Genomic DNA, 72,089 nt, shown 5'->3' on the forward strand with positions numbered 1-72,089 from the left:
TAACTCATTTTCCTCAGTGAAATCCTAATTCTTCTTTTATATCTCTTATCACCATGACAGTAATTGCCATCAGTCTTGCCTACATCAGAAGCCTGAGGGTGAACCTATATGCTCTTTGTCTTCACTCACCACCTTCAGAAGAGAATGGCCATTATGTACATTATTTCTGTCAAATAAAAAGCTCTTGAATATATTCCAGTATGACTAGGTTCCTATGTACCCTAGTTTGCGCCAAACGGTCCCCATTTATACCTGTCATCTATCATAATTATTAATTGTACTCCCTTTCACTCTAAAATTATTCCAATTTGGATGGTATATTTAATAAGTTAAATAGCCACTCTACCAATTAGCTAATTTCATTTTCCACTCCTCACTACCTTAATGTAGTTCCTCATTATTTTTCCCTGTTCAAAATCTTGATTTTTTTACCTACCTTTCCTGCCACACTTCTACATGGAAGATGCATTCCAGCTACCCTAGGTGGCTATTCAAAGCTCCTTGAATATATTCTTTAAGATTCAGATCAAGGGCTCCCTTCTCTGTGGAATGTCTTTTCTCTAACCCACTTGAAATCCTCTGCCATCAATTCTCAGACAGGCATCTCTGGAAGTACTGCCTGGCACTTCTTTATTTAGCACTTATGGCAGTAAATCATAACTTCAGTTTACTTATCCACCAGTTGGCATCTCCATGTGGTAGCCACTGTGTAGGCAAAGATTATGTTGAATCCCTCTTTTTGTATATAAATATCTACTACACAAAATGGAAATGATAGCAAAAGACATTTATTTTATGCAAGCCTTCCTAAAGCACTGCTGTACCTTGACTAAACAATACAGCTTAGCACATCTGCATAGCAAACACTCTTATTTCTCTTGGATGTTTCTTTTTTAAATTTTATCCTAGTTGCATATGGCCCCAATTCCTGCCACAAAACTGAGTAAACAAGAATCATTTTGTTATTGATTTGCAAACCAAATTTGTACATTGCAATTGGCATTATGGCCCTGCTCCTATTCTACTTTTAGAAAGTCGGATTTTTTTTTTTTTTTTTTGCTTAAAACATTTCAAATTTAATAAATGAAAGGGAGGTTAAAAGGCATTGAGTTATGAGAAAAAATGTTTTGGTGTAAAAGATAGTTTACCAAGCATTCCAGGTTTATTTTAATGAAAAAATGGGGTTAGACTTTTGAAAACATATTGTTTGAGGGCCAAGAGAGCATAACAGTGTAAAATGTGTGTATTCTGGTACAAATTTTCTAGAGTCAAAAGGCAAATACTGTTTTCCAGGTGGTGTGCTAGTGCATATTTTCTTAAGCCTAGAGGTGGCCACAAACTAGGACCAAATGGTGGAGGAAATGGTTGAGGCCCACAAAGTTGAGGTGGTCCACATGGAATGGGTGATGGTATAGGGCCTTCCTGGGGGAGCTCATGAGCGGCAGCCCTGAGAAAGGTGGGGGCCCTTCTGTGGCTATATTCACCTTGTCCTCACTCATCACCTTAGGAGGGGAAGAGTTTCTTGGGCTGCTGTTCATCATGGGAGCTACACCACATTCTGGATCAGATTCACTTCTGGGCACATCTCTTCAATTGAGCTGCTTAGCAGAGAGAGGTCTGATGGGTGGGTCTTTCAGTGGAAGACAACGTTCTCCATCACCCACAGGTGATGGGCCAAAACAGCCATCTGGCCCAGAGAAACTCTTGGCGCAGGCTTTTGTGTATTGGGTCTTCCTGGCATTGGTTTTACAATCACATGTCCTTGCAGCATTGCCATCTTTTGGGTTAATTTCAATCATTTGCATCTCAAGTTAGCTGCTTCCTTTTTCTCTTCAGCCATAGCTCTTTCTACAGCATGAGCTTTGAGCCTATCGCCAGACATGCTGCTTTTGAAGCCAAATAATCCACAAGTATCTCCGAGTGTCTCTTAAGTGTATCATAACTGTAACCTTTTTCATAAATCAAAGTTTAATATGTGAAGTTGAGCCCAATCAAAGAAATTAGCTTCATTTTTAGGTCCTTCAGTATGACTGTAATATGTATATGTGACTAAAATACATATTAGAAGGGAGGAAGAACATGAGAAAAATTCAAACAAGAAAAAAGAAAAGACTTTTTAAGTACTTATGTGAGGAATCATGCAAAAATATATTATTACATTTCTTTCTTACAAAAATCAGAAAACCCAACACAAATGTACTTAAGCAACACAAAGTTACTGAAGCAATAAGTAAAAAGTTATTATTTCACATAATTAGAAATCTAGAGGTAAAGTGGTTTGAGAATTGAATAATTCAGTGATGTATTGACATCATCAATGACATTTTTCCCTCTTTAGGATATTTCATCTTCAGTGAGTTGGTTTTATTTTACAAACCCAAAATGGTTACAAAACATAAAGGAATATCAAATGGAGTCTTTCCTTCTGTGTATCTCTTTAATGGACTTGATCCAGATGGGTCCCAGTAGATGTCTCTTCTTAATCTGTTTACCAGAACTGTATGATAGGACTAAGCTTAAGTTGTCAGGGAGAATGGGCTTGTCCTGATTCTTTTGAATAATTGTAATTTACTTCCTGGAGACAGGGAGAATCCAGAAATCCATGAGTATGAGGCACCCAAACAAAACTGGTATTTTTAATAAAGAAGAATGTGGGAAATGGTGATTAGTATGTAAACAACAGTATCTTTCATATTTTATATTCACTGTATATTATAGAAGAGTCTCCTAGGTCAGAGCCAAACAGGTCTATAACCACACCAATCAAGATGCAGCCATGCACAGAGCTCTGTATCTAAGCATCAAAAATCCATTGCTGGCAAGGACTCTGGGCATACTCTGGGTATAGTAAAATTTTTTAAAGCATAAGCAATAAAACAATTTGAGTTTAAAGGCAAATGTTCCTCATCTTAATCATTGTCTGACATTTATGTTTGTTATTAAGCCCCTGTTTCTTCATCTTTAATATGAGGATACCATGATAAAAATGCATTTTAGTGACTCTTATTATATTGTTATATAAAAGTGTAATTATTTGTGCCTTTCCTTTATGACATTGTAAGCTCATTAGAGTGAGGTTTGTATCTCTTTGGAATGTCCCTGGTAGTTAGTCTGGTAACAGAGTTGATATCCAAATATATAGCTAGTGACTGAAGGATTATATTATAAAAACATGCACTAAAGTCAGACGCATAGTACTTAGCAAGCAATAGACATTTAATTATTAGATCAGCAGTCATGGTTTGACTCTTTTGAGAAAACTAATTGCTAATTATATTTAAGTAATGCTAATTAGAATGGTAGGCTACTGAAAAGCTTACAGCATGTGGAAGTTAATACACCTAGAATCAAGGCCTGCTCCTTTCACAGATGTTTTACCCTGAAAAATCACTTTCTTGTCCTGACCCCCAGTGTCTTCACTTGCAAAATGGATATCATATTACCTATGTCATAGTGGTGTTGTGATAATGTGATGACTAAATATTTCTTATAGTTGCTAAGTAATTTTAAGTTTCCTTCAATAAAACTATGTGCTGAGGTTAGTAGTAATGATAGATTGAGAATCACCAAAAGTATCTGTTGTTTCCTAATGAGTTAATAATTTACTAATTTACCCATATCTTATATAATTTAATTCATATTTTCCAATAAATTTTGCACAAACGTGATTTATCTGAAGCCCATTATAATACTATTAGCTACCATTTCTTGAGCAATTGCTTTTTACTAGACTCCTTTCTAAGTATCCCACGCGTTAACTCATGGAAATACTATTTTTTGTTATTCCATTTCCCAGAAGATAAAACTAAGTTTTACGTAGGACAGATTTATCTCTCCATGATTGTACAGTTTATGAGAGCCAAAACCAGGTTTTATTTCCAAGTTTGCATGATTCCAGAATTGTAAGGCCATTCGAGTAAAGTTTACATGTCTGGGTAATGTCAAAATGACATGCAATGTAATCACCTAATAGGCCTTTTTTAGGCTTTCTCAGTGAGGCAATAATTAAACAGTTTAGCAGGTGACTTCTTGCTGTTGTATATAATACCATTTGATAAAGCATACATTAATACTAGTCTGGTTTCATTGTCAAGAAATAATCTCCATTTAATAACATTAAAACATCTTGTTCTTGTCATGTTATAAAACAGCCATGGTGACGGGAGCAAGCAAAAAGGAAAAAGGACTCACGGACGTGGACAGCAGTGTGGAGATTATGGGAGGAAGGGCACTATAAGGGGAATAAATGGCCATTAAGTTTTGTAAGACAAAAGTGGTATTTTAATATACATACAACTAAAAACTAATGAAATCACTGAAGGCATCATGATAAAATCAAAACCTTTGGAAGATGATTCACAGTTTCCCACATATAGTTCATAGAGTAATACAATCCCCACTCAGCAAAGTACAAAATGGTAATCATTAGGAATAAGGTGTTGTAACTACAGAACTCACACACTGTAAATGCTTTGATAGTATAGGTACTATACATATTACAGTATGAAAATATTTCAGTAGAGCACACTGGTTAACTCCGTCTCTAATGGATTTTTTTATATTTATCACTTCTTTGAATCAATATGTATTTCAACAAGGAACCTGTGTTCAGTTGCTCCTATAACCCAGCAATGGATATATACTATCTGAAGCATAGTCATTACTCAGTAAGTGTTTGCTGTGTGAACAAATGACTAGGTCACGAAACAGAGAATGCAAACTTCTCACTGTTTCAAAGGACTCAGTCTATTTGGACACAGCATAGATATAAAAAGATTTTTAAGAAATTCAGGTACAGGTATAAATGTTTAGATGATCTGCAAAATGAAATTTTGGACTAAAGGAATTTATGGGAACTACCCCATAAATCAAAGACCTGTGCGACAGGAAAATATTTGGAAGGCTAGTTAACAGAGGAAGTGAAAACACACTGCACTGAAACATAAAGAAAATAGGAATTAATGGTGAGGCAAAGCTCACTTGGCGCCTGGTTCCTGAACTAGGAATCATATCAAAGTGCTGGAAAGATGAGGACAGTCATTAGTAGCTTGCTTCAAAATTTTAAAATATATATCAAAAGAAAGTTATTTCAACTCAGTCTTTAAAATTCTACCCATCTCTGGCTTCATGAAAACTGTGTCAGCCAACTGCAAAATTACAGTTCAATATGCTTCAGATTGGGTAAAACAATACCCAAGGTACACAGGTGGTGAAAGACTTAGTTATTGTTAGTTAAGGAAGTTGACAATTGTGAATAAAAATTGCTCTTAGTGCAAAGTAAAATTGTAAACAATGTCATTGTCATTCGAACCACATTTATTTTTGCAGTATAACCAATTGTGAAACCAACATAATTCAAAAAGTAAATTAGAAAAACAGATGCTTCTTTTGTTTGAAAATTTTAGTTCCATCTAGCCATATTGTATATCATTTTCTTTGACTAATACCACATAGAAAGAAAAATCACAGAACATAATACAAAAACGCAGAAACATATTTAACAAATTTGTGGATTTCATAAGTCATTTATAAACTTTGGATTTACAAACAATTTCAAAGTCTTTTGAAAATATTTATAAACACAAGAGTCTATAATGCTACATATAATTATGCCAGGCTTTTCAAAAGCATATTTCAGAGATAGAGTTTATGCAGAGTATCAAGTTTCTTATTTGGGGTTTGTCTTGGAGACAGTGAACAATTTATTTTTCATTCTCTGTCTCCACTGATGCTCATGATTAAGCGAAGTACATTGGTGCAGTAAGAAAAAAAAGATTTATCTTGTGCATAATTTCTAAATTGACTTGTGACATTAGGAAGTTAGTTTTTACAGCATGGGATGTACTTCCTTAGTTCACTAAAGGCTGACCAATTTTTGTTTCCTCCACAGTCTCAATTATTTTTTAAGGGAATTAATAATTTCACTTTTAATGATTCTGAAATACAATATTTCTTATAATTTGAAAACTAACATCTTTAACTTTGTATGAAATCAGGCATTACGTATTCAAGTACAGATTCAATCAGGGGCTTACATACAATGCTGACTTGCATAGAAAAATATTTATAGAAATATTGATACTTTTCAAAGTAGATACTCTACCAAAGCATCATAGAGAGGAAATAAAAACTGTAAATACACACACACACACACACACACACACACACACACACACACACATTCCCCTGATAAGTACTAAGGGGGAAAACATACTTGTGTCTATGATGTTAATTATTTCAGGCAATCAAAATTATAAACAATAAAATATGTTTTACTACATTTATGACACATCATTGTGCGTATAAACTAAGAATTTTAAGTCTTGTTTTTAATCCAATAGTCTGAGGTGTTTCTATGTTGTTTATGTCAACAACTCTTTACTTCCAGTAACTTAAAAAAAAAAAAAAAAAAAACCCTCATCTGGTTTGCAGTTCAAAAAGCTCTTGGTAAAACATTAGAGCTGAGAGTAGGGTATACATGAATCAGAACCACAGGAATAAATTTCCTGTTTCTTACAAATGGGATAAAAACTGCTGTACTTGGATTATGGGAGCATTAACAAGACCTTGGAAACCTCAACCTTCTCTCCCAGAAGACTTTTTAACATATGAATGGGTTTGGGTGACAAAGGAGAAGGCTTTCTGGAAATAACTTGGGCTTTGGAATCTATCTACTTCCTGGTACAACAGAGAAGCATTTGTATGTACTATTTGTATAGTCTTCAACAAATAATCTTGCTGGATCTATTTCTTATCCATAAAATACATAAAATAATGCATTATTATGAGATTATTTTAAAGATTTGATAACATCCAACATGTAGAATTATTGGTATAGAATATATGCCCAATAACTATTATTTTTCTCTTTCATCTTCCTGTCTTCAATTGTCATTTCCATGAAGCAAACAAAACATTGAAACGGTATCATGAGAGTAAATAAAATAAAATATATTTTATTCTGTCAAGTAAAATACAAATAGTTATCAAACTAATATATTATTTTGTACAGTGTTGTCACTTTATCCACAGATTCAAATTTTTTAAATTCAGCTGTCTTTGTCAAAAGGAGAAAATAAGTAAGTCAAGGAGAAAAAGAAGATTGTTGCAACCGTTCCAATAAAAGTGTATAAAATGTCCTAACAAGCTAGAGACGAGCACATGATTTGGCTCTCTAGTCATGCGTGGCCAACCACGGAGTAAAACATGATTTTGTCATTTGAAGATACTTACATTCAGTACAACATGCCCCCTAGATTCATGTCAACCATTCCACCTGAAATTCAACCAAGGGAACAATCATAGGTTTCAATGCTGAAGGAAATCACTGGTTCACAAGTCCTCAAAATGATCTTCCTCTAAGAGATTGTTAATGGTCCTTTGTATATATTATAGTTGTTTCTTCTCAGTACTTCTAGAACTGAACACATTTAAGTTGTTACTATGCTATAAGGTTAAAGTATGTAACAGAAGACAACATTGTGTTATTGTTAAGGGGCATATAAGAAAGGGAAAAATGCTATACAATTAGTATAATACATTAAAGTAAATTTTTAGTTATTGTTATGGAATAAAGAATGTGGAAAAGAATTTCTACTGATGAGTGGTTAAATTGTGCAGTTAAAGAAATATTTTTTAATTCAATAAAAAAGAAATATTTTTAGATTCGGGAGTTTGGAATTAAAATTGAAGGATAATGTAGATATTGAAAGCAAATATTCACAAAAATGTTAAGCTTCATTAGGAAGATGCCAATTAACTGAGAAATTTCTGGAGCAAAATTTAACTGTATTTAATACATTTATAGGGTAATGAGAAAACAGAATAATACTTATGAGTTTCAGAATGAATGGTCAAAGAGGAAAGCATGGAAAAATACTTAGAAAATATGATAACCAAATAAATCACTCCATATATGCATATGCACATCCCACACCCGCATTCCATTACTCAAGTTTTTAGAACTAAAGTAGCTAGACAATTTTAATAAATAGTAGTGACAAAGGACAATACTATTGGAGTAGACCAAAGATCAATTGAGGTGCTTGAACTCAATAATTACTCTTTGGGATATCAAGACCAAAGATAGAACTTCCCTTGAAGTTTATTATACAAAGAATCATATAAACCCTTTGCCTTTCCTGAGATCTAGGAGCCATACTGCAATTTAAGGTAAATGCTATTAAATATAGCCTTAGCCCATCCTGGCTGCTATAACAAAAATTGTGTAATTCGGTGTCTTAAAACTACAGACATTTATCTCTCACAGTTCTGTAGACCAGGGAGGCCAAGATCAAGATGCCATCTTCTTGCTGTGTCCTCACATGGCAGAATGGGTTGAGGGAATTCTCTGGGGTCTTTTTTATAAGGGCATTACCCATTCATGAGGACTTCGCACTCATGATCTAAACACCTCCCAAAGTCCCTGCTTCCAAACACCTTCAGATTGGATCAGATTTTAACATTTAAATTTGGGGTGGGAGACACAAACATTCAGCCTTTAAAAGTTATTAATCTTTTAAATTTAGTAGCATACAATGTAATGGAAAAATAAAATAAACTATTAAAAAATAAAATAAAATCTAGTAGCATAGTCTCTAGACATTTTCAAATGAGATCATTGAAATCATTTTCAAAGTATAACTCCTTAATTTTCATTAAAAATAAAAGAGAAGGGAATACTTCATTGTTTACTGTTAGCCAGCCAGAGTTGATCCCAGGTACATAGGATCCAAAATATACTGTCCTTCACATTTAAGTCTAAATTCCAAACTGAGGACATAGTGATATGTGGGTACATAGGCTCAAAAGAGAAGGAGGTGCTAACACCCTTCTCTAATGAATTGTCCATTCAGGGGTTTGCTATTTCTTGAAGAGGGTTTGTACAATAGTCTAAGCTTCTGAGACTTACCAGACCCCACATTATCTATAACTGCTAATTCATGCAAGACAAGAAAACCCAACAGAAGAGGGTTCACAAATACCAGGGTATAATACCAAAGGGCTTGGAGCCTCAAATAACAACTCCACTATTTTATTTATTTTAAGACTGATATTCTGGACCAGGAATGATGTTATAGACAATGAAAGGGTACCATCAAACAGATAGGTGTGTCTTAGATTTTAGCTCAACATATTACAATGATAGACTAAAATATTTGGTCAAAGAATGGGTCGTAAAAGAGACGTTTAAGCTGAAAATAAAATGTAGGAGAATAAATGTAAGAAATCTTTAAATCTAGTTATTATTAAAAAAGAAAGTGAGTCAGAAAGGTAATAATGAAGAAGACGCCTGGTAATTCATAAGAAGAAAGCAGATGAGAAAAGAGGTCATAATCAATACTTGAGATCAATCGGTATAATAATACTACAGTTCAGGTAATCATCAGAGTAAACTTAGAATCTTAGTGAGAAAAGGTACATAGTTATTATAAATATTTAATCAGTTATGTCATGTCTCTTGCTTAGAATCTAGTCTTGAAAGGGCTTATCTTAATGAAAAAGTCCACAGAAATTATAAAGAGCAAGATAGATCTGTATGTCCATAAAATATGAACTTGTGGGGAAAATCTATGAATCAAAATGGCTTAAAGCTGACAGCATCTCATTGGGAGCCAAGAAAAGGAGGCATGCAAGTAATATTTATTTATGTAGGATACTTAAAGCCATTCAGCCAAAGAAAACAGAAAATGCATTATTAACATATATCTCTTTTTAAAACACATATAAAAGCAAAATATGGTAAGGTTGGTGAGCTTTGGTTTTCTGGATTTATTCGTGTTCTATTGCTGTGTAACAAATTATTACAAACTTAGTAGCTTAAAAAGATTTATTTATATGCTCAGAGTTTTATAGGTCAGAAATCCAGCACAGTGTTAACCTGTTCCTTGTTCAGGGCCCTACAATGCTAAAATCAAGGTGTTAATTTAAGTTTTCATTCCAAGGTACTTCTAAAGGGTCTACTCCCATGATCATTCAGGTTTTTGACCAAATTCAGCTGCTTGTGGTTTTAGGACTGAAGTCCCTGTTTCTTTGCTGCTATTAGCCAGTGGCTGCTCTTAGCTCCAAAATGTCACCTCCATCCCATGCCACGTGGTCCCCATCCAGCTTCAAGCCAGCAACAGATCTTTGAATTCTTCTCCTTCTTTAAATCTATAGCTTGCTGGTGTGGGAGTAGACAGAGAAAACTACTTTTCAAGGGCTTATGTGATTATGTCAGGCCTGTCCTATCTCAAGGTCAACTGTGTCATCAAGTAATCTAATTATGTGAGTAAAATCCATGGGCCATCTTAGAATTCTGCCCACCACACTAAATATCTGCTACAGTCATTTTTAGGAAAAGCAGAGCAAGTAATCCTGACCCCATGGGAAATCACTGTCTACTCCTCAGGGGAAGAGGTAGTCTTCCACTGCTCTGTTCTGTTCTAGCTCCTTGGGATATTGCATCCATCTGTAGCATTGCACTTAAGAGGGGTAACAGCAAACTGAAGCATATTCAAAGATGAGAAATGGTTTTGAAACTGTAGCATAGGAGGAAGAAGTAAAGGACTGAGTCTGTGACTTGCAGGAGAGGAGTCATAGAGAGAAAATTGTTTTCTTAACTTAAAATATTTGGATTATCACAGGTTAATAGTCACTGTGTGTCTTAAAGTACCTGGTGACAATGAATAGGTGAAAGTAACAAGGAAGCATTCCAGTTCAGTACAAGAAATAACTTACTAATAAACTCACATTTTCTCAAAAAGTCTCTGGGTATTTGTACAGAGGGTACATAGCAGCTTTATTAGAGAATCTATTCTTAGAATAAAATAAATACAAATTAAGAGAAAAATGGACTTCAGGTCAAATTTCTATAGGAAAATCTAGATTGAGCAAATAAACAATTCTTGCCTCCTACTTTGGAATTTCTGAAAGGCTTTCTTATCATTTGTGATGCTCTAATAATAGGGTATAACAGGCCACATTCTCTAAATTAATTGAACACTAAACTTTGTATTCCATTAAGACACTCTTGGGACTAGTGTTTTCTAAACTTTGCTTGCTAAACTGCTGTGTTTTATAGAAAATTTATGCACTAAAGTGTGGTTTGAAATAACCACTGCAGTCTCTCCCATGATTTCATGACACATTCAAGTACTTTTAAACCTGGATCATCTATACCGATGTGAGCTGTATATATACACAGCAGCTGTAGAAAATGAGAGATGTCTATTTGAATGTTTATGGGACTGAACCAGATTATATCAATACATATTCTCATAGAAATCACTTGATAACAATGCTGGGAACCTTATCTCCTCAAAGCCTTAGTTGCAAGAAATTGAATGGAACATCACCTGTGCAAAATAAATTGTGCAACACTAGTTTCAAATTTGACAAAAGTTATTAACAATAAAGTTAGAAACTAGGAAATTATTGTGATCCACTACCATCAGTCAATAATTCAGATTAAAAAAAAACAAAACACCTTAATCTTTCTGAAGCTACCGCACTTATCAGGTTAGGCACAGTGTCTGTAGCCTTGACTTCTGTGTCGAGGAAGTTCATGTCATAAAAATGCTAGTTTTTCACTGCTATTTCTTTCACGATCACTCAATAAGTCCATTTTCCTCCTAGGTAGCACTGTTTCCAAATGAAACTAAGACTATTCATATATCTGGTTAAATATTTCTTATACTGAATTACCAGTGATTCATTTTAGAAAATGCTACAGTCCAATGAATTCAGCATGTGTTGTCATTTTGCAATTTTTGTTAAAAATCTTGAAGAGAAAATATAGCTGATTTTCCTGTCCCAGTACACCAAATATAGACATCTGTAGAAAGAAAACTGTAAAGGCCTCTGAAGGAATCTCACAATTGCTGAGCTAAAATAAAAGTTTTTGCATATCCTTATTTCCTGCTTTTCAGGGAAAGAGGTTAGGACCACAGAGACAGCATTGGTGTTACTGCAGCCAGCCCTGCTCTTAGTCTACTTCTTTGTATTAGATTTCATTTTCATTGTTTTGTTCTATTATCTATTATTTATCTGTTATGTGTTTGTCAAATATTGTACCATAAATGTGATAAATCTATCTCACAATACTCTGTTTCATGCTTTTCTTCAGAGTCAAATGTCAAGATAGACGTATGTATAATAGTTACAATATTATTTCTAGCAGCGATTCTAGAATTCTCTGACCATATGTTCTCCATATGTAGATCTCTTAACTAAATTTGAATTTGCCTACTACTTTCAATTCTATAATCTATGGAAAATCCATTATCAGACCAATTTTCAACAGAAAAGTACTCAAATAATGCTAAGTCTCGTGTATTTACATAAATGCTCTGGAAATCTGTCCATCTCTAGAGAAGTTTCTCTTATATCCAGCAAGGTAACAAGGTTACCAACCCATTAATTTTAGTGAAGAAAAAAATTCCCTTTTAATTTGGGTATGCTTTTTGGGGTAACAGTAATATCTGCAATGCTGATTCTCATTTTGAGATGATGAAATTTAATATTCTTCCTTAATTATTGTAAGTTTGGGGGAGGAGGAGGAGAAGAGATGTATATGAATAAAAAAGTTCTAAACAGAACTCAATTTAAAAAAAGAACTTGCCAATATAATATCCTTAAACATAGAACATCTCAATTTATCCAAAGACAGGTAATATCTATATAGAAATCTCATCATATTAACCCACAAATGCCCTTCATCCTGTGCTGAGAAACACCAGCTCTCAGGTTGGGGGAGAGCTTAGCTCCCAGGTCCATTCAATTCTTGGCCTATAGGCTGAGATTGCCACCCTGGGAGCCAATTAGTGCCAAATATGTTGGTGGTTTTTAATGTAAGAAAATCTCCCCTAAGAACTGGACTGAGATGAGCCATCAAATGATAGTGATTTTCAGTCACTAATGATCTGGGATTTAAATAGAGACTTTTAATTGGGTTACCAAGCAACCTGCAAATATTTTGGTGATACCTGCTGAGTCAATTGGGTAGTTTGTAACCCACTCTCCCCTGATTATGTTATCTTTGATATGAGTACATTACATATTATAAATGATCCACATGGGTTTTTTCCTTTATCATTAGCCAAGAAAAGACATCATTGAGTCTTTTGTTCTTTTCTTTCATTATGTTTCCATATGTCCAAAAAAGGCTGAGAGAAGAGTGGCTACAGGGAATATAGAAAAAAAGTACTCATTAAGCTCTCTTCTTACAGCCCGGCTTCTAAGTGGAGTAAGACCTCATGAAATCAGAAAAGTTACAAGGAATTGTTTTGTAAATCATAATTCCACTTAATTAACACAGCCAGAATTTTGCATTTGTTTCTTAGATCTGTTTTTAAAACACAAAATGTGAAATGTTAAGGATATTGTTATTACAGTTTTTGTTCCACTGGAGGGTTATTTCAAAGAAAGCTTGTAGAGAAAAATAAATTTTGCCTTTCATTGTTTCCAGATGCCTCTGTCAGTCCCTGTGGTCAAACATATTAACTTTTTTCTAAGTGCTACTGTCATTTCCTTCAGTCCTTCCTGCTCAACCACCCTCTAAAGGCCTCCCTCAGTTCCTTAAACTACATCCTTCAGTTGTCTTGTTCCATCTGGGGGTCGTTCCAGTGTTACTGCTCAGCCCCTCTGGCTTTTAGGTAACATTTCACATTGCCTTGCAATTTGTGCTTCTTAACATACAAGACGGACTCTTCAGAAAGGCTGCCTTTTCCCTTAGACATGTGTAAGGCATAACGCCGCCCACCCCAACATAGATGAAGCAGTGGCCTGACCTTTGCTTCTCCCAGCTTTTCTGCTCCGACAGCTTTGCCTTTCTCCCCAGTCGCTTATTTGAACTCTTTTTGAGAGAGCATTCCTAAGAGAATGTGTTCTCTGTTTGCCTGGTTTCATGTTTCTTTGAGCACCTTTTCCTCTCCCTTTGAGAACTTGTCCACACAAGAAATAACGTCAGGGGATCTAACATTTCCCTTCCTAGTTCTATTACAAATGCAAAGTCAAGTGATGATAACATAAATTCTGGTGCTATTTCAAAGATCATGGTAAAAAGACCCTTACAGCTCTCCATTGCATTTTATAAATGAGGAAACTGAGAAGCCAACACATTAAAAGGCTGACAAATGTTACATACGAAGTAAAAATGTCTGAGAATGAAATCCTGCTGAGTAACTCCTAATAATGCACTCTGTGCAGTACATTGTGGTGTTTGTCATTTGATCACTATACCGTATTCCTCACCCAGTTTCATTTTATACAGGTGTTCAAAATAGAAGTCAAAGTGGCAGAAGCTTCTACAGGTTTTATATGAAGACATTTCACCTATAAAACAAAATAAAGTTCCTGGCCAGTGTGGCTCAATTGGTTGGAGAGTCATCCTTTGGGTTCGATTTCTGGTCAGGGCACATTCTTAGGCTACAGTTCAATCCTCAGTTCAGGTCGATCCCCGGTTCATGTGCCACCCCAGGTTCCCACAAAAAAAAATCCCAGGTCCAGTGGCCAACCCCCCTGTCTGGGTCAATGCTTCTCTCTCCCATTGATGTTTCTCTTTCTCCCTGCCTCTCTCTCTAAAAGAAATGGAGAAAATGCCCTTTGGTGAGGATTAAACACACACACACACACACACACACACACACGCACGCACAAATTAAGGATAATATTATTGAGAAGGGCATTTGCAATGGAGAGAATGGGGGAAAAGTCTTAAGAAGCATATTTTAGTTGCAGGTTGAAGGAAAGAATGTTCCATGCTGTTGGGTATTGTATACCTGTGAATCAGTGCCCTCCTACCTGCCACTGTGTCAAAAGTTAAGTGAAAACACATACGCACAGTTAATAGGATCCTCTTTCAAAAGATTATCGTACTAAGAAGTTTGGGGTTGGTAAAATATCTTTCTGTTGTTTCTGAATTTAGCACTGAAGCTTGGAAAGGTTTCTAGAGAAATCACATCTATTCTTCTTTGTAAACTTTCCAAATGTGGTTTTTATGTTGCACTCCTTAAAAAATCATTTCTAGGTTCATTCTGAGCTGAATGATCAGCCGAGTTCCCATTAAGAGCCTCTGCAAAGATAACTGTTAAACATGAGCTTGCTGAAGTGTGAGATGCAATTTCGGGTGAATTTTTTCATTTTTATTGTTTTTCTTTATATTTCTATTCTCTGGCCATCCTGAAACATGATACAGACCAAGCAGCAAACTAAACTACATACTCACAATAATGCAATATTCTAATTATCCTCCATTTAATCAGTGTTTCTTTTGACGGGTATCATCTAGTTTTACAATGGTTGACTTCTGGGTCTCTGTCTTTTCCCCCCTTTTTTCTACATTGTCATTCCTTGAAGTAGGGTTAAATGCTGATGTCCTTTTGTGCTTAACTAGAGATAATGATCATAAAATGTATAGATTACAGCTTCAATTACAACAACACTTAGGAGACACATCTACCTCTAATGACAAAATGCCCACTTGACCTTGGCTATGTTTTTTTGAATAGAGTTGTGACATTTTGTTTATAAAATCTCAGGTTCCCCATGGTTCCTAGTCATTCTTTTCAGGTACTGTTACAAATGGGGTATCCTAGTTAGTTATTCTATCTTTTTATCTCTTTCATGAATAAATTAGAGTTCTGCTTCTTATTAAAGAAAACATTCAACTCATGGAACACAAAATATTTTTTAGACCATAAATTATTCTTAAAGAGAATCTTAGATGAGTTGGCCACTCTGTGTTATATATACCCTTGTACAAGAGACAGAAAGAGAATGTGTCTGCTTGGTGGCATTAGTTCCAAATAGTTACAGGCAGAGTTTCAGATTGGCATCACATCTGACAGTCCTTAAAGCAAACTAGCCTAAGAAAACAAACAAAGCAAGCAACCACCAAAAATACTGTTTCCAACTCCTTGACAACAGTGAATGACAAAGTAAACCCAGCTCTTCTTCTATGGTATTTTCTTCTTGCTTATTGGCACAGAAAGTGATTTCTTGGTAGAAGGTTAGAAAATGACCCCTTGTAATGATGGAATTTACATAAATAAATGCTGATAGCACAAAACAGATAATATGCTGTGGGTATCATCACAATAAGTTGTCTCCTACTGACACAGAGTCTAAGTTGGAAGCACACAATTATGCAAATCAAACTAATGCCAGTTGCTCATTACTGTCATGGTGGTAAAGGCAAAAACATATTCTCCACAGACAGCTCGAGGCTGGGCCACAAGCCAAAATGTTTGGTTTTGCTGACAGAGTAACTGAATCAACAAAAACAGGATATAATCTTAATACATCAGAGGAATCCACATCAGGGCAGACCTGAAGCTTAATGGACTGTGAATACTATATCTGTGCAGAGAGTCCTTTCACTGGTATTGACCCATAATAGGTCTGCTTCCACATTAGCTGATTCTAAGGAAATAGATTACAGACGTAATTTTCAGGGGATCTGAAATGTCTATAAGACATTCTATTAGCTTTTTTTAAAGCAGATGATATGACATTTATAAATACTTAAATAATGTCATCTATCCCAGGTTTAAACACTTCCACGAATATTTTAGAGGACCTGCTGCTATTTGATCTACCTTATCCTGAGCTCTCGTTATGGCACTAGAGATGTTTTCAAACAAAAGAATGTTCATTTGTCACATAAATATCTTTCCTATTTTTAAAAAACAGAATCACTATTACCAGGTAAATATTTAACCCTAGAGAGTAGATAATGGATCTGCTCTTCACACAGGTAAGCCAAGATTAAATGTGGCCCTAGTGTAGAGCGATGGTTGCTGACCTACCAATTTAATTCATCTTTTTCTGAATGACCACATCACATATGTAGTGGACTGATATCACAAAAGGTCTAGATGCTTCACCCTCATGGCATCCATGTCCTTTTACATGAGATTTTGAAGTCCTTCCCATTAAAAAGTGAGTATTTTATTTTGCTACTTGGTTCTGAGTTTAGCCATGTGACTTGCTTTGGCCAATGAGAGATAAGCAGACCGGGAGCAAGAGCACAGAAAAGCACTTTGCCACATCTACTTACGCTATTCAGCCTCTGTCTGGGATGAGCATGTCTGGTGTTGCTTGCTGGAGAGCAGAAGACACATGGAAGAGAGCTGAGTTGTCCTGTGAAGGTCAAACTAGATTGGTCAATAACCGCCAACCACAGACACCTGAGTGAGCTCAGACCAGACCTACCTAGCTGAGTCCAGCATAAATCACAAGTTCACAGACTAATAGATGCCTCAGGTTTTAAGTCTCTGATTTTTATACTATTTGGTAAGCAGTGACATTGCATTAATATATGACTAGTTATGTGTGTGTGTGTGTGTGTGTGTGTATGACTGATGAGTTTTCATAAAGTGATACAAGATTAGAAATATAATATTAAATAATAAAAAAGATTATTGAGTCACTAGGTTTAAAGTATAAACACATAGGAAAATATAAATCAAAACCACAATCAGATACCACTTCCCACCCACTAGGATGACTAGAATCAAAGACTGACAAAGGTGAGGATATGTACAAATTGGAGCTGATAGGAATGTAAAATGATGCAGCCACTTTGGAAACCAATTTAGTAGTTGATTGACACTTTAATTATAGCAATTCCACTCCTCGATATATATCCAAAAGAAGTGAAAGCGTAGGTCTACGAAAACAAACAAACAAAAAGCTTGTACTCAAATATTCATAAGAGAAAAACACAAATGGTCAAAAAAGTGGAAACAACTCAAATGGGCATCAACTAATGAGTAGAACACAAAATTTGGCATATCCATACAAAGAAATATTATTTAACACTCAATAAGAATTAAGTATTGATATATGTGACAACATGTGAGTCTTGAAAAGATTGTGCTAAATGAAAGAAGCCACTCATAAAAGACCACATACTGTATCATCCCACTTATAAAAATGCTCACAATAGACAAATCTAGAGGCTGCCTAGAGCCAGGGTAAGTGTGTTGGGTGAGGTATTGGGGGCGGGGAGTAATTGCTAATGAAGAATAGGGGTTTCTTTGGGGGGTGATAAAATTACGTCATGATGTTTGCACAATTCTGTGAATATGCTGAAACCCATTTGCTTGTAAACTAAATGGGTGATTTTTTATAGAATGTGAATTATATCTTAATACAGATATCTAAAAAAAAATACATAAACACATATCCCACTTCTGCCCAAGGAATAGCTTGCTTTTTATTTTAGCCTTTTTTTCTATCCCTTTCAAATTGCTGGACCTTCATCAGTTTTTGTTTATTTGGTGAAATGTTGATAACTTGGAAGATCTTCACAGCCAAAATAAACTCTCCATATTGTTTCTTCTTTTAAGTATATATTATTGATTAACATGTTACAGTTGTCCCAATATTTTCCCTTTGCCCCACTGCCTGATACCTCCATTCCCTCCAGTAATCCTCCCCCTGAGTTCATGTCCATGGGTCATGTATGTAAATTCTTTGGCTCCACCCTTTCCTATTTGATTCTTAACTTCCCTCTGTCTACATTTTTCCTACCAATTATGTTTCTTGATCCCTGTACCATTTCTCCCTTTCTCTTCCTTCCCCCTCCCAGCTAATTACCCTCCAAATGACCCCATACTTGTGATTCTGTCCCTGTTCTGGTTGTTTACTTAGTTTGTTTTTGTTTTTGTTTTTTAGATTCAGTTGTTCATAGTTGTGAGTTTGTTGTCATTTAAAGGTTCCTAGTTTTAATCTTCTTTTTCTTAAATAAGTCCCTTTAACAATTCATGTAATAATAGCCTGGTGATGATGGATTCCTTTAGTTTTACCTTGTCTGGGGAGCACTTTATCTGCCCTCTCATCTTAAGTGATAGCTTTGCTGGATAGAGTAATCTTGGTTGTAGGTCCTTGCTTTTCATCCCTTTGAATACTTCTTGCCAGTCCCTTCTTGCCTGCAAAGTTTCTTTTGAGAAATCAGCTGATAGTCTTGTAGGAACGCCTTTGTAGGTAACTCTCTGCTTTTTTGAGCTGCTTTTAAGATTCTCTCTTTATCTTTAAACTTTTACATCTTAACTAGGATGTGTCTTGGTGTGGTCCTCTTTTGGTCCAAGTTGTTTGGGACTCTCTGTTCCTGGACTTATATATCTATTTCCTTTGCTAAATTAGGGAAGTTATCCTCCATTATTTTTTCAAAAAAGTTTTCAATTTCTTGTTCTTCTTCTCCTTCTGGCAACACTGTGACTCAGATATTGGCACATTTAGAAATATACTAGAGGTTCCTAAGCCTAACCTCATTTATTTGAATTCTTCTTTCTTCTTTCTATTCCAGGTGAATGTTTATTTCTTCCTTTTGTTCCAAATCTTTTATTTGAATCCGAGCTTCCTTCCCATCACTATTGATGTCCTATATATTTCTTTTTTATTTCATTTTGTATAATCTTCATTTCTTCCTTTACTTTGTGGCCATACTCAATCGTTTCTCTGGTATCTTTATTACTAGTATTTTGAATTCTGCATCTTATAGGTTGACTATCTCTGTTTTATTTAGTTCTTTTACTGGGTTTTGTTCTGTTCTTTCATTTGGGCCATGTTTCCTTGCATCCTCAATTTGGTAGCCTCTATATGTTTGTTTCTGTGTAATGGGCAGACTGCTTTGACTCTGTGTCTTAGTAATATGACCTAATGTAGTAGGTTCCTGTAGGGTCCAGTGGCACAGCTTCCCTTATCACCAAAGCAGAGTACTCAAGATGTGCCCTTCATGGGGGATGTGTACACCTTCCTCTTATAGGTGAGACTTGGTTGCTGTTGACAGATCAATGGAAGGGATTTACCTAGTCCAGTCAGCTGAAAGGACTGGCTGTGACCACTGACCACCAGTATCTGCCCTCCATGGAGGATCAGTTGTGCAGGGGTAGGGTGGTGGTGCTCTGATATGGTCTGTAGTTGTCCACTGGGTTCACTAGCCCTAGCATTTTTCAGGTGTTTCAGGCCAAGGTCAGCCCCCACCTGTGTTTTTCCTGAGTCTGCCCTACCTAAGTTATAAAGCAACCTCAAATGGCTGCTACTTGTGGTGGGCTTGGAGATTTTCAGGTGAAGCCAAGCTGTGAATCTAAGCTGGCTGCTAGTAGTGCTGAGCCTGGTACTCAGTGAGGCTAACTGTTGCTTGTTTGAGAGGATTTATGAAGTTGTGAAGCACAATCCAAGACCAGCCATTCATTTGAAAAAGCAGCTTGGGTGGGTCCATAAGTTGAATGGGAAAGAGTCTCTGGGGATCTCTAAGGTGGGTCAAACTGTTAGCCAGTTTGATGGAGTCTCAGATATGGCACCAGTTTGCCAGCCCTCTGGGGGGAGGGTTTAGAAAAGAGACAATGGCCTCTGCTTGCCTTGATGCCAGACACTTCAGTTCTTCCCTTTATGCCACTGGTGCCTTTCAAGCTGCTACCTTGGTGCTGGAGCTCAGAGGAAGTGAGTCTGAGCAGGTGATCCCATGTGTGGGTTCTTCAAGAGGAACTGCTTGGGGCTCCAACAGTTTCTTCCACCAACTCAATCCCTGCTGGTTTTTGAAACCAGAAGTTGTGGGGTCTTATCTTCCTGGCACTGGAACCCTGGGCTGGAGGTGCTGGTGTAGGGCTGGGGCTCCTTGCTCCCAAGATATCTCTCTGGAATTTTTATCCACCACACATGGGTGAGGGACCAGCCTGTTCTGTGTCTGTGCCCCTGTGACCCATCTTGATGGATGTGGTTTCTTTAATTCTTTAGTTGTCAGACTTCCATTCAACTTGATTTCTCATGGTTCTGGCTGATGGTTTTTCTATATTTTAGTTGTAATTTTGATGTGGTTGAGTGAAGAGGCGAGCCATGTCTGCCTACTCCACCATCTTGACCAGATCCTCTCTTCATATTGTTTCTTTAGAACCATATGCTTATTTACTATATTTGACATATTTAAAAAATGAAATTATAGAGAGTTTTTGGCATTCAATACTAGATACTGATTTTCACAAAGCTGTAGCTCTCCCTTTCCTTATCTTGTGTACTATGATACTCACTCATTCTTCACTTGCTCTTAAAACTGATCTGTGAAAAAGAAGGATTACCACTAGTCATTTCTTAGGGTTTGCACGTGCAGGCCAACTTCAGTGAGTCAACTACCGCCAAGCAGCAGGCTTGGAGCTGTTTCTGAATTAGTGATCACTCTCTCTCTTAAAGCGGCAGGTTTTAGGTTTAACTTGCTTTGTCTTATGAAACTGAGTCAATGGACAGTCCATAAGACTCTCACCTATCCTGCCCTCTTTGACATTCCTTCTTATCTGGGAGTCTTTGATACTTCCCCTTCTCTCAAACCCACAGAGTCCATGGCTTGTATTCAGGCCTGCATTATTTTCATTCCAATTACTACTTTTTCCAGAGTGGTTCACTGTTTTCTGGTTTTTCACTCCTTTTGTACACCCTCCTCCCTGACCCAGGAGTGATGGTTGTGAAGTGGATATTCTGAGTATTTGATGTCCTTCCTCCAAAATATAATGAGTTTTCTTTTGCTCCTGAGAAAATAAAATTTTCTTAATTTGTAAAGGCTTTTAAGATCTGACAATCACCTGAAGTTTCGCCAACCCTCCTCTTTGACTTAGTAACCTACCTGCTGTTCTCTCTCATGCCTTTAAATAAGTGTTCCCTTATCTTTGTAAGTGGTTGAGGGGAGAAATTAAAAATGGCAATACATAAATATGCTGGGGGTAGGGGTAGGGAGTTGCTGTTCAATGGGTATAAAGTTTCAGTCATACGAGATGAAAAAGTCCAAGTGATCTGCTGTGTAACAGTATGTTTATATTGACAATACTGAACTATACACTTTAAAATGTATTAAGAGGGTAACCTCATATCGTTACCACAATAAAAAATTTATCTGCACACACTACACAGAATTATAATTTCTAAGGTTCTTTTTCCAAACTTAGTTAATAGCAAAATATTACGAGTCTGCAAAATGCTTCTCTTTTCTCACCGTCATTCACTCACTCGTTCATTCACTCATTCCCTTGTCTCCATGTTTTCTGGTCACTTGCTTTTCCTGTAGATATTTGTTATAATTTGTTCTTTGAATCCATAAATGTATATAGATTCTTGATTTTAGATAAGTCCTTATAAAAATAGTGTACGGTCATGTTTGTGTGTCTTTTGCCCATAATTCCTATGATACCTGCTGGTCTCTGCAACTGGATCGTAAGTTACCTGATAGCACGAAAAACAGCCACTTTCCAACCTGACACCTTGCACAGTGTCTGATACACAGTAAGAACACAATAAGTGTCTGCGTAACCCAGGTATGAGACAATAAATTAATGATATAAAAGGCCTACATTTTAGTTGAATTTCTAGTGCTCTTTGGTGGATTTTTCAACTTTCGTATCTCTTGTCAGTAGCCTAACCATGAGAACTCACAAGAAGAGTTAAAATCTTAAAATAGGAAACCATTCGGACCTCAGCCTCTTTTGCTACCCATTTCTTCATTCTTCAAGGTGTTACTCCAGGGCTCTCTCCCTACTGATGCTAGTTGGTATTATAGACCATCTTGAGGTTAGTGGTTTAAGTGTCTGACCGATTTCTACTTCTTTCTCAAAATAGTTGATATTCATACCTGTAGTGATCAACCCCAGAGAGAACTTGAGGTTTCTAACCAACCTGAAGCCAGTTTCCTCATTCTCATTACTCACTAGAGGACACAAAAGTTTTCTCCTTTACTTTGAACCAACTCCTGGGTTTGCACTCCGCTTGCCTGTGGTTCAGAAACCGAGCATGCCGGCACTCTTTTTACTGCCTCGCTGTAGCAGCAAATGTGTTTTGTTCTCTCCTTTCAAAAGTAAAGATTGTATTTTAAAATCACTTTCTCCCTTAGGGAACCACTCACTACTAACTCTCTGACAGGCCACAAGGACCTCAAAATTAAGAAAGATGTCCAGAAATGTGATTTTGTAAAGAAAGAACTAGAAAACCACCCAAACACATAATGACTCAGTTATGTGCCTAGCTTCTGCCAGGAGAAATGTGTCTGAATTTTCAGGCTCATAATAGACATGTGCAGCTAACCGACTTTTATCTTGCCTCTGTCATATTGATCTATCAGTGAATCTATAATAGAAGATGGGAGCCTGGAACAGTAAAAAGTAATAACCATTGAGATGGATAGCCCGAGCAAAAATGTAGTTTCAAGGGGACACTTAGTGCAAAGAACTGTAGATTCATGTCAAGGGGGCATAAGTATCCCCTTCAAAGCCAACTGTTAAAAACACCTACTGCACAGATGACCTGCCTTCAGAATATGATATGTTTCTGTATTGATTTTTGGAGTTTCAAAACAACAGGAAATGGCCAAGTGAAAGTTTCTTTGCAGAGCACTAAAAGTAATTTACCTTCTTTCTTTGATTTCAGCTTCAGATTTTGTTTTATGGTTCAAAGTACAAGTGCTTATTTTTAAAAATTCATTTCTAACTTACGGGAGAAAGCAGGACCGGAGACCAAGGCAGTGTGGAGCAAGAAATGAGCCACGAAATGAAACAAACAAACCCCCCAAATTACATTAATGGAGTTCGTGGTAAGTGAAGCTTGTCCTTTAAGTACAAGCCCATCGATGGGAGGGCAGAGTTTTATCATAATCAGAGTATTCTGAAGAAGAGATTGAAAAGTCTCTAAAATGGTCAATACTGTGGCTTTGGAGTTAGCTGGTTTTGGCTTCTGATAGTCCATCTTCGTGTACTCTCTGCATGAAGACATTAGCATATTAAAAACAAACTGGCCTTCTAGGACAGAAGAAAACCAATTCAGTTTTCAATGCAAATTGGGACCATTTGCATGTTATTAATGTCCAGCAAACACTAAAGATGGTGTAATACTAATACTTCACAATTCCTAACTAGACCTCTTTTTTTTTTTTTTCAGAGATCATGTACTTTATATTCACTTGTATTGACACTATGCAGTATAATGAAAGGCAGGAAAATTCATTTCAGATTATTCAGTGACCAAATTTGATATTTTTTCCCACTATTATCTTTATTTTGGCTATAGGAAGTCATATCAGTCAGAATTCTGGCAAGTAATAGATTGGCACACTCAAAAGGCGTGATTAAAGAGAGTTTTAATGAAGACATAAAGGGAGGGCAAGGTTAAGAGAAATTAATCAAGCAGGGTAAAGCAGGCATTTCTGGGTCTCCCAACTACCACCAGAGTTGAAATGGCAAGAAAGGGAAATGGTAAGGCCTGTATCTGAAGGGAGGGTTGCCCAGAAGAAGCTCTAGCCAGTGAGAGAGGAACTGAGACACTGCCAACGAGAGGACCAAGGGAAAAAATACTCAAATTTTTCTTTCCTCATGTCCTCTGGTTTCCTACTACAGTCTACCAGTGGCTGAGCCTCACCAGAGCAAGAGGAAAAGAGACTGTTTCATGGTCCCTTCCCATCAGCCTCCTGAGAGATTAAAAAAAAGGTGGGGGGTGGAAACCTGGAAAATGATCTAGTGTGTCAAATGATAAATACTCATCACAGGGGTATATAGAGTCATATTTTATTTTAGATATATGTTTTATGCTTATAGAATTTTCTATATATCAGCAGTTCTTCAGCTGCAGTAGAAATAGAAACTACAACCCTTGTAACTGTTAATACGACACATTCTAACCAAGTTAAGGGGGCTATTTGGTTTGGGGAGTTATGAGTACAAAATCATATCTATAAGCATGGGAGAAACTGCTGAGATTTTGAGGAATAGAAGTTTAACAAAATTAAACAAAGGACTACAAAAGAGTTGGGAATCCATTAACCTCTGCCTTCTACTTCTTAGCAAATACAACATTACAGTGAATAAAAATACTGTGATAATGTTCCCAGGAGCCAAGGGAATGACTAACCCCTTCCTCAACTCCCCCCATACCCCCATTAAATTTTTTTTTTAATTCAGACTATGGAAATATTCTATTTTACAAGACAAACAACAGGAAACAGAATTTTGCTTTTAAAATGTTTAATCATAGACTATTTTATAAAAATGGATTGTATCCATAAAAGGAGAAGTATCAGTGTCATATGTTTGCCAGAACAAGGTTAAAACTTTTATGAACTCTAGGCTATTTTTCTAAATCACACTCTTGTAAGGAGACCATTTATTATAAATATTTAAATCTGTTAGCTATTAGTTATGAGCTAGGTTATTTTTGTTTTGTGTATTTCTTTATTTATTTTCATTCTTAAATGTTTCCATTGTGCCTTCCACAATCAAATGGACTGGACTGGAAGATTACAAAAACACGATCTCACTTAAAATACACAACGTTATCTATTTTCATTAAGAAAGTGCCATTTGGGGCCAGAAAATTTACATTTTATACAGAATCCAGTTCTCATGTTTACACATATTGGTTGTTTTAAAAGACAAATGTAATAGCTATTTCCCTATGTTTATAAATTATCTAGTTATCCATTATCCACCTATCTAGGAATCTAAATTTATAAAAATTCAAGTGCAAAAAGTAGCCTAAAGAATTCTCTCTGCAAATTGCCAGTCTCTAGAAAAATATTTACACTTCTTAAGTCCATTAGGATGGTTGGTTCTCACTTCAGAAAAAATGATAAGTTTATACTGCCCAAGCTTGCTTTGCTTTCTTTCTTTGCTTGTACTCTATCTGTCTCACCAAAAACAACTTTTTAAAGCTTGAATATCTTACACACAGCTTCTAGTGCCTTGAATTGTTCTTTTTTTTTTTTTAGTAAAGATAATGTAAAAGTACAGCTAACAGCTTCTACCAAAGTATGTTGACATTTTGGTTCCATTAAAATGGTATCCACATGGTAGCTGTAAAGAAAAGCACTGTCTCTAGAGTGGTAAAAATATATGTGAAGGACTCATTTCAACATATGACTATCGACACACACAAAATAGACACACACAAAAAGCACACACATGCTCAACTGGGAGTGGATTTTGATGAAAAAAAATAAGATTAAAAATTAGAAAATCTAAATTCAAATCCTGAATTAACCCCTTAAACTTCTTCTACCCCTTACTCACCAACTACTTCTCCCCCAAATCCTGTGCTGTCATCCATAATGTATATGTTTATAATTTCTTTAATTCTCTCTCTGACCATCTATCATTACTCAATTGCTTCCTGGTTATTGTCGCCCTAACCTCACCTGGCATTTCGTTTCATTAACTTGTCCCTTCTTTCAAGACTCAGCTTAATTTTCTCTTGTTCCAGGATCTCTTCCTGAATTTCTTCTAGCTGAGCCAGGTGACACCACCTCTGTCCCATGGTAGTCACCCTACATACCACAGTCGTATCCCATTGTTGTTTGGTGATTTTCTGCTGTCTTGCTCATCTTCTCCATTGGATCAAAACCCCTTGGAGGACACGGACACCATCTTGTTTACCTTTGTATGTCCAACAACTTAATAATACGTGGCATATTGTAGAATTTCAATGAGAGTTTCGTGAATGAATGAATCGAGCTCACTCAGTTTAACTCTTGACTGAATCTCACCATACCTTTTGTTACTATCATCACATAAATGAGGGATAATAAAATTCCATTGTTTCCCATAACATGTCAAAGTAAGAAATAGAAAAGGTGCAGCGGAAACTGAATGCTAGGCTATCTGATTCCAAACACCGTGATTTTCCTACTGTGCCATTTTCCCCCATCAGAACATTTTTCAAGCCTCTGTTTCTCAAAACAAAAATGAATAAATAAATAAATAAGAGGCAAAGAAAACTCTCTGCTCCCCAGGGTTGATAAAAGGAACAAGGAAAATCATGTCAGTAAATAACAGGGAAAAGAGTAAGAGGAAAGTCTAGCACCTTTACTTCAGGGAGAAATCTATCTCTAACACAGACAATACACAAATTCTAATGTCTCCTTCTTCCACTGCACACTGTCTAGTTATGTGACATTAGTCTCTCTTACCACGTGTAATAAGCAGAGTTGCACTCCTCGAGTTTCTATATAACAACACTGACAAGAAAATGGACAGTAACCGTTGCATAATCAACAGAGTTGAGGCTCAGGAAGGCTGCTCATTCTATTAGTCTGTAAAATACCATCAGCTCGCAGTTTAAAAAGAGAAAAACACCAGGAGAGTAAAGTTCAAATGCCCTCTAATTAGCCCTAATTAGCAGATTGAAAGGTGTTGGTGTACAGCAATAGACACCTATTTTTGTGGTTTAGCCGTTGAGATAAATAGTCCGAGTGGATAGTAGCTACTAAGAGTAGAAATCAATTTAGGGACAAGTACCCACAATTCCAGTACTGTCTTATGGGACAAATAATGAGTTTAGAAATTTTCTATTACCAGTTGAATAATGAAAAAGAAGAATTCAACAAACACGTATTACTCATAGCTGACAATAGGTAATAAAATCCAAGGCGATCTAGAGAAATTAGCATGACCAGCAGATTTTTACAAAAACAATTTAGGAATTTTTCAAAGGTCTATCAAAAGAAGGTACTTTGAAAATCCAAAATGCATTATTTCACATGAGTGATGTCACATGTAATGACACTTTAATTTCTAAAAGCCCTGCCTGGAGTCTAAACTGTTTTCAAGTAAGGATACTTTGGGAGCTCACAATCACCCCTGAGTAGGAGCATGGCAGAAACAAATGACCTGGTGGAAACAATATCCTCTTGTCTCCCCCACCCCCAGCTTCCCTCGTGTCCGTAATTGAGAGGAACAAAGTGGAATTTTCAAGAGCAGGCTGCTTGGATGGAAGGCTCGATCCTGAGATGGGGTCTGAATTGAGAAGGAATTAAATGAAGTTGAGAGGTTAGCAATGAGGGCGGGAAGCTATGTGCTTCCACTTTCTCTATGTAGCTATCAGTAGTTTTCACCTGATTCTCAGTCATTTTCTATCTCTTATAACCAAAATCCCTGCCAACTCAGAAGAGGCTGGCCTTGAATATTACTTTCTCTACTAAATTCTTTCTTTCTTAACCGACATTTTGTGGTTGAACAGATGAATCCCAGATGTGAGAAGAATAGTTCACATTCACAGAGAATGAAGTCCTGGCTCATTAAAAGAAAGATACTGTTTCTTCCTGGCTCAGAATGCCAAGATAGCATTTTCTAGAGTTGAGAGGGAATTGGGAACTTTAACAAAAGCCATAAGGAAACTTCCTGGGTCATCAGAAAAGTCATAACAAGAGAACATCATTTAATATCTTTCCCAGTTCCAAGTTCTTTCTTTAGAACTTGCCCTCCTCAGTCATCTCTCACATAGCCTGTTTCAAGACTTAGTTAGACCTACTATGGCACCTATATACCCCTTTATCTAGTTCAAAAAGGCTGGCCCAGAAAAAGCAGTAGCAGAACCTCTACCTCTTCTGAGAGCGTGAGTGTTGGACTGAGAGAGATTAAGGATTCACAGGAAGTCAAAATGGGTGCAAACTTAAAATTCCTCCCTCCGGACGTAGTCACAGCACTCAGGGAGAGAAAATTAACCCTGAAGTTACTTGAGGAAGATCTTTCCAGGAGTGCTGCAGCCATTATCAACTTTGTACCAGCTGAGAATGGTCTGAGCTTGTTTCTGCAATTATAAACAGCTCTTTCCCAGCTCAGGAAATCTCAAGAGCTTGCTAGCCGCTCTCTTGCCACTTACAGCTGGTCTTGCTCAGAGCATTGCTGAAGTGCTCACTTCTCACTTACTGGCTAAAAGAACATCCTCCATACAGCACTATCTTTGGGGAAAACACTTTTTTTACTTCTTTGCCTCTCATTTCTTAATAAAATTCAATTATTTAAAAAATGAGAAAACAGCTAAGAAGGAATCATTGCAAACAAGCAAACAAAACAAAACAAAAAGACACACACACACACAAAGGAATAATACATGGTTTCAACTGACCAACAGGCTTCACTATGATTCCCCAATTTTCTGGAATGCGGACTTTTCGTAAAATAACCACATGGCCTGATGAGGGTAAACAGTAAACTTTCCGTATCACAGCATGCTCTGAGATGAAAATGTGTGAGAGAAGAAATTTACATGCCAGGCTTACCCTGACTGGATGTAACACAGATTCCCAAATAAAAGTCTGGTGACTAACTAATTCTTTTCTCTGTGATTAAAAGCAGACACGTTAAAAATATTTTTTAAGACTAATAACTATTTTCCTCTATATGCTTAACTCCATTTTCTTATTTATATATTATTTATTTAGGGGATTATCGTTAGCAGGGGTTGCTAGATAGCTATGACCAAAGTCATAACATCCAAATGTATATTAATTCTGCTGCCAGTATGAAAACACCAGCGCATTCATAACCCTAATTATTGGATAAAGGTAATGTCTAATATCCAGGAGGAAGGGCTGAATGAGATTACAGATTTGATAAAAAGCGATCAAACCCACACATGTGTCTATTACTGCATCGGTTTTTAATGCTTCAGGTGAATACATTTGGGTTTCTGAATTAAGCAGATAATGACTTGTTTTAACATTTCATTTCACTCATGTAGGCCTAGTCACAAGTTATTTTTCCTACTGTAGAATCTACTGGATTGCTATGAAAGAAACCTCTGATGCTTGGAACAATAATAACAGAAACCAAAATTTTATGCTTTGTTCTTTTACAGGCCTCGTCAAGCCCCAGGAACAGGTGCTTTAAATTAGGCTGCTGAAGGCCAGCGGGGCCTGGCTTTATTATACTCGGGTAAATAACAGTCACTGTTGTCATCGGAGGTTTCTACACTTCCAGAAAATGTCACTAGCCACATGTCGGCAGGGTTCTTTGTCTAATTTCTACAGCTAAGGTGGCAAGAAGGTTATTAGAAGTAATAGCAAATTTAAAGTTTTATTAGCAGTAAACTGCAAAAGCTAATGGTGATGCCAACACTAGATAAAATCATTGTCACAGTTAATTCTGAACTCTTTATTTCAAGCTTAATAATAGGAAACTCAATGGAAAGGATATTACACGCCCCATATCACTCATGAGTGCCGCAGGCCTGAGTAACTTGTTATTTTGCTCATGAGTGAAATAAAATGCAGATTATCCCGACTGCTATCAGGGGCATTGTTTTAATTGCGGGTGTGTGCATGGTGATGAGGGGGGCTCTGAGTACGTTTTTATTTTTATAAATGTTTTAAGAATGCTCTGCTCATTTATAACTGTGACTTGGCACATCACTTTTCTATTATGATTATTTTTTGTGCTTTTATTTTTTGTTTCAGCTGTAGAAAAATGAAAGCAAGCTGGTTAGAAGGGGAAGATAGCATTTGGTGGTTCGCTCCAGCATTCTCACAAAAGCGCTTCTCCAGGATTCTACCACCTTTGTCTCTATCCCTTCGGTCTACAGAGGCAAACAATGTAATACTTGTGTCTCTGTTTGTCTCATTCCAACCCTGTGCCAGCACAAGAAAAGCCCTTCCACTCTGACGTGCATGCCCAGGCCAGGAATAAATAATACAAGATGCAGTCCTCTGTTCTATACATTTACAAAGAAAATAGGTGTTTCCAAGAATCAACATCACATGGGATATTGTGTTCTTTTTTTAAAAAGTATGTTGTTCTTTTCTTTCAAATAAGTGGAAGTGATTTCTGATCTTGTGCCACAAATCATGCAAATGTGCAGCCTTGTGAGCCATGTGTGTTCCTGCTTTTAGGGGCACCTTGCATTGACTTGGCAGGGACTGTCGGTGATTATGCAGGTCTAACTTCAGTCTGTAGTGTGTGGAGAGGGGACTATTTTTAAGCAGGTCCTAGTCCCTTTGACTGGTTTTGAATTCCTAAAACATCCATGGCCACAGTCATTTGTGCTTCTCTAGAGAAGTTTCAATATTTCTTTTGAAATGTTTGCCTGACAATATACTCTTTGGACAGAGCTACCTATCATTCAGTTTCTGAGTAATTATCAGTCCATGGCTATTTGACTTCATTTAGGAATGGAGAGCTAAAATAATTAAGCTTGTAGCCAGACTTCCTCACAAAATTAAGAATGCAGGTTAGAACAGGGAAAAGCAGTCAAATCTCTGCCTTAGCCTTTAAGTGTATAAATCACAGGAAATCTGAATTCAAAACTTTAGCAGTTGTGAATGACTGACTTACTCGTTAGCAGGTAAAATTAGCCCCCAAATTACAATCTTGACTGCTAAACTAGTGGGGAGATGAGTTTCGTTTCCAATAATGTCCTCACTGCTATTTCTCTGCATCATATTTCAGTTTGCAGGCTCTGTCCTTTAAATGGCATTTCCTTTTTGCCAAAATACCAAGCTGTGAATTTATTGAGAAATGTTTGTGTTCACAATAAGATGATGCCATTACTAATAAGTCCCATTAGTATCAGGAAAAATGAAACACTATATTCCTAAATTGTAAACAAGCAGTCCAAAATTCCAGAGATTATTAATACCAGAAATGCTAAATGCAGGGCCATGTGAATTTGTAAATATGCACAACTTCAGAAGATTCACTTGGACAGTGATGCACCCTGTTCTCATTTCCATTTATCTCCTATTCATACGCACCATTCCCATGTTTGACAATGAATGTTGAATTGTGGCACTGGAAATCCTTTCTTTATTAAAAAAATAATAACAGAAAGGATGTCAGCCAGTTAAATATATTAGGATTTCTTTCTTGTTGTTGTTTTGTTTTGCAGCTGCAAATTTAAGAGAACTATCAGTTCCCCTCAAAGATCCTTTTAATGAATTGTCACACCTAATTTTGCATGGATGCCATGTTGTCTAGTTTGCTTCAATTTGCAGTCCCTTGGGACCTGTAGAGAGTTTTAATGGTTGTGAGAAACTGTCTCATACTATGAATTATAGATTTGTCTTCTACGATAGTCAGCTATCTACTCTACACAAACCAGATTTGGCTCTGGAAGTTCTTTCACTATACTTGGTTATTTTTGATGATTTATTAACACATTGAATTCTGTTGATAACCATATGTTAATATAACTATCAAATGTAAATGATATTTTCAGAAGAATAAATTTTGCAACTTTTTTCATGATTGTTGAAACATTAAAGAAGAAGTCTTGATTTTTAAGTCTTTTTTTTTAATCTTAACTATACATGATTTGTATCAAAACCAGGTCCGCATGGAGTTCTCACTATGCCGCAAAGCTCATGCAGTTATTGAATGTGTAATATGCATGCTTCTTTAGTGTGTGCATATTACTAACTTCTCTCTAAGACCGTAGTTTCTCCATGGAGAAATGGCAGTGACCGAAACTGACCAAGTGGAGTTTACATTGTAGCGAGGAGATACAATACAACATGTAGTATGTTGACTGATGATAAGTGTTATGGAAAGACACAAAATGGAAAAGGGGTGGTCAGAGAGAGCCTCTCTGACAAACTGGTATGTGAGCAAAGGGTTCTGGAGGAGTAGGGAGGTGAGTCATGTTGTTGGTTGGTGGCAGAGAATGTTCTAGGCAGAGAGAAAAACAAATGCAAAAGCCCCACACAGGAGCCACCTTGGAGTGTTGGAAGAATAGTGGAGAGGTCAGTGTGGCTGAGGCAGAATAAGAAAGGAAGGGAGAGCTGCAGTTGGTGAAGTCAGAGATATGGGGATGATAAGGGGTGGGTGGGAGGGGCAAGGGATGTGGGGGGTCCATTGAATGGCTTTTACCCCGATTTAGATGGGGGAGCTGCCAAATGATTTTAAAATAACTTTAAGTAGAAGAGTGACATGACCTGCCTAATGACTTATAAAAGGATACCCAAGCTACCCTGAGAATAGAATATTGGGAGTTCGAGTGAGAGTAAAGGCAGTAGTTGAAAAGCTTTTGAAATAATCCAGATAAAAGATAATACAAGCTATATTATTTGTAGAGGTAGAACAATGAAGTTGGATTCTGGATAGGTTTAGACGTTGGAGCAGACAGGATTTGTTGGTAAACTGGATTTAAAAATGTGAAAGAAAGTCAAAGATGATTCCAAGTCTTTAACCTGAGTGAATGAAACGGTAGAGTTGCCATTTACTAAATGGAGAAAAAAATTGGGAGAAACAGGTTTGGTGGGGGCAGGTGCTTCAGGGTTTTCTATTTTAGACATCTAGGAGGAGGGGTTGAGTAAACAATTGTATATAAGGGTCTATAGATCAAGCAGGTCCATATTAGAGATATCTTAAGCCTTGAGACTCTGAGGTCATAAATGCAGATAGAGAAGAGAAGCCCAAAAACTGAGTTTTGGGGCACTAACCATTTAGAGCTTAAGAAGATAAGGAGAATCAATAAATGGGACTGAGAACAAGTGGTTAGTTAGGAAGGTAAGAATCCAGGAGAGTAATGTTTCTACAAAAAGAAAGTAATTTAAAAAGTGAAGGGTGATGATAAAAAGTATGTATGTATTTCTTTTTTAAAAATCATTCATTTATTCCCCCCAAATATGGCATTTTAACAAATCAATAAATATATTTAAATATATTTAAACAAGAAATAATTTACTTTGGAAAATAAAATATGAGTTGTATAATCATTAAATAACACAAAGAAATGATAGTGGAATCTTTATTTAGGATAGTGTTATGAATATTCAAATTTGTCCCAATTCTGTTGAGGTTCCAAAAATCTATATTCGAATTCCTTTTATTTTTTTATACTGCTATGTATATGAACATCAAGCAAATATAAGCATATATATATATATACTTGCTTTGGAGTACTCAGGTATATTTTTTAATGCTTGGCAGTATTAAACTTCTCCAGATTTAGAATTCCTGTTAACTGCTTGCTTTTTGTTCGTTCTTGGTTTAGATTCCCTCAAGCTGAAGGTCTCATCTTTGGAATTCCTATTCCTGGCATGGTTTTGTGGAGCCTGAACTTTGCACTATTTACGGGACAAGAAACATTTCGTGGTTTGGTCTTTATTTACTGCCTATAATTTTACGCATCAATTTTGGAGTTGCGTCAGTACCCTAATAACTCAAAGTACCACCAAATAGGAGCAAATTTTATCTAAAAGAGTATTTATATTTCATCTGGTTTTGGTTTTACTGAGGACATAGAAGTGAGTAGGAGGGTATAGTAAGAGGAAATAATTTGGCAACTATCCTATTAGTTTAATTCCAGATTAAAACCAACTACATAAATCAGAAACCAAGTTGAATCTCTGAGAAGACCCTTTAAGGTGCTTCTCCCATTACAGAAGTCTTCTGTTGAACTTTCTCTTCAAGTTCCCCAAAGGCATGCCACCTTGTTTCACAAGGAAAATTATGTCTTCTTCCAGCTTGAGTCACTAACATTCTAATTATTGCTAGCAGACTTTAAGTGGCAAGATAAGTGGACAAATAAAAAGCACAGCACAACAGAGCCTCACAGAACTGCCTATGGTCAGCCCCTCTGTTATTAGGTCATCTGACCCTTGCACTTCTCCTTTGCCTCAACTATATTCAATATGCCCTCTTCAAGATGCTAAGCTCCGTGAAAGCTCAAGTCTTGTATGCTATTATATTCTTGGTGCCTAACACCACATCAGTCACACTCAGATGCTTGCTGAAGGAAAGAGTGAGAGGCCTGAGCTACCTGGGTAAAGAGCATCAGGAGAATTTGCAGAGAAGGATGACAAAGCATAAGTATCTCCCAAGTTACAGTTATAGCAATATCTACAACTCTATAAAATTAAACATTCCCTGGCAAATGAATTAATGAATTGATCTCATATAGTCTATAAGCTGTAGAATTCACAGTGCTCGTTGGAAGTGAAGTCACCAGATAGAAAGTGAACAGATGTTTGAGTAGCTGTAGTGCTTCAGTTGCTCTAGGAAATGTCAAATAATTTACACATGTTCTGATGAGAGTGAATTTACTCACCTTTACCTTATTTTATCCAATAATGGTGACTCCATCTCATTCATAGCCTGAGTGAAAAGAATAATATGAAACAACATTCAACAAAATAAGAAACTTCCTGCTACTAATAATAGACGATAAGGTCAAGATCCCCACAAGTTTTACAGGATCTCTTCAAGAAAGTATATCATTAAGGTCATGCCCCTCTAAGTGATGAGAATGTAAGCTTTCCTTGCAGTACAATGTTTTTAGGCTAACAGATGACACAGCTCCTGAGGCTGAAGGAAGACACACAATGAGAAAAGAAGGCAAACGGTGTGATGTAACATATACACAGGTGTGAAAGTCCCATTCCCTGAAGCTCTCAGCTCTCCAAGGCCTTTCCATTGCTGCCCATGTGGCCAAAGCCCCTTGTACACTGTATCAGTGAGTGCTGTGTTCGCTAGCTAGAGGGGGAGATGGAAGAGAACAAGAGAACTAAGGAGTAAAATGTAGATCAATTAGATGTATAGGAGAGATAGATGATGATAGATGATAGATAGATAGATATAGATAGGTGATAAGCAGGCTAATTTCTCCTAGACTACATTATCTTAAATTCTTCCTAAGACCACAGGAGGTCAGCATTATTATCTCCATTTATAAATGAGAACCCAGAGATGCTAAATATGTTGCAATATAGACTAAAAGCCTCTACACGATCTGGCCCAATTGCCCCTATAAACTTACTTCCTGTCATGCTCTTCCTCATTCATTTTTCTCCAGCCATACTGGCCACCCTGCTTCTCTTCAAATATGTCAGATAAACTTCCACGGGGTTTTTGCACTTATATTTCCATTGCCTTTAATGTTTTTCCATTGAATATTCACACAGCTATTCCCTTTCCTCATGTCTCTCCTCAAATGTCACCAATTCCTCTCTTCTTGATACTCCTATGTCCTATTCTCTACTTTTCTTTAAAAGTCTTTTTTACCATGATTTCCCATATCATCCCTCTCCACCAGAATAAAAGGGTGGAGGGGGGGGTGCCAAGACAGGAACTTGCATGTAGGTAATTTATTTTTGAAAGTAAAACAACAATCAAAAGTGGAAAGATGAGAAGAGCGAAATGGGAAAGAAAGGAAGTCTAATATATATCAGTGCATTATCAAGTTGGTTAGGAGTGTGGGGAATTAGGGCTCAATATCATTAGGAACGCTCTGAGAGCCTTGCATAATATGGTCCAGAATTGTCTACCTGAGTGATACATGGGCTCTTATTGGAGTGTAGTTAATTAGTCCCATAGGTGGTCCCCACAAAATAGCCCTGTGGCAAAAGTTGGGACTAGGTAGTAGCTGGTTACACCTACAATAGCTAGTTGCTGTTATCAATAGACGTAATACAAAGTTTGAATGAGAAATGTGAGGTAGGAGATAAGTTTCTGACAGAGCCCACCTCTTGCATCACTCAGACCTTTCACAGAGATTTCCAGGTAGTGACAAGGTCTCAATATACAAAACTTAGTAGAAAAAGCTAAAGTCCCTGTTGCTGCATCTGGTCTCTGGGTGACACCTGATTTAACCATCTTTTTTCCTCCATCCCCATTCAATGCTATTCTCTGGGCAAGTTACTGTCTTTACAATGTTCTACTTTTTGTTACTACTAGGAAGGCTCCAGTGTAGCACCTGGGTTCTAAAAGTGGTCTCCTATGGCACCATTGTGTATCAGCCATCATAGCTGCTCCTGTAGTCAGGTTCAATTATCCCCACCAGTATAGTGAATTTCTTTTCTGCCATTGGGGCCACTTGCATGAAGAGCCCACAATGACCAAGCAACAGTTACATGGTTTCAAGGCTGTGAAACACTATGTAAAGTGCCTAGTGAAGTGCCCTTCTGCCCCCATGGAAACCACAGTTCTAACCTAGCAGAGCCTAAACTGTGGGCATGGGAAGCACATACTCCACACACAGTGAGTCCCTCTGGGTGTTAACAAGGGGGCCATTGTAATTCTTGGTTCCTAGACCCATATATTCTGCCTTTTGGGGTCACAGCAACATATACATTGACCATTAATTTGGTTTTTATATACACATCCAAAAGAAGAACATTCCAATCCTATAGGGTAACGTCCCTGAATTTAGGCATCAGCTAAGCATTTGATATGCCTTTCCTTCATTCTCTGAGGCAGCCACACTAATGGAGGGTAAAAACTGTGCCTTTTCTTCCTGACTATTGGACATTTTCCTGCAGAGTAAAAGGCTGATGGTTCAATTCCTGGTCAGGCATATGCCTGGATTGCAGGTTCAGTCCCAGGTTGTGGGTGTGTACTAGAGGCAACTGATCAATGTTTCTCTTTCACATCTTTGTTTCTCTGTCTTTCTACCTCCCTCCCTTCCTCTCTCTCTTAAGATAAATTTTTAAAAAATAAAATAAAACTGTGCCTTTTCACCATTGTACTTCCAGAACATACATTAGTACCTGGCACATATTAGTCATGTAGTACATGTCTCTGAATAAATGAATGAACCAACCAATCAATCTCTGGGAACATTCAAACTCACAAAATAAAGAGAATGAAATCATTATAAACTAGTACCTCATATTATTAATATATGAGGAATGAACTCTCAGATACATATATGATTAGTACAAATGTTTAAAATAAAATTTGAAAAATTAAACAATTCACATTTATATATGTAGAATTAATCTATTAGTGTAAATACCATATTTATTTACTTTATGAACAAATCACAGAAGACAATATAAGAGTACAGATTCACTTATTTTTTCTTTCTCCTAAATACTAATGAATTTCATTTATGAAAACTCATTAAGAAACATGTTCAAGAATATGTTGCCAAAGCTCTACTCTACCAGATTAAATGTATGATAACCTATTTAAAATGACATTTATTGCATCAATTTTTAAAATAAAGTTAGAGAAAGCTGTAATATAATGTAATAGCCCCAAACCTTGTTCTCTTTACTTTTCTAGCATATTTCAACAATAATATGCAGGGGTAGGCAAAAGTAGGTTTGCAGTTGTAACAAATAATACAAGAATAAACTCTATGTTTTGCATACACACAACTGTAAACCCACTTTTGCCAACCTCTGTATTTTATGTAAAACAGCTAAAACATCAGATAACAATACCTGCGGGACTCAAATAAAGTTTTTCAGAGTTAAAGAAGAGGCTGTAAATATGTAATGTTTTATACTAATTTTAGTTTAGCACATATCTTTTATTGGGTTCCCTGCCAGAGGTATTTCAAGTGCTTGAGAAAATAGTCAGTATAATCTCATTTTTGAGGGAAGTTACTTTATTATTAATTATGGGTCAGTCATTGAGCTAAGTGTTGAAAAAAATCAGAGAAGCTCCATTTTGTCCATTTATGGATTATAAATTGATGATGAGGAATGATGGAACCTATTTATCTATCCTAATGTTAAAGCTTCATTTTAGCTAAAATGTGGATATGTAGTAGTCTCTGCACTATTTCACTAGCATTCAAATTCCATAGGGTTGAAAAATGTTATGAAATCATAAATCTTTGTGAGAGAAAGATCCAAGGTTTATATACAAATATAGGAATGGTCTATTCTAAACTATGAAGGTCTGTCCAGAAAGTATCCAGCTACGTACTATGGAAAATAGAGACCCTTGCTGAAAAAGATACAAGGTACAAAAAACACTGTACATAGGACAATGAGGCCTCAGTCCCCGTCAAAGTAGGCACTTTTGGACCTCACACAGTTCTCCCTTGTCTCTTCCGCTGTTCAAAATTCTCTGCAAAATCCTTTGTTAGAATTTCAATCAGCTGCTGCCTCATATTTTCCTGAATCTCAGTGATAGTCTGAGACCTCTTCCCTTCCAAAGGTGATTTTAGTTCCATGTCAAGATCCTGCATCAAAATCTGGGACACAGTAGTTTTGGAATCCCCAGATCAGCTGCCAGTTCTCACACTGTCCGTTGCCGATCTTTGTTGATTGCAGCCCGTACACATTCAACATTCTCAAGTGTTCTGCTTGTTGCCAGCCTTCCATAATGTGGGTCACTTTCAACAGATTCTCGACCATCTTTGAAGCATTTGTGCCACACTTTTATTTGTGCTGCACTCACTGCCTTGTCCCTGAAAGCCTTCTGAGTCATTCAAATAGTCTCTGCGGAGGAATGTTCAAGCATCGTGCAAAATTTGATGCAGGGGTGTTACTTTACTTGCTCAGTCATTTTGGATGTGATGGCTTCACGCACACTTGCTCACTCAACTGCGTCTACTGTCCGCACTGACTAGTACAGTGAAATCATCACTGTTCATACATGTGCATTCCAGTCCACTCTCCTTGGCTGCCAGATTACATCAATGTCACACAAACCATTCTCATTATATTAACAATGACTGGACTTTTCCTGGACAAATCTCTGTATATCTGTCACAAATATAAGAAAATCCTAAAGCTTGTTTTAATTTTTTCTATTTTTTTTAAAAGGCTGAAATGCAATTTTCCTATTCAAATGAGCATCATTGGGAGTCCTGTTTCCTTCTCTCCTGCCATTCCCTCCTTTTGAAACTAGTTATCTAACTCAGAGTGCTGAGTTAATGAAGTTATCCACACAATTTCCAAAATATGACTTTAGTTTGACTATGAGTTTGTTAATATTATTGAAAAGATAATTTTTTAATAGTAATAACAATAATTAAATAATAATTTAAGGCACTAACACTATTTCTGAAACAGGAAAACTGTTGCAAAACTTGGTGCTTTATATTAACTCAGGGTCACACTAATCTCATGAAAATGGTGAAGATTAATCTTTCTTGGCTTTTACAAGACACTAGTATTATTGTGTTCACCTATTAGAAAGATAACCAAGTTTCTAATATGGTCTACTTTCAAGCAAATAATCAATGAAAATAGGAAACTAGGGAGAACTTCTGAGGTCCAGCCCATACACTAAACTCAGTTCTATTCCTTTGCCTCATTGAAGTAATTTTGCTCAGTGGAGTCCCAAAATGTGCTATTGACTCAAATAGCTCAGGAATTTTAAAAGTTATGAAAGATAACTCCCATTTTCTTATTTTCTCCTTCACTTCCAAATGAGCGTGATTTTTTAACTTCACTAGTTAAAGAGATATTTGTGCTTTAAAAAGTTCTTATTTACTCCAAAAAACAGTGATGTGGGAACACTCAGAAGGATGTTACCCTAAAGTTAATAACTCATCTTCAATGATCTGCTGTCTTCAGTTCTCACAAGTTCTAAAGTATTCTTTTGTTGGTGTCACAGGTTACTTGATGAAAAATGTATAGAATTGGCCCTAGTAAATTTGAATTTGGAAAGCTTCTGGGTCCCTTTTTCTTTAAACATTATATGCTTGGAGTCTTTCTTTACGTTTGCAAATGACAGAGGAATGGAACATTGTTGTACTTTTACTGTAGCTCTTTTTCGGAGCTTCTTGCAAAGAATTCACATGTTGCAGGAATATCTCAAATTAGAGATTTTAAGTTTCCCTGCCTGGTCAATTAGAAGATTCTTAGTCTTATTGGAGAATACACGCTCTTGACTTTGCAAAGGTCTGAGTCAATAGCTTATTGGGCTTTGAAGAACGTTGGTTGGCCTTTCTCTTTTTTCTCTTGTAGCTGGGGCTTTTTCTCTTTTTGCATGTTTCAGGACTCATGCTGTTTTTCATTCATCTCCATTCATGGGTTTCAGGTGACATTTTGGGGCTGGAAACATAATGTGTCAGAAGATAGCTGTAGCTTCCTACTGTGTTAGTTATTGTTTCCTTTGACAAGAGCTGAGTGAGCACAAACATTTTCCAGTTGCTCTGATTTTCAGACAGGTTCACATCCACTGAGCCATCATTGATGCACAGTCTATACCATTTAGAAACACTTGATATAGATTTCAGAGGCAATTTCAAAGTTCAGTCTTATACAAATAAAGGCACTTCCATTTATCCTTCCTCCAGAAGAGAAATAGATTTCACGTCCTCTCTGTGGTTTACTCCTGTTCAGTATAAAATGAATAGTTAGTATTCTAACAAAGCTTCTCGTTTGGGCTCAAAGCAGCAACTCACCTTCTTGCTCATGGCAAAACATTACCATGATCAACAGAATCTGTCTCTTAGGAACTCAGTCCTGCAGTTCTTTTTTGGGGATAAAATTCCCATTAGACTCAAAATTAAGTCCTTAGTGAGCACTTAAAATACATTATAATAATCAGCTTCATAATTTCCAACAAGGCTTTGCCAAAGGCATTGAATGATTTATGGTAAACTTGAAAACCTCAATCCCCTCTTCCCAGGGTGTCTTCAATTATTTCTTTGATGCTCTTGATTCCTTGCTGAACTGAAGTAATAAGTGGTTTAGTATCTTTATATATTTTCTCAAACTTCATCTTTTTAACTTCAGAATATCTTCAAGTGAAATATCATTGAGTGGATCTTTTTAAATATACCTCTTATAAAATTATGGTTAAATTTTATTTTACCACAACAGAATTTATATCACTTGTAAATACAAATTCCTCATAAATCATTTTAGTTATAAAAACTGTATTATTAGAAATTACTCAAATCCATTATAATACAGCCTGAAAAGTTAGCTGAGTTAGTTGGAAAATAAGTTCTGATAAAATCACACATGGGAGATCTGGTCAAGATGGCAGTGTAGACAGACATGGCTCACCTCTTCACTCAACCACATCAAAATTACAACTAAAATATAGATCAACCATCAGCCAGAACCATCAGAAATTTAGTTGAATGGAAGTCTGACAACTACAGAATTAAAAAGACACATCCATCAAGATGGATAGGAAGGGCACAGAATAGGCTGGTCTCTCACCCATGTGTTGTGAATAAAAATTCAGGAGAAATATCTTGGGAGCAAGGAGTCCCAGGTCTCCCAGCCCAGAGTTCTAGTGTCAAGAAGATAAGACCCCACAACTTCTGGATTCAAAAACCAGCAGGGATTGAGTTGGTGGAAGAAACTGTTGGAGCCCCATGCAGATCCTCTTAAAGAATCCATACATAGACTCATCTACTCAGACTAACTCCCTCTGAGCTCCAGCACCAAGGTAGCAGCTTGAAAGGCACCAGTGGCGTAAAGAGAAGAACTGAGGTGTCTGGCATCAAAGCAAGCAGAGGCCTTTGTCTCTTTTCTAAACCCTCCCCCACAGAACCAGCAAGCTTATGCCATATCTGAGACTTCATCAACCTGGCTAACACTGTTTGACCTGCCTTGGAGATCCTCAGAGACTCCACCCCACTCAGTTTATGGGCCTACCCAAGCTGCTTTTCCATATGAATAGTTGGTCTTGGCTCATGCTTCACAACTTCCTAAATCCTATCAAACAAGCAACAGCTGGCCTCAGTGAGCTCCAGGCCCAGCACTACTAGCAGCCAGCTTAGATTCACAGCCTGGCTTTGCCTGGGAATCTCTAAGCCCAGCACAAGTAGCAGCCATCTGGGGTTGCTTTATAGCTCAGGCAGGGTGCCCCAGAAAAACACAGGTGGGCGCTGATCTTGGCCTACAACATATGGAAACCCCAGGGCCTGTGCACCCAGTGAACAGCCACAGACCACCACCCAACCCCTGCATAGCTGATCCTCCATGGAGGGCAGATGCTAGTGGTCAGTGGTCACAGCCAGTCCTTGCAGCTAACTGGCCGGGCTAAATCCCTCCCATTAATCTACCAACAGCAACAAAAGCTCAACTACAAGAAAAGGGTGTACTCAGCACACACAGATGGTGCACCTTCAGTATCCAGCTTGGGTGAAAGGAGAAGCTGTGCCACTGGACCCTACAGGACACCTACTACATTAAGCCACACTACCAAGACATGGAGTCAAAGCAGTTCTACCCAATACACAGAAATAAACACACGGAGGCTACCAAATTGAGGAGGCAAAGAAATATGGCCCAGATGAAAGAATAGAACTAAACTCCAGAAAAAGAACTAAATGAAATGGAGATAGCCAACTTATCAGATGCAGAGTTAAAGACAATGGTGATCAGAATGCTCAGAGAAATAACTGAGTAAGGCCACAAAATAAAGGAAGAAGTGAAGGTTATACAAAGTGAAATAAGTAAAAATATATGGGGAATCAACAGTTAAGGAGAGGAAGCCAGGATTCAAACCAATGATCTGGAATAAAAGGAAGAAATAAACATTCGCCTGAAACAGAAAGAAGAAACAAGAATTGAAAAAAAATGAGGAGATGATTAGGAACCTCTCATAAATGACCAACAATCAAATCATAGGGGTGCCAGAAGGAGAAGAGGAAGAGTGAGAAATTAAAAACTTACTCGAAAATAATGAAAGAAAACTTCCCTAATTTGGTGAAGGAAATAGACATACAAATCTAGAAGGCACAGAAAGTCCCAAACAAGTTAGACTCATGGAGGACCACAGTAAGACTCTAAAAAATTAAAATGCCAAAGGTTAAAGATAAAGAGAAAATCTTAAAAGCAGCGAGAGAAAAGCAGACAGTTACCTACAAAGGAGTTCCCATAAGACTACTAGCTAATATCTCAAAAGAAACTTTATCCACAAGAAGGGACTGGCAAGAAGTATTCAAAGTGATGAAAAGCAAGGACCTACAACCAAGATTCCTCTACCCAGCAAAGCTACCATTTAGAATGGAAGGACAGATATAGTGCTTCCCAGACAAGGGAAAGGTAAAGGAGTTCATTATCACCTAACCATTATTATATGAAATGTTAAAGGGACTTATTTAAGAAAAAGAAGATCAAAACTATGGACATTAAAATGACAACAAACTTGCAACTATCAACAACTGAATCTAAAAAACAAAAGCAAACTAAATAGACAATCAGAACAGGAACAAAATGATAGGTATGGGGATCATCTGGAGGGTTACCAGCTGGGAGGAGGAAGGGGGAGAAATAGAAAATGGTGGGATCAAGAGGCATAATTGGTGAGAACAAAATAGACAGGGGCGTGTTAAGAATAGTGTAGGAAAGGGTGAAGCCAAAGAACTTACATGTAGGACCAATGGGGGGGGGGGTGCTGCAGGAAAAGTGGATACTGGGCAGAGTGAGGCAAAGGGAAAAAATTAAGACAACTGTAACAGCATAATCAATAAAATATATGTAAAAATAAATCTCATATTTGTTTCTATTTTATTACCTTGTCATGTAAGATGTAATGCATACCATTGGCCATAATGAGAATTGGATGTATACGTACAGCTAGATTGTAGAATTTAAAAGTTTAATTTGTCTCCTCATATGGAGACATGGAGTCCTGGGAAAATTGAGGGACCTATTCAAAGTCACACACTTCTTGAAGAACAGTGTGGGTCCTACTTTCTGTTATAAACTCTGAAGTCAGACAAATGTGACATTACATATTGCATACCCTACTTAGTAGCTATACCTTTTATAAGTCAAGGTATATATACTACTTAGATAGGCTCTGAATAAGACACTGAGGTTCAAATTCTTAATCATTAAAAGTGGGTATACTTATCTTTTAAGGTGCTTAAGAAAATTAAAAATTATATATGTCAAATTCTGACCCAAAAAGGCATCAAATAAAATATTAAAGATTATAATTATGAGTATTTTTATACAACTAACCTAATTCACCTTTCTGGCCTTTTCTCTATGACTTATTCTTCACACAGTTTTCAGAATATTTTCTAAAGCACAAGTCATACTATGATTCTCTTCACTTTGAAACCCTCAATGACTTCCTATCATCAATCAAAATAAGTTAAAAATCTTCCCTAATATTTCACATCAGACCACAATTCACCTTTCATTTTGCCTCAGTTATTGTTTATTAAGGGTAGGAATTATGTGTTAATCTCTAGCATAGTACCTTTACAAGGGGAAGGTACTAGAGAAAAATTGCTAGGTGAATACCTCAAAATATAACAGGCAAACCAACACTGAAAAACATGTAGAATTATTTGCATTATTACCATGTGATGATATAAAAAGTTCAAAAGTAGAAAAATATTTTCCAATACATTTATTTGAATGAATATGTCTTCCAAAATATTTCAGAAAATGAGAGATATGATGAGTTGAATAGATGAATTTACTGAAGGAATTTGATTATCAGCCCTATGTTTTTACAGTCACAAATTGCCACTTTAAGATATACATCCATTTATTTACTATGGTTAATGTCATATAAGTTGAACGTAAATGTTAGTGTATAGGTGGATGTAACTGATAAAAAAGACAGCCGCATGAATAACAAAATGCACTTTAAGTATAGAGAATAATTTTCTATTTCTGGTACTTAGTACCTCCAAAATTATAGAACAACAATCCCAGCCCTTCAATAATACTATTAGGTACACTAGACTATAAGCTCCTGGGCGAAGAACATGGTTGTTTTCCTCAACCGAAGCTGACTACCAGAAAACAGGTCTTTTTAATAAATCAAACTGGGTTTCAAAATGGAAACCAGCCTTCGTTAAATCTTAATAACCTCCAAAATGGAAATTTACAAACTTAACAGTGAAAGTAGTAAAAGCTCATATTAGGACAGAGCAAACGGGAAAATGAAAATGGAAGGGAAAGGAAAAGGAAATGAAAAAGGCATTCAGAAGAGACCCACAGTTCATCAGCTAAGTGCAGAAAAATGGATTCTATCTTTTCAAGATATGAGAAATCAACTGACCCCTTTGAAGAGAGTTCCCACCTTTTAACACCCACACCACCAATGGAGGGGTTACTGAAGGCAATTACTCAAAGAAACAGTGTGTTTAGAGTCCTTCCTGATATTTTTTTTTTATCTTTCTTTTTAAAAATGAACCAGAGCCTCTCGACACCCTGGGAGAAGCTGGGTATTAACGTTTTTAGCTTATTAAGGTACCATTTCGAAAGTCACTGCTATGCTGTAGTTCACAGCCTACAAGTCAGCTACTTGTGAGAATCAGGATCTATATACTTTATGCCTCTGAAATTTGGGGAGCATTAGAAGAATGCTTTTGTTATAAACATGTGAAGTCCACATTTCACATCATCCTGGAGGAACAGGAGGTCCCGTTTTCTGAATCCAAATTAGGTAATTCAATTACAAAGTCATTAGGCCTCATTGTAAGATAATTCAGGGGGAGTTTCTGTTTTTATCAAAAGCCTTTTTTGTGTTCATCCAACATATATTCTGGCCTCTTGTACTCAGTTTACAAGGTTTCTAATTAAGCTCCAGAGAGGATTATATAGTTCACTGAACTGAGTCATTGTGTTACAACTGGGAAAGAAGAGGCACTCCTATTTTATCAGAAAAATAAACACTTTAGTTTTATTTCCTCTGCCTCACATGTTCTCTCTTTGTCCTGTCACAACATTTTTTATAGGTTTTTATTTCAAAGAATTACCTTGAGATTACTGTCAACACAGCCAGAGAAAAGTCTCCATACAGAACATAGCAAGTGGTTCTGCCTTCTAAAAAACTCACTCTAGACAATATAATATCATATAATGTCACTGAAGTAGTCTCCCAAACTTTATGAAAAAAGAGACAGTTTTTCAACAGTATTTTGGTCCAAAATTTGAGGAAAATAAAATGTTTATCAGTGACAAAAGCCCAATTTGCCAACTTGATTCTTAACTCAAAATTTTAACCTTTTAAATTGCTTCAGAAGCTTCACTGGTTTCTGCTGTTCCTTATAACATCTGCAGGCAAAATGCAAAATGCTGGGTCACAATTCATAGGCAGGAAAATGCTGCTAAGAACATAAAGGGTTTTCCCCTTCTTATGCAAGGAGAAAACACTTTAGTTATTATTCAACTCAAGTAAATGCTTCATAACCATGGAATTAAATATTTCTGAAGAGGTCATTCCTGAGCTTTCTGGGTTGAATTAGGTTTTTCTCAGAACTACAGTTTATGTCACCCACATGTCTTAAGAACTGGTGCCTTCTGCTCAGTTGTGCATTTTTTTTCCAGACATGCCGGATGTCTATGCAATAAGCACTTGGAGAGTTCAAAGACACACAGCACATTCTGTGCTTTCTCTTCCCACCATTCCATGTAAACACCATTAATAACCAGACCACTCTTCTGCCAAAAGGTTCTGATGGCTTGACTTTTGTCTGCTAATTGTTTGCACTCACTCTCTGCCTTTATTGTGCTCGGTAGAAACATCTATCTGGGGCCAAACCCAGCCACTTTCTCCCACACATGCTTCTACAGGAGCATGGATACTGACCAGAACCTAGAAGAAACATGCATGTCACCCCCATCTCTTTTCCTTACTGCCACAGCCCCCTTCCCCTTATATTTTACACATTCAGAAATTGAACAAACAAATCTTCAGAGTTTACCATTTATCAGGCAGTAGAGTTGATATCAGAAAAGATTAGTGAACAAGAAGGAAGACAAAAGTCCATGCTTCCAAGGAACTTGCCTTCTAATTGGGACAAATGCAGAGATAAATAAGTAAATAAACAAGGTAATTTCTAATAAGCTTAGAAAGAAACCCCAGGATAATGTCATAGAAAATGACTTCAGGGTAGGCAAACCAGATAGGGAGCTTATGGATGGTCTTTCTGAGAATATGGCATTTTATCTGAAACATGAAGAAAAAGAAGACTCTGGACAACCTAGACACCAAATGAAAAGATTTCAGAAGAGGAAATAATAAGAACAAAGCCCCAAGAAGTGTTAGAGCAACCCAAAGGACACTTGTAGGTTGGAAGTATAAAAACACTCATAACTTGCAGAAAACTGTGAAGCACAGACAATTCTAAGCCTGTGAAAGTTCCTTGTGATTCTTCCATATTTATTTTAAGCATATTCATGACAAGTCCTTTGTAATAATTCTCCACCAAATGAAACTTTTTTGGTGGAAACTTAATTTTTGCAACTTATTTGAAAGGTTCTTTAACTTCTCTTTTACTGTTCACGGGAATAATAACACCCATGCTATAGGACTTCTGTGAAACAACTATGTATGGCAGACCTTACTGCTCAAGAGTCAGTCTCCCCTTACTTCAATCATAATTTGTGGCAGTGATGTGTTCTCCTTAAAAATGTAAGCATGCATGCATACATACATACTGTACATACCGATACACATAGAACTCCACTTTCAGCTTCCCTTGCAGCTAGAAAGCTGCATACTATACTTCCCCTTACAATGTGATGCTGGGAGTGAAGCAGCCATCTTGTGATGATGAGGTAACCATGAGAGTAAAGCTGCGTATTTATGATAGTTGAAAGGAAAGCTTATAGGATCCTGAGTCACTAATGCCATCATTAGGCTAGCATGTCAGCCTTGGACACTCTTTTGACCTCTTCTTGAGGGAAATAAACCTCCATATAATTAAATTATTGTAAAGTCCTTTACATGGCTACATGGCTGCATGTAGCAAATGCAGAATCACTATATGTGAAGTGCCACAAAACAGATATAAGAAAAATTGCATTTTAATATCTTCATCATCATCTATCTGATTGGCGTGCTTCAATAAAATATTTATTTATAGAAGAGGAAATGTGGAGGGTAGGAAGTGTTAAGTTCAGGTATTTCAAAGTCAAGCTAAAAGAGAAATTGAAAAGTTATTGAATATAAAATATTTTCAATTTTAATAAAATATCCAGTAGCTCTTTAGTTCCACAATAATTACATTATGTTGTCATGCCTAAAAATTGAGAGTTTTAAGATTGCAGAGAGAAGTATTATTCATTCGCTTAGTATCTTGCCAGCAAAGGAGAACAGGGAGGGAGATTCTGTTCTTTTGTTTCTTTTCACTAATATTAGTGGCACCTGGCATTACTTCTGTTTTACAAATAAATAATAAAAACACTTTCGCAGATATGTAAGAAATTGGAAACCCTCTTAGGGATTTGACAAGAGCAAGTAGACTGACCTGGCCTGCAGCGATAAGAAAGAAAGGGCTGTTTGTGGACTAAACTTGGAGGGGGCAAGTCTGAGAAGGTACTGTCATAAAAGAAGAGATTTTTGACAAAAACAAATGTCTGCTGCTCAAAGGCCCTTGTCAGTGTACTCCATCTCCCGCTGGAAACCCCAAAGACATCTTTAGTAATCCACTGGACAGCACTATCAAGAATAAGCAAACATTATATATTAATGACCCAATATTTTACCAAACTTCCATTATTGAAATAATAATTGCTAGTTGCTTTGATGAAGCATCATGTGCCCAGATCATGCTGCACAGTATACACACATTATCTTTAAACTTTAGATTACTTTATATGAGCAATAATTTGGAAAATACTTAAAATAAGTTGACATTATGGCATACATAGGAGAAATTCAAATGCATTTTAAAATGTCTTCTACATTGCATTGAGCTAGATAACTATGTAATCAAATTGCTCTTATATATGACCTATTACCTACTTTGCATTATTGATTAATGTGTTGCTGGGACACTTGTTTCTTCAAGCTACATAACCATGTGTATGGTGATTGTGCATATTGTCTTTTCAGCAACTGCCAGGTTCTGTTAAGGGAAATATGTCAGATACACTCAATATGATCAAATATAGTGGGATGCACTCACCCAGGGGTGTACCCACTCTTTTTATACTGCTCCAGGTTTGTGCCTACAAATACAAGAAGTCTGATAAATTCTATTTTATGCAATGCCTTCTAAATATATATGTACATATATTTATAGATCTGCAGTGTATATGCCTAATATACCTGTTTTTATTAGCTCTCTTCAAAAACTTTATTCCCCTCTTAAAATTTTACATGCCTAATGTTTAGAAAACTTTTTCAAACTAGCTTCTATCTCCACATATTTCAAACTTAGTTTCTCTACCACTAACCAAATATTTTTTGTTGTTGAGCTCTGTAGTTCATGTTCATATCACAACATGATCCACACATCAGCACCTTTCTTTTGGGATGTAAGGGAAGTCAGCATAGTGGGGAGCAGGAAGATTCCTGGAAGGCATTCAGACTAAGACTAACAATACATTAATTACAGTTGGAAGTGACAAAAATAAATAAAATTGTGTCTCTAACTTAATTTTTCCTTAGCATAATGCAAAAAGATGAAAGAAAGAAGGAAAGAAAGAAAGAAAGAAAGAAAGAAAGAAAGAAAGAAAGAAAGAAAGAAAGAAAGAAAGAAAGGAAAGAAGGAAGGAAGGAAGGAAGGAAGGAAGGAAGGAAGGAAGGAAGGAAGGAAGGAAGGAAGGAAGGAAGAAAGGAAGAAAGGAAGAAAGAAAAATAAACTGTTGCCACTCTAATTGTATCCAACATGAAAGAAAGCATGAAGGAGGGTGGACATAGTGGAAAGAAACAGTGGTTTTACGAAACTCTGGTTAAAATACTGTCTTTTACTTTTACAAAGTCCACAGCAATCCATACAACCAATACATTGCCAGGGTCTCTTCTAGAGACCTTAAAAGCAGCTAGTGCAAGCAAGGGGTCCTGAAGCCTAGGCTGCGTTACAGTAGACCTGCTTCAAGCCTTAAATTGCCTATGTGTTAACGGGAAGAAAGAGAGGAGCTGTGCTGTTACGGCACCAGGGTCGCGGTGCTTCCAGCCAAACTTCGTCGGTCACGCTCAGCAGGTACAATCAAAGATGTCCAGTTTTGAGGCTGATATATCAGAATACATATCCAAAGCTTAGTAATGATTTGAGGCTTTAAAGTACCTGAGAAAATAAAGATCTCTTAATGTTCCACATAAAAAGACCAATTTTAATGCCAGAACATTTGAAGGCAGGGTTACGGGGTGGGGTGTGTCTGTGTGGAATAGGAATTATTCTTTATGACTCTCTAACAAATAACAAATACCAGTGGCAACAGGTACTGTGTATTGAGCTCTTCCCCTGTGCTACTGCTGCCACCTCATTCAATTCGTGAAACAACTCTTTGAATTTAGAAATTTCTTTTTTTTTAAGTATATTTTATTGATTATATTTACAATAGTTCCAATTTTTTCCCCTTTGCTCCCCTCCCCCCAGCACCCCCCCTTCCCTGACAATCCCCTCCCCAAGTCCATGCCCATGGCTCACCCTTTCATATATTCTTCTTCTTTTTTTAAATAATTAATTAATTAGTTAAATATTTTAACAATAAAAAATAACAATCCCTTCCTCTCTGACTTAAGACCCTGAAGTTAGAAATTTCTTATGTCCGTTTTTTAAGTTAGATTTATTAAAGTATAATTTATTTATTTATTTTAGTGAATAAAACCTACAAATTAAGTTGTATGAGTCCAACTTTGTACTTCTTTTTCAAAATTGTTTGGCTAGCCTTGGACCTTTGTTTTTTCCTTATAAAAATTTAAATCAGCCTGAAAAGTTCTAGTAAAAAGCCTTCTAAGATTTGATTGGGATTTTGTAGATGAATTTGGGAAATACTAATATTTTTAAAATATTGAGACTTCTGAACTATTAACGTGTCCTATATCTCTAGGTCTTTTTGGCATACACATTTTTTATATTGTTAGGTCTATCCCTAAGTATTTTGTATTTTTGAAGAAAGAGGAGTCAAGGGTATAGCCTGTCATTTTCCAGGGAGCTTATGACTTTTACTTTATTTGAGAGAAATATAAATATGTCCCATTGAGGAGAATTGACTTAGTTCTTCTCCCTTCCTTGAATATTTTTTGTGAGCACCAGTGGGAGCCTGGGAAAAACACTTTTGAGAAAGAACAGACTCCACTTGTATCTGGAACTCCTGGGGATTTTACTGTCATACTAACTCATACTTACCCTTTTAAAATGTGTTAAAATTTTAGTTGTTTTCTCCTTACCTGCTGTTATTGGCAGTCACCTCTTTCTTCCATGTTCTTCCAAAGGTGAAACAGTTTATTCGCTTCATTTCTCTTTGGAGAGGGTTTCCCAGCCTTTGGAAATCAGTTCATGTGAATAGAAGTCTCATCTGGCTAATGATCTTAATACAAATAATGCTTTAATAGATTTTTTTTAATTCTTATTGTTGATGGAGTGACTTTCTCTTGCATCTTTCTATATTCTAAGCAAAAGAATAGCTCACCAAGACCATTTTATATGAGAAAATTGAACCTTGTGGAGGCCAAGTAACTTGCCTGATATTATAGATCTATTAACTATCATGGCCAAAACTCAAACTCAAGTTTTCTGAAATAAGTCTGTTGTGTTAAACATCATAATAAAATGCATTCTGTAGGATCATTTCACCAAAAGACCATGTTTTAGCTGTCTACATGATTCCAGTCAGACCAAATATTTTCTTTTTTATTGTAATGGAGAACTGGAAATAATGCTACATAATTATCTGATTACTCATCAAGGCTTCTACCCCATATAAATCTAAAGTTTAAAAAAATTTTTTTTTTACGTGAGTATGCGTAGAAAATCCCTATCCTTCTTCAGAGGTCTGGGCCATTTTGGAAAGTAAATGTTCAGCATTTCTTCCATTATTAAATAAGGTTGGATAATTCTAAAAATGTATACTACTTGTTACTTTATAGAAATGCTTGGGCAAGCCCAATGAAAACATCATCTGACCACAAGAGCTTGTTGGATCTGAAAGGAGAGGTAAAAGTGGCTCAGGGCAGAAGGATCCTGCATCAAATGAACGTGGTCTGACTGCAGGTGGTTGACACACAGTGCAATACACAGATGTAGTAGCATAGAAAGGCACACTTGAAACCTGTATGATCATATTAACCAATGTCACCCCAATACATTTAAGTTAAAAAAATAAAAAACAAATTGGGAAAAGTGATCAAGAGGCAGCTTAGACTGGGTTGCTAGTATAAGCAACCCAATCTAATTTGCCTCCACTAGTTGCTTGGGGGGAACCAATCTTACTACCAGAAAAAGTATCAAATTCAAAGACTGAGCCAAAAACAGAAACTAAAACACATACAACAATTCAGGAAAGGGAACAGAATTAGGCTTCTGAAAGAGATGGAAATGTAATCTGGTTGAAGAACTATGAATATCGAATATGTACCTGCGTCAGCTGTGGATGTCAACCTTACGGCTTAGAAACCTGTGGAAGTCTGACGTGTCACCCAGTGGCTCTCACATCTTGGCACCATGCACTTGGATAGTAGGTCTTACTTCATAAACCAGTTGCACATGGTATCTCATTTGAAATTCATGGCAATCCTATGTAACAAATGAAAACCCTGAAACAGAATATTCAGAATATTTCAGATTTTACAATCATATGTGCACTCATAGATCATGATACAGACGGCTATGCTATAATTTGTATTATCTGAATGTGCATATGTTTTTGTGTATGTTTACTTCCAATGTATATACTGTTACATACATTCCCTGAATATTGCTAAGATATTTATAAATGTGATAAGTAAGAAAAAATCACAAGAATAATAAATCACTTCAGTTCACAAATTGCAATATGATAAAAGAGAAAAAATTAAAAGGGAATAATCCCCGCTGAAGTTCAGGCAACACATTTTCATGTGTTGCTGGTAAAAGCAAAAGGTGTTGCAGCTCTTAGAGGCATAAATCAAAACCTTCCTACCAACATTTGCAACCATTTTCAGATTTTATTAAGGTACAAATTATCTGCAAGACCATTACTTAGAAGATTAATAGAATTAGATGAAAGAAGAGAAACCTGCATGTGACAAGTAAAAAGCCTCGGTGAAGGTTTGAAACATATTTTTCTTAAGCAGTTAAGAATTTACCTATATTGCCTATTAAACTGCATTTGAGGGTTTGTGAATCTGTTTTCCCTAGTAAATTGTGATTTTCATGAAGGCAGAGTTTGGGAGAGATGCAATTTTTATATTCTAAATCTCTAGCAAAGTTCCTAGATACAGTAAATACTCAAAAATACTTGATGAATAAGCAAATGGTGTCAGTATTATATATATATATATATATATATATATATATATGAGGCCTGTCCGGGAAAAGTCCAGCCATTGTTAGTATAACAAGAATGGTTTGAGCAACATTAGTATAATGTGGCAGCCAAGAAGAGTGAAGTGGAATGCACATGCGTGAACAATGACAACTTCACTACACTAGTCAGTGGGGGTGGTAGACCCCATTGAGTGAGCATGTGTACTGTGTGGCCATTGCATTCAAAATGACTGACCGAGTAGAGCACTGAAACTGATCAAATTTTGCATTAAGCTTGAACACTCCTCCATGAAAACTATTCACATGACTCAGAAGGCTTTCAGGGATGAAGCAATGAGTGCAGCACAAATAAAAGTGTGGCACAGATGCTTCAAAGATGATCAAGAATCTGTTGAAAGTGACCCACATTCTGGAAGGCCTGCAACAAGCGGAACACCTGAGAATGTTGAATGTGTACGGGCTTTTAGTTTTGGCTTTTCCCAAAACTAAAACTACCTTTGAAAGGGAAAAGATTTCAGACCATCACTGAGATTCAGAAAAATACAACAGGGCAGCTGATGACAATTCTAACAAAGGATTTTGCAGAGTGTTTTGAACAGTGGAAGAGACACTAGAACTGTGTGAGGTACCAAGGTGCCTATGTTGAAGGGGACTGAGGTGCCATTGTCCTTTGTGCAATGTTTCTTGTATCTTCTATCTTCTTCAATTAATGTTTCTATTTTTCATAGTACATCGCCGGACACTTTCTGGACAGACCTTATATATACACACATACACACATATATATACATGTGTGTATATACAAGCATATACTCACATGTTAACATTACTCATGCAATTCATATATATAATTTCATACATATGTATTCAATGTATATGTGTCTACACATACACATTTCTCTATATATTATGGAATAAATATTATACATAATATGGAATTATATGAGTCTTGCTGTTATGAGTATATGCATGTGTGCTCTTACATAAGTGTGTTTTCTCCATGTTTTTAAAATCAAGTAAGCTTTAGTCAAAGTGAGTTATAAAGTGAGAATAACTGAGGTTAGTCTTAGCTCATGAGAGTCAACAATTGTATCTGACGCACAGCATGTCAAACCTAATAGAAATGACTTTGCAAATGCTTGCCGCTTTCCATTGCCTGATTACTCCTGGAATCACAGGTGATTGAAAGTTACCAGGAATGTATTATCAAGCTATGGGCTCCTGAAACCACAAGACTCCCAACCTGAAAATCGGCTAAAATCACTTTCTGACATAATATGCATAGTGACCCTGGCTGGTTTCCCTGCTTCCCTGCAGCCAGACACTGCCCAAGTGATGATTTATTTGTGCCAACTCATGGAGTCTATAGTTTGACTGAGGTTTTATTCTGATTCACAAGGGAGTGTGGAATGAAGTCTGTCTGGATTCATTGTAGATGCAATTTCATTCTCATTCATTCATTTACTCACCCTCAAACACTGAGTATCTGCACTTGATGCATTAAGCCTTGGGGGCACAAAAATGAATAAAGCAGTCTCTGCTGCTGAGGTTTCCAAGGTGGCACTTTTTGGACTCTAGGTTCCATAGGGTACTTTCAGAGTGGGGTTGTAAATGTTCCAAAATGGTGTAAAATGACCTAAAACCCAAGTGATTTGGTTTAATAACTTTGACCATAAAAAATCCAGTTTATACATCAAACGAAAAAGCTCTGCCCAGCAAAGAAAACCACTAATAAAATGAAAAGGCAACCTACCAAATGAGAGAAAACATTTGCAAATTTTATATTTAGTAGGGGATTAATATCCAAAATATATAAAGAACTCTTAAAATTCAATAGTGAAAAAGGATAAAATTTTTAATTTAAAAATAGGAGAAGGATCTGAACAGACATATTTCCAAGGAAGATATACAGATGGTCAACAGGTACATGAAAAGATGCTCAATATTATTAATAACTGGGAAAATGCAAATCAAAATCACACTTGTTAGAATGACTACTATCAAATGGCAAGAAATAACAAGAATTGGCAAAGATGTAAAAAAAAACAGAACTCTTGTGCATTATTGGTGGAATAAAATTGGTATAACAGGCATGGAAAACAATATGGATATTTTCAAAAATATTAAAATAGAATTACTGTGTGATCCAGAAATTATACAATTGGATATATATCCAGAGAAATAAAATCATTTTCTTAAAATGATATCAGCACCCCTATACTGATTGCAGCATTATTTATGATAATAAAGACATGAAAACAACCTAAGTAGGCACGAGGCACACATGTACACACACACAATGGATTATTCAGCATGAAAAATAATGAAATCTTGCTACAAGTTGGAGAGACCTTGAGGACATTATGCTAAGTGAAGTAAGTCTGTCAGAGACAGAGAAATACCATATGATCTCACTTTGTGTGGAATCTACCCCCCCCCCCCAAATAAAACACTGCTCTCAAAAGGTATAGAGAACAGACAGGTAGTTGCCAGGAGCAGGGGGTTGTGGGTGAGTGAAATGGATGAAGGTGGTCAAAAGATACAAACTTTTAGTTATAAAATAATTAAATCATGAGAATGTAATGTACAGTATGGTGATGAGTTAATAATATTGTACTGTATATTTGAAAGGTTGTCCTGGCTGGTTTGGCTCAGTGGATTGAGCGTTAGCCTGCGAGCTAAGTGTCGCTGGTTCGATCTTCCAGTCAGGGCACATCAGAGAAGGAAAACTCTGACTCCAAAAAACCTCCGCTGCCTTGCGGCATACCTCTTCAGGGGAAAGGCTAAGGGAGTAAACCCCGACAGAAAATCCGGAGCCGGAGTCCCTAAGGCAGTTTGACGTTGTAGTCAACACCGGCAACTCCTGCGGCGCACCTGAAGCCAAGCTGTATTGACTCCGTCTTTCCCTTGGACCCTTCAGCTGCGAAGAGAGGGGGGGTCTGCTGCATGGGCAACAGCAGACCCTCCATATCACCCTGCCCAGGCTCTGTAGCTTCAGCTTCACTGGAGAGGACACTCCAGCGTCATCGCAAGATGTCGATTTAACACGGGAGGAGACAGACACCGTGTCACTCCCGAGTCGGACTGCACAGCCATTCTCGGCGGTGCAGATAGACTCTTAAGAAGCTACACCATCGTCTCTCGAGACGGACGGCTGCCGACGACGACGACGATATTTGAAAGGTGCTAAGAGAATAGATCTTTAAAGTTCTCACCACTAGAAAAAAATATCATTATGTTTGTTATGTATGGTGATGGATCTCTTTTTTTAAATATATTTTATTGATTATGTTGTTACAGTAGTTCCGGTTCTTCTGCCTTCTCTCCCTTCTGCCCTGTACCACCCTTCCCTTCAGCACTCCCCCCCTCCCCCCCTTTAGTTCATGTCCATGGGTCGTGCATATAAGTTCTTTAGCTTCACCCTTTCCTATATTATTCTTAACTTCCCCCTGTCTATTTTGTACCAGCTGATTATGCACCATAGCCCCATTTTTCCCTCTTCCCCCTCCCAGCTGATAACCCTCCAAATGATCCCCATACCTATGATTCTGTTCCTATTCTGGTTTGCTTAGTTGGATTTGGTTTCAGGTTTTTAGATTCATTTATTGATAGTTGTGAGTTTGTTGTCATTTTAGTGTTCATAGTTGTTTTCTTAAGTAAGTCCCTTTGACATTTCATATAATAATGGCTTGGTAATAATGAACTTCTTTAGCTTTACCTTGTCTGGGAAGCACTTCATCTGCCCTTCCATTCCTAATGATAGCCTTGCTGGATAGACTAATCTTGGTTGCAGGTTGCCTTTTATCACATTGAATACTGCTTGCCAGTCCCTTCCTGCCTACAAAGTGTCCTCTGAGAGATCAGCTGATAGTCCTATAGGCAGCCCCCTGAGGGCAATTCTTTGCCTCTCTCTTGCTGTCCCCAGGACTTTCTCTTTATCTTTCACCTTTGGCATCTCAATCATGATGCGTCCTGGTGTCGTCCCCTCTGGGTACATCTTGCCTGGGACCCTCCGTGCTACCTGGACCTGTATGTCCATCTCCTTCGCAAAATTTGGGAAGTTTTTCTCATTTTTTCAATTCTTGGTTTCTCATTCTGCACTGGTTGACTGTTTTTTTCTTCCTTATCTCCAAAACATTGATTTGAATGCCGGTTTCCTTCCCTTAGCCATTGCTTTTGTGTGGATTTTCCTTCGTTTCACTTAGCATAGCCTTCACTTCTTCTCTTACGCGTTTGCCATACTCAAGCATATCTGTCAAGCCTGTGAGCACTTTATCACTAGTGTTTTGAATTCTGCATCTGTTAGGTTGTCTATCTCCTCATTGCTTAGTTCTCCCACTGGAACCTTGATCCGTTCCCCCTTTTGGGCCATACTTCTCTGTCTCCTCATTCTGACAGGCTCCTGTGTTTGTTTGCCTCCACATCCCAGGTAGAGCTGTCGCTCTTGTTATGTTTTAGGGGCGGAGCCTTAGGGATTCATCAGTACAGGGTGACCTGTTTCACCACGTTGTGGCACTGTGTGGGGGGGAGGGGTCTGAGAGGGAACAATGCTGCCTGCCCAGCACTCGCCCCTTTTCCAGGCACCTCTCTCATTTCCACACCGGACTGGCACCCCTCTAGCCACTGCCCTGACCATCGTCCCCCGAGTGGGTGCCTCTGCGGACGTTCTAGGATTGTGGGAGCCCTTTAAACAAGTGGACTCTGCTGAGAGACTGGCAGTTTCTGCCTCTGCCCCAGCTCCCACTGGTCTGCACAGTCAGAAGCAATGGGATTGATTTTCCCCAGTGCTGGGACCATGAGCTGCTAGGTCTGGTGAGGACCTGAGAATACTCCCCAGGTGCCCCTCCTGACTTTTTAAAATGTGTGACTGCACTTTCTGCTGGCCTACCATGCCACCACTGCTGCTGCCACCACCACACCGCATCCTCTCCGCCCCTGCTCCACCCCTCCTACCTGTCTGGATGAGTATTTCTTCTTTATATCTTTGTTTGCTGGACTTCCCTGAAGTTTTATTTTCTGGAACTTCTGGTTGTTTCTAGTTTTGAGGTAGTTGTATTCCTTCTTAGCTGTGGAGAAAGATGCAGCGTGTCTGTCTATGCATCCATCTTGGCCGGAAGTAGTGATGGATCTTAACTAGACTTTTTAACGGTGGGTTGTTAGGAGCCCAGGGAGTCTACCCTTCAGCCACAATGGCAGCAGGGACAGATTCTTAGGCTGAGCATTTGGAAAACCTTTCCCCAACCCGTCAGATATCGGATTGGGGGTGGGGCCAGGAGAAGGTAGGCACATGCACCATAGAAGTCAAAAGGTGACAGGGGGAGGTGTGACCAAGGAAGCCTGTCAGACTAGCCTAGGGTAAGAAGGAATTGAATGGGAGGTGGACCCACCCAAAATGCACAAGAGTTTGGGAAGTTGATTGGTCATTTTGAGACAGTAACAAATCAATCCAACACCCAAACTAATATAAACCCAGGGAAACAAAGAAGGATCTCTTGCTCGTGGTTCACTGGCTCATGACCTATACTCAGACCATGGACCCCTTTGTTTTCTCTGCTAAGGCCATGTGGCACATGGTCTCCAGTAGAAAGCTTCTCTCACTCTCTTGCTCACCTGGTGATGCATTCGTCAGTGTGTTTGCACACTTTCTGGCCCAGGAATATGTGATCTTGTGGCCCTAGTAGCTGCATGGCCATGCATGCGCGGACTCCACATGCAAGGTCCAGTAGGGATTCTGAAAAGAAAAGCAACTGGGAACAAGATAAGCTACCTGGACGACCACTTAGCAATCCTCAGCGGGATTTAAAGGACTATGCTTTTAATTAGAGTAGGAACTTTGGACACTGGCTTTTCCATGGTTTTGCTGAGGAGATGGGATTTGAGGTAGGAAGTCCACCATTCTCCCAGATTGCGTAGCACTGCAGCTCCTGAATAAACCCCTTTCCTTTTTTCTCCAGCAGGAAAACCCCCTTTTTTGTTCTGTAACAGAATTATTATGGTGATCAATGATCATATAAATATTTATATAGTCTGTCCAGGAGGTATCCAACCATGAAATATGAAAATTAGAGACATTTATCAAAGAAGATACAAGATATAAGAAACATTGTACTTAGGACAATGATGCCTTGGTCCCCTTCAAAGTAGGCACCTTGGGACCTACAGTTCTCCCAGTCACCATCAGCTGCCCTATCATATTTTTCTGAATCTCATTGATGGTCTGAAATATTTTCCCTTTCAAAGGTGATTTTAGTTTTGGGAAAAGCAAGAAGTCACAGGGTGCCATATCTGGGCTGGAGTGGGTCTGAGTCACCTGGGTGAGTTGCTGTTTTGCCAAAAAAAAAAAAAAAAAAAAAAAAGTTTGCAAAAGAGATGATGCCTGAGCAGGCACACTGTCATGATGAAGCTGCCAGTTACCAGATGCCCATTGCTGTGGCCTTCTGAATCACCCAAATAGTTTCTGCAGGGTAATGTTCAAGCTTAATGCAAATTTTGATGAGATTTGTTGCTCTACTTCCTCAGTCATTTTGAATGTGACAGCCACACAGTACACATACTCACTCAACAGTATCTACACCCCCACTGACCAGTACAGTGAGGTCGTCATTGTACATGCATGAACATTCCAGTCGACTCTCCTTGGCAGCCAGGTTACATCAATGTCACACTAACCATTCTCTTTATATGAACAATGGCTGGGCTTTTTCTGGACAAGCCTCATATATATTATTTTTACACTAAAGATAAAATGCTATCCTCCCCTCCAAACCCCGTACTCTTATTAGGGATTTCTGTACCCAAGGGTTGGTAGGTCAATAACCATGTCCAGTTTGAAGCAGCTAGAGAAGCATGAGACCTTCATCCATTGTCCTTTATAAGATTTAAAGGGTCTTAAGTCTGAGAGGGGGAATGTTACAGAGCAGGGGTCCCCCCAGAAAAGAAAGAAAGAAAGAAAGAAAGAAAGAAAGAAAGAAAGAAAGAAAGAAAGAAAGAAAAGGAGTAAGGAAAGAAGGAAGGAAGGAAGAAAAGAAATAAAATGTTGTATGTTAATTATATCTCAAAAAAATCCCATTTGAAAAATGAACCAGAATACAAATATTGATGTTTAATGACAAAGAAATAATAAATGCATAAAAATGTAAAAGACATATTTCATCCTCTGAACACTCGGAGTGGTCAAAGTTCAAAGGTGATGTGAGCATGCTTCCACTATGAATATGTACAACAGAATCTGCACTCAGCTTCCTATTAACTAGAGTAGATTGTATTTCTCTCATGTTTAAGCTAATTCCAGAACCCCAAGGCTGAGGCTTGATATGGATACACTATAAATGAAGTGCTAATGAGTTGGAAATTCTCCAGGTTGCTTTTGAGTCTCACAATGCCTCAGTGTGGACCTGCCTAAAATATCTAAGGGCTGAAGAATCGTTTTGGAATGATCCCAACCTCTAGAGTTTGAAAACTTAAACTTAACTGGGGATTCCCTTCCAACAATTTTGTGGGTTATTTTGGCACTTTGGTTTATAATCCTAGCTGGACCCCATCTGATGTTCTAAAGCTTATAAGAAGAATGAATGATCAATGTAAATAAGCCAACCTTGAGAAACTTCTGGCCTTGCTCCAGAGAATATTTCTGTTAACCTACATTGTCTAAACTGATTTAGTTCCTTCTGTCTAGACTGATTTTCTATTATAACTCCTCTAGAAATAAAAAAAACTTTCTTTTTCACCATGCAAATGATCCTTCTCTCTGAGGGCTGTGGGGGCATTGTACTGTATTAAAATTAAATTATTTGGATATGTTTTGTGTCTGAATACTGATAAAAGTATGATGTAGACTGTATTATCCTTACTCAAATGTTACTTTCATTTGTAGTTTTTAAGGGCAACTAAAATTTTTATGTGACAGGTTCCAATCATTCTAGTTGGCATACCTGCACATTTTTATTGTATCTGGGATCAGGCATAAATCAAGTGATTTCTCACAGGCAAATAAAAGTGGTGGAGTAATATAGTTCCTGGAATTTAACACTTCATGGTCAGGAGGTCACATATGCTAAGTTGCTTATTTATATGCCTCTTATAGTTTAAGTCTGTGGGCAGGAGATGTGAAGCAATGTGACTTATTACATCAATGAAGAATGTATTGTTCTCTTTCTCCATGTAGATAAAATTAGCAGTGTTAGAACAGCAGATCAAACAAAAATATCATCAGAAATACAGCATTTTCCATTTCTTAGAAATGTGCGTATTTTATAATACTCTTTTTTAGTTCAATTGTCAGTTTTGAACAATGAGATTTATTAAACATAGTTTTAATGCAGAAAAGAGTCAGTGTGCACCAGTTATTGACATGCTTGCTGACACCTCCCTGCTTAACCTTGCAGTTAGGTTGGGGCCAATGTAGCCTGAGCAGCAGTGATGCATGTCACTTCCAAGCTGAGGCATGTCCGAGGCCCTTGTGCCTCCTCCAGCCCTCTCTCTTTCACTGCCAAACATTCCAAATGGTGACTGTAAAATGGAGATAGCCATTTGACCCACATTTAACTATCACATTAGACAAGAGATGGGCACTTTTATAGCTTCCTACATAAAAGACTATATGGAGAACAAAGATCAGTATAAACATAGTTCTATGGGATAACTAATTCATTTATGCAATGCAAATATATTGAGTTCCAAACATGTAACTAAGTACTAAACACTTTCTTCTACATTGTCTTCTTTTCATGTTTACCCCATTTAAAATTTCACTGTGTTCTGAATCCGGACCTCTTAACACAGTATCTCAACTTTTCTTCTCTGAAAAGTGCCTTAAAAGCCTAAAATGATCATATTCCACTAAACCTCAAGTCACTTTTATCCCAGGGCTCTAGTTTCTCTCCTTAGAAACATATCTCCCTTTAAATGCATCTGGAATTTATAGGCGAAGCACTGGCAAATTAATAAAGGAAACCACATCAGTACCGTAAGAAGGGCAGGCCAGGGGTCATGGTATAAACAGTGCAAAGCAAGAAAACCCCTGCAGCCTTATCACAGCTCATATGCAGTTACTCGTTGCATCATTTAGAGCCTTGAACACTTGTCCCTTACCTGGTGGCCAAGCTGGCTACCAGCAATAACAAGGAAGGAGCCAGAGGAGGGGCTTCTCTCCCCTCCATATTAAGGAAACCAGCTGCATGATCAGGATTCCTGGAGGTAAACTGGAGGAATGAAGCCCCTTTTGTTTTTCTATGAAAGAATAATGTTGGATTGGTATAATGCAACCATGTGTCTTGTTTTTGCTTTCAGAATATTGTCTTTTCATAGTCCTTCAGAATATGTTAAGGATGGTTCACCATACATCAAAAGCACGGTGTAAATTTTAAAGCATTAGATAAAAATGACCTTACACTATATTTGTAGATGTCACTCTTAAGCCATCCCAATGTAGTTTCCATGGGAACTAATGTACATCAAAGGAGAAAGAGAGAGAAAGAGACTGTAAGACAAAATTTTCAGTTGCTGCCTCCTCTTTGGGAAAACCAAAATGAGCCCCATGTTAAGTGCTGATGAAATGAGACTCTGAATCTTATTTTCAATGTGAATGTAACTTTTTCTCTTGAAAATCTACTTTTTAGTATTACACATATGGATATGCAAATTTTTTCAAAGATTTTTCTTGTAATATTTATGAATTATATTCAGAGCCTCAGAAGGCACATAAACCTATTTAGGAAGAGGGTCATCATCATGCATTATTATTGTTGTTCTAAAGTTGTTTTCATAGTTTTTATTGTTATATAGAGATTTATCATTTGTTGAGAAGCCACTCTATACCAGGCGCTCAAATGGAACTAGGAATAAACATTCCCAGTCACTATCACATAAGTACACAAGTCAAGATTGTGTTCTATTGATATATGTATAACGTCTTTCAGAGTCATGTGAGACAATGTAATGTGAGTAGTTACTATTAAGTTCCTATCACAAAAAAAAAAAAAAAACCCCGACTACACAGCACTGTAAAAAGAGCAAGCTATTATACCAAAATGCAACACCACACTTAAAGGCCACCATGATCTGATTCTGTCTCACAGGGTTCACCTGAATTGTAAAATAAATTCAACACTTTAATTTTGGGGGTGGTTTGAGAGAGGCAATGATATAATACATTCCCAATTGTAATTGAGTATAATGATATACAACATACAGTAGCCAATAGAGAATTAAGTAGAAAAATATTTTAAAAATAGAACCTTCGGTTACTAGCTCTGTGAAAAACATCTGATCATATGATACAAAATGACAATTATGTTAATAGCTTCAAAAAGAAGGTTTTCTTCAGACTGGAAGTTATTTTATAATTACCAAAAAGCTAAGGAGTGATTTCATTATCAACAACATCATTTCACCCTCACTCAGCACATCTTTATTGATAAATAATTTAGGCTAGGCACTTGGTTTAGGCACAAGGGATATAACAGTGAACAAGACAGATAAAATTCTAATGTCTATGTCACTTAGAGTCAAGCCAAGAAAGGAAATGAAAATGAAACACAGGAGACTGGGGTTACAAAAGCAGAGGGTAGGGGAACCAGAGTTATTCATGGGGAAGCTGTTAGCTAATAGATTCAAGAAGAGCTAGAATCTGAAAGGGATAAACTAGGACTAGTAACACAGTAATGAATATTTTTTCTTAAATGAAAACTGAGCAAATGATCTAATCAGAAAATATTTTGCAGGGAAATGATCCAAGAGGAATTGCCATGAACTAGAGAATGTCATGAAATACAGTTGAGGACCAATAAGTAATAGAAAGCAGGATAATTAAAGAGGAGTCAGGAGAAAAACATTTCCCTTAGCCAAAAAGGGCCACAGTTTTTCTAATTTGCTGTGATGACATGCAAGCTAAAAAGATCACATTGGATATTACCTATGGTCCATTGTATATCTTTGTGTGCATTTGCACGAACCTACTAACTTAATGTATAGGATGTGAGGGAAGGCAATCATTTTTAAGCAATATTTTTTGTTGTCATTATAAAGATTCAAACTTAAAAATTAAAAGAAATTAAGTCTTTTCATCTGTAAATATATAGATGTAATTTAATATTATTCATTTTTTGGAGGGAGAAGAGGTAACAGGCCATGACAGAGGAACTTGGATTCAACATATGGCTCTTTTACTTACTGTGAGGTTATTTTAGTTAAGTTAATTAACTTTTTAAGGCCATAGATTCTTCATCTCTAAGATAAGGATGATAATTGCACCTGTGTCACAGATTTGTTTTAAGATTAGAATAATATATGCAAAATGTATGGAATGAAGAGGTCAGTTATACATTAGGGGATATTTATTCTGCCCCTTCCCTATTTTTTCTATGTAGAATAGCTCCCTGGGTCTCTCTCTTCATTCTCACTCATACTTTGAGACAGTGATGGGAAGAGCACAGGGCAAAAAGGGAGAACTGACATGTCTGACTGAAGAGTTTAGAAGGAATTCAGCACATAATGGCTTTCTTTGTCGGAGCTAGATGTCTGCAGAGAGGTCATGCTGTATCAGGGACTGGGTTCAAAAGCTCAGTTCTGGACTCTTTTAGCCAAACACTTCAGCCATGTTCTCTGACAATTTTATCAGAAATAAAACTTAACATTTAACGTTTGTTTATCTGATCACTACATTTATCTTTGGTTTTAATCTCTGATGGGAAAAGAAGGTTACTTTACAAAACCTCAGGACCACACATTATATAATTCTGGTTTAATGCATGACTAATAAGAATAAAAGGAATAATAGTTATAAAGATAACATCCAATAAATACTAACCATATAATTTGTATCAGTCACTGAACTAACCATTTTTTAAAATCTTATTTTCTCAATAACTTTATAAATTAGAAACTCATAGATAAAGACATTGAAAAACAGTGAAGTTAAGTAAAGGATTCAACATCATATAAGTTCTATTTGAGGCAGGTTGGTTTCTTATCTACTATGCTAAAAACATCTGAATGAGACGGTTTTATTAACAAATTTCCACCAAGTTTCTGCAACTCATGAAGAGCACGATAAAAAAAAAAAAAAGATTTGCAAAATTAGCAAATAGTTTATTCTTTTCTAGAATAGGTTTTTTTTTTTTTTTCAGATTTAATGTGTTTTATTGATTAAAATATTACATTTGTGCCAATTTCCCTTCCCTCTGCTCCCCTCCACCCGGTGGCCCCCCTCCCTCCAGTTGTCCCCCCCTTTTAGATTATGTCCATTAGTTGTGCATACAGTTCCTCCCAACCTCTCTCCGTCTATTCCATTCCCTCCTACCATGATCCCCAATTCCTATATCATCTCCCTCCCTCTCCCCACTCCCCCTCCCTGTTGACCTCCCCCCACTATGCTTCCCTTACCCACAGTTCCTTTTCCACTCTCGTTGCCTGTTTCGTTTGCCTTTGTTTCATCTCCCTAGCTTCTGTTTTTTAAACCAGTCCCTTTAACATCTCATATAACAGTGGTTTGGATCTAATGAACTCTTTCAGTTTTATTTTGTCCTGGAAACACTTTCTCTGTCCTTCTATTCTGAATGACAATTTCGCTGGATAGAGTATTCGTGGTTGTAGGTTTTGGATTTTCATTACTTTGAATATTTCTTGCCAGTCTCTTCTTGCCTGTAGGGTTTCCCTTGAGAAGTCAGCTGATAGTCTAATTGGGACCCCTTTGTACATAATTCTTTTCTTCTCTCTTGCTGCTTTTAAGATTCTCTCTTTATCTTTAATTTTTGACATTTTGATTATAATGTGTCTTGGAGTGGTTCTCCCTGGGTCCAGTCTCTTGGGAACTCTCCTTGCTTCCTGGACCTGCAAGTCTATTCCCTTCCCCAAGTCTGGGAAGTTCTCCTTTATTATATTTTCACTCAATTTTTCAAGTTCTAGTTCATCTTCCTCATTCTCTGGCAAACCAATGATTCTTATGTTGGGCCTTTTATAGCTGTCCCAGAGGTTTCTGATCCTCTCATTGTTGCTTCCCATTTCCTCTCGCTGCATTGGTTGACTGCTTGTTCCTTCTCCATATTCCAGTTTGTTGAAATGAACTCTGGATTCCTCACCTTCTGTCTCGTATGTGGTTTTGTTCCTTTCGTTATGAAAGTTTTTCGCTTCTTTCATATCTTTTTCCTGCTCTTTTGTGAATTCTGTAAGCCACCTGATAACAATGGCCCAGAACTGAGCCTCTGACAGGTTTCTTATCTGTTCATCTGTCAGGTTCTCTATCTGCTGTCTGGTGAGTTGTGCCACTGGGATCTCTATATTTGTCTGCCTCATTTTGACAGATACGTTTTGTTTTCCTGGGCCGGCTGTCCGGGGCGGTGCCTGTGTACGCGTCACAAATTAGCGACCGGTGTCTGTCTGCGACCTATTTCGCAGCCCTGTGGTGCTTTCTGTGGGGGCGGGGGTCCAAGATGGATTCACACAGTTATTCAGCTAGGAGACCGGGATCCGTCCTCCCGCCCCCCTGGGCCTCACTGTTCAAGGCGATGCTGCGGCTGCTCCCCAGCGCCGGAGTCGCGCACGCCAGGGGCTTGATTGCCTCCGGGATTTTTCACCGCCCCGCCCGCCGCTCCGCAAACAGCTTTGCCCTCTTTAACTCTTACCTGCCCAAATGGCACCGCTGGTTTATAACTTCATGTGTTGGGCTTCCGTGTAGTTTTATTTTCTGGAATTTCTAGTTATCCTTTGTTTTGAAGTAGTTGTATTCCTCTCTAGTTGTAGAGGGAGACCTAGCGTGTCCGTCTAAGCCTCCATCTTGGCCGGAAGTTCTAGAATAGGTTTTTTGATAATATTTATTTACAGATAATAGGTACCAGGTATTGCTAAATTCAGACTGAATAAGATGATGGCACAATGTGACATCTTCTATAGTAGCAGAATAAACAAAGGGTTATTTTTTAAAAAGAAAACCTAGGATGGACTAATTCATTTTTAGAAGAAAATGGGGCTTGGGTGAGAAAATGCAAGAAAATATACTAGGGCTTGAATGTTCTAATAGTCATAATGCTACGTCCATAGGGTCTTTGATAGAGAAAGTGAACAAAAAGTGAAAAGGGACATGGAATCTAAAATGAGAAGGATCTGAAATGCAGTCTTAAAGATTTTATCTAAAATAAGTGTTAAACTGGGAGATCTTTTTAAATTCAACTTTGAATGATCTGATACATGTTTTAGACAGCTAACTAGGTGGTGCAAGGCAGACAGCTTAGAGAAAGGAACCCCTGGTGACACAGAGATCCACTAGGATATTGATGCTTATGAGTTGACTCATGTCCCCCAGAGAGATGTGTTGAAATTCTAAACTCCAGTACCTATAAATGTGACCTTATTGGGAAATAGGATCTTTCCAGATATAATTAAGGTGGGATCATGAGGGTGGGCTCTAATTCAGTGTAACTATTGTTCTTACACAAAAAGTTGAAGTTAGAGCCACAGGGAGAAGAATGCCATGTGAGAACAGAGGCAGAAATTGGAGTTATGCAGATGCAAGCCAAGGAAATCCAAGGATCGTCGTTAACATCAAAAAATAATAGAAAGGCATGAAACAGATTCTCTCCTAGACCCTTTAGAGCAGCGGTTCTCAACCTGTGGGTCGCAACCCCTTTGAGGGTCGAATGACCCTTTCACAGGGTCGCCTAAGACCATCGGAAAACACATATATAATTACATATTGTTTTTGTGATTAATCATTATGCTTTAGTTATGGTTGGGGGTCACCACAACATGAGGAACTGTATTAAAAGGTCGCGGCATTAGGAAGGTTGAGAATCACTGCTTTAGAGGAAGCAGGGCCCTGCCAATACCTTGATTTCTAACTTCTATCTTCCATAACTACGAGAAAATAAATTTCCTCTGTTTTAAGCCACCCAGCTCATGATACCTTTTTTTATTTTTTAATGACTACCTTGGAAACTAATATTTGTATTAAAATACTTCAGTCAAGAACTGGTGGTCACTTAAATTAAGATAGTGGCCATAAGAAATGGAGAGTGGGAGTTGTGTGGTGGGTGAGCACTAGGCTCGCTCTAGGATGAACAGAGCGGTAAGACATAGAAACAGAATGCTGGAGCCCAAAGAACCCCATAAATGGTAATAGAGTGTGCACTTGAGTTTCGATTGCCCCTTTCTGTAGCCTTTCCAAAATGCTTGTAGGTTCCATTAGGAAGGGACTGTTAGGAAGAAAGGACCTTTGGGAGTCCCAGTTTCTCCACCAGCTAATCCAGCACTAAAAGCTCTGGAGGATTGGCCAGTTTTGGGGGCTTGAAGAGGCAAAGTGTGGAACCTGGATTTCTGTCCATCAAGCAGAGGGCCTACATACAAAGATTGGTGTTGGTTTGATTCTTCCATCTTTCCATATTCCCCCCAATTTTTAGTAAATTATGTTGAAGGATTTATTGAAAGTGAGAAACCAGAAACAATACATCTAACCTACTCATTCCAGAAGTTGGGAGGTAAAAGTAAGAAGGGCAATAGGAAAGTTGTTTAAATGCAAGGCCAGTGAATCAGACAGAAAAAGACCCAAAGGAGCAGAACAAAGTTTCAATAAAGAGATATTGTTACTTGGAGAGATGGCTTTTTGTCCTTTGTTCTATTACCAGTCAGGGGACAGGGACAAAACCCAAGCCTGAGACAACAGCTCTGCTAAGTGTCCTTGAGAGGGTCTATCAGGGTCAGCAACAAAGCCAGACCACTAGAGAGAAAATGAAATAAAGAAAGGATTGGAGAGGAGAAATAAGAATGGTGGAAAAATAATTTTTCAAGCCAAAAAGAATCAGAAAAGAGCAGTAGTGCCTCTGGAAGAAAGCATAGCGGGTAGTTAGGGAGGAAGGCTGTTAACCCCTTTGAAGCTCTGACTATATGAGAAGGCCTTACAAGATAACCCTTGCTGTCACAGGCACGTAGAGAAACTTTCCTGACTATTATGTCTCTGGATTACAAATCACTGGCTGCTTTATGATTTCTAAAAAATTTACTTCAACCTTCTTGAAAAGTTTTCCCCAAAGTATTCTCTATACTCAATATGGAGAAACCTGAGTCTTTGTGCATTTAATCCGCAGTGACGTGAAACCTTCATTCACTTTTTTTCATTCTCTACTGTTTGAGTAGGACCAGTGAGAGAGGGATAAACCCAGAATAAGATGAGAAAGGTACTTGGGCCATCTAACCATGTATGTTATGACATTGAGGACTCTGAAGACATACTAACAAAAACCGTAAATATACATCTCATTTGATTATTAAATTTTGTCTATTTAAATATTTATTCTAAACACATACATTTAAAGCTAAGTGGAAACAAAAATAGTAAGTTTCTTGTTATTTAACAAATATGTGGTGAGTTCTTACCATAACAACTACATCATAACAGAAATAATTATCACACACCTATGCTACGTGCCTTGTATGGCTTATGTCATTTAAACCTCAAAAATAAATCTGTGAGATAGGTTGCTCATGTTGTATTCACTTTACAGGGGGAAAATATGAGGCCTAAGACCTCATAGCTAAGATGAAGTAGAGACAAGTTTGGAATTCAAATAATAAGAGGCCATCACTTAACCTCTTTATAATGTTACTCTGCATCATGCACTGTATTAGGAAAGAGGATTCAAGGCTATAATGTTTCAGAGAAAGAAATGGTTGACCTGGCTGCTGTGGCTCAGCGGATTGAGCATCAGCCTGTGAGCCAAGTGTTGCTGGTTTGATTCCCAGTCAGGGCACATGACTAGGTTGCACGTCAGGTCTCCAGTTAGGGGCGCAAGTGAGAGGCAACCACACAGTGATGTTTCTTTCCCTCTCTTTCTCCTTTCCCCTCTCTCTAAAAGTAAAATAAACAAATAAATACATAATTTTTTAAAAAAGAAATGGCTGATAAAGATGGGTGTAATTATGGCAGGCTTCAAGTAAGAGATGGTACATGACTTTATCCTTGAAGGATAGGCAGACTTGAGTCAGCAGAGGGACAAATGGAGGGCTCCCAGGTGAGAAATGGGAAAGCACATAAATGCAGTGCATAATATAAGAGTTATTATAAGATAATGGAGAGAATACTTCTATTAGAATAGTGGCTTTATGGGAAGTAAAATGAGTCAGACAAAATAGAACTGGATTAAGGAAGACCTGGGCCACCAGGCAGAATTGTCTGTCATGGTGAAAAGTAGAAAACTCTGATGATATTTTTAGTCTAGCAAAAGTGTTGAGGGCACCAACAATGATAGGCAGAATAGGTTGCACCTATAAGAAAGTCTAGAGCCCAAAGATTTGTCAGACTCACTGACTGTGATATGTAGAAAGAAAGTAAATGAACTTGTACTAACAATAACCAAAATTTATTGAATATACAAGGAGTTGCAAAAATATGTATCCACACTTTAATAGCTGGTAACTTGCTGAATTTTTTTTTTTTGTGTGTGTGTGAGTGTGTTAGATTTAACCATTGAGAAATAATGGCTGAAACCAGATTAAGTTTTGAACAAAGAAAGTTTATTCTGAAGTGTTACTGAAAGTACGGAAACATGGGAGAAGTGCAGACAGGACTGATGGTGTGGTGTGGTTTATCTGCGCATGGATTAATTGGCCCTTTCTTTCTTGCAGGTACCGTAACTGGTGCCACTTACTTGAATCTACTGCAGGAATCAGCCATGCCACATACAATACTTATGAAGATTTTCATGATGAGGACTTTTATTTTCAACAAGATGGAGCACCTCCGCATTACCGTCGTGATGTAAGGGCCTACAATATTCCCTCACTTATAGCAGGTATGACATTCTAGACCCCTCAGCGATAGCTGAAAATATGCGAAGTAGGAACCTTACATTTACTTTAGTATTTATATATATTTTAAGGCTTTATAAACCCTTCCCACACACATAAACCATTCCCAGTCCCTTATTAACCTTTCTCACTCCCTTATTAACATTTTCCCACACTTTTATGAACACTACTTATGTTCTTAAACAGATTCTACACTCTTAAACCTACGTAACTTCAACAACATACGTATATAGTACCGCAAAATCCTGCGATATAGCAAAAAATCTGCGATAAATAATTAAATATAATATTTTTTTAAATTGCGCGATATAGTGAGGCCACAATAAGTGAACCATGATTAGAGAGGGACTACTATATCTCGATGAGAACCTACCAAATAGATGGATCCAGAGAAGAGGTCCTGTAGATTACCCTGTGCATTCACCAGACTTCACACCACTAGACTTTTTCCTCTGGGGATTTTTCAAGAATAACATTTATGCTAAAAAACCTGAAGCCATTGATGAATTATGAGTAGCCATTGAAAGAGAATGTGCCCAAATACCAAATGAAATGATTCTCGATGTTTGTGATTCCATTGCTTCACATTGCCAGCAATATCTAGGCCAGAATGGTCATCAGTTTGAAAACAGGCACTAAGTATAAAAAAGTACATTTATGTAGCTTATTGTGAATGCTGAAAGGAAACTGTATGCCAGTGGTTCTCAACCTGTGGGTCACGATCCCTTTGGGGATCGAACGACCCTTTCGCAGGG

The sequence above is a fragment of the Furipterus horrens genome, unplaced genomic scaffold (genome assembly GCF_987537825.1).
Source record: "Furipterus horrens unplaced genomic scaffold, mFurHor1.1.pri manual_scaffold_3, whole genome shotgun sequence".
Classification (NCBI taxonomy): Eukaryota; Metazoa; Chordata; class Mammalia; order Chiroptera; family Furipteridae; genus Furipterus; species Furipterus horrens.